Source organism: Sorex fumeus, unplaced genomic scaffold, assembly GCF_029834395.1.
Source record: "Sorex fumeus unplaced genomic scaffold, SorFum_2.1 ptg000063l, whole genome shotgun sequence".
NCBI classification, from domain to species: Eukaryota; Metazoa; Chordata; class Mammalia; order Eulipotyphla; family Soricidae; genus Sorex; species Sorex fumeus.
The window spans coordinates 7412140-7481004 of record NW_026606120.1 but is presented as its reverse complement, the minus strand read 5'-3'; the positions used below and the strand labels follow the sequence as shown (position 1 = coordinate 7481004).

Genomic DNA, 68865 nt, shown 5'->3' with positions numbered 1-68865 from the left:
CTGTGGTTCACGACTCAGAGCTCATATGTTTCATAGAGTGAGGAGTCCACGAACTTCTGCCAAATACTGGGAAGCGGCTCAGTGGCAGAGCACTTGGTGTGCACATGTGAGGGCTCTGGGTTCACTCCTGGCATTGCGGACCAAAAAACCTGGGGTGGGAGTATATAGTTCAGATGCTGAGTCACTGGCCTGGCACGTGGCTGCAGTCACAGCGAGACTTTTAAATCCTGAGCACTGCCAGGTGTAGTCCAAAGAGGAAAAAAGCCAGTATCTGGTGACCCCAAAGTCCATCACTTCAGCAACCTTGGAATAATGCGTATCCCCAGATGCCTCAGAGGGATTGGTCACTCCACAGCGTGGGCAGCACCTTGGCCAAGAACTTGCTGCCCATGACAGGGAGTGGCACCTTGCAGGGGTGCCATTGGAAATCAACCCAATGGTGACTTGCTGGAGGAGTGGCTGATAAGTGTCAGCCTTGGTCGTGGGATGGCTGCCCATGTGCCCTTGGGCAGGGCATCTCACAATGGCAGTGAATGGCAGCCACAGTGCAGGCCCACCTGGCTCTGCTCACGGGGGCGTGTGTGGACTCGGTCTGACTGCAGCCTTGCTTGGAGAAGGCCCCTGCTGCTACACTTAGACACACAGGAAAGAAGAAAGCAGCTGCTGTGGGCACCTAAGACTGCCACAGTGACTCCAGGCAGAGTGCCCTTCCCAGCTGCTGCAGTTCAACAGCAGGGCCAGCACCAGGGCCCAGCAATCAATGCCATCATTTGGTATCTGTGCTGATGGAATTAGATCTGCCATGGGATGGGGCTAAGTAAGGTGGGCTGGGTGTACCTGTGCGACCTGCACAAGCTCAGTAGGAGGGGGAGATAGAAGGCTAATGCGGAGGGCACGCCGCCCTGAATGTGACATGTTCAGGAAGCCAGAATGTTGCCCTGTCTGGTGTCCCTGGGATACAGGGCAACTGCGACTCTGGACTGCCCTTGCTTGTCCAGGAGGCTATGACTGGTTGAGCATTGTGGGCTACAGCGAGCACCAAAGGGACTGCTCACAGCTGCTCATGGCCACAGAGTGACTCTTTGTGGAGCTCAGTGGGCATTTCTGTCAGCATCCACAAGTAGGCCACACCCTGCTGTGTGTAGGGGGGCTGCCACTGCAGCTCCCTGTCCCTGCATATGCGGACTGACCTGCCCGCAGAGTCACAGGGACTGGCCCCACTCTGTCACCTTTTCCTGTGCAGTTTACACTGACCCCAGAAGAAAGTGACTGACTTGTAAAACCTCCAACCCGATGCATGGAAAGGAGAGCAGATGCCCCTGAGGGGCTGACAGGGTGTTTCCCAGAGCAGTGAGCGCCCCAGAGGCTCATGGGAAGACGAGCAGTCTGGACTGTGGGTGCCTGGGTGATCAGGAACTGCCCCTGTGGAGCCCCTTCCGGGGCTGCAAGCTTTCATGCCCAGCTTTCAGCTCTGTTCTGCCTGCCTGTGTGAGAGCCCCACCAGCAGTGTTCACTGTCCAGCTGGAGGATCGAAACCATTGGAAATCAGATCCAAGGTCATGTGTAGCATCCAGAGAGACCAAGGAAGGTGAAACTGGAGACTATAAACCATCACGGCTGGTGGGCCGGAGCGATAATACAGTGGGGAGGTGTTTTCCTTGCATGTGGCCAACCCAGGTTCGATCCCCAGCATCCCATATGGTCCCCTGAGTCCCACCAGGAGTGATCCCTGAGTGCAGGGTCAGGAGCACTGCCAAGTGTGAAAACCAAACATTACAAAGTTTAAAAACAGACTCTAATTTGCCTTCTGAGTCTGCTTCTCAGAATGAGGGTTTGGGGTTGAGAGCAGGTGAGATCTAAATGCCTTTGGGTATCTTTCCCAGGAGTTTGTCCGCCAGCTTCAGCCGATGAGACCTTTGAGCATCATCTTCAGAGACTGAGAAAACTTATAAAGAAACGCTCTGAACTGTATGAAGCTGAAGAGAGAGCCCTAAGAGTGATGTTGGAAGGAGAGCGAGAGGAAGAGAGGAAAAGAGAATTAGAAAAGAAGCAGCGGAAAGAGAAGGAGAAATTTCTACTTCAGAAGCAAGAAATTGAGTCCAAATTATTTGGGGATCCAAGTAAGTTTCTCTATTCAGGCATAAAAGGAAATTACTAAATTATTGCTGTTTTCGTGGGTCATCTCAGCTGGAATATCGAGGGGGTAGGTAAGCCACTAATGATCCCCCAGGATTGGGAATCATGGGTAAAGATGAAAGACAGTTGATTGGATTGTCGAAATCCTGTTTGCCCTGCATGCAACAGACTCCAATTCAGTCCCCAGCACCCAAGCACCTTGCCAGCGGTGATCTCTGAGCACCACCAGGTGTGACCAAAACCAAAAACCAAAAGAAGAAACACACTTCTAGGTATGAGGTGTGATGATTGTGCTTTCTCTTGCAGGTGAATTCCCGCTTGCTCACCTCCTGCAGCCTTTTCGGCAGTATTACCTCCAAGCGGAGCATTCCCTGCCTGCGCTCATCCAGATAAGGTCAGAGGGCGGCCTGCGGCTGCCTTTCCCTGCCACTGCTCCATTCCTCGGAAGAAATAGCTGGCGAGGCCTTTTCTTCCTTTTTAGGTTCCAAGTGCCAGGGGTGTTGTAGCATTTTTATCGGCCCTTGATACAACACTACATTGTCTTTGTATACTTTTTGGTAAAGAAGCCTTATTTAATTAATATACATTATTGTTTCATTGACATTCAATGAACATGCAAGAACAAAGGTGTGTGTGGGATATATATTCTTTATAAGGGCCAGAGAGAGAGTACAGCAGGTAGAGTGTTTGCCTTGCATGTGACCAGCATGAGTTTGATGCCCAGTATCCCATATGGTTCCCCTACCTCCAGCACCACCAGGAGTGATCCCTGAGCACTGTAGGGCATGGCCCAAAAACTAAAATTTAAAATAAAAAATTTGGGGAAAAGGACGTTTTCTCAACTGATAATTTAAAATGTATACAATCTAGCCAGCACCTCATCACCTGGGTACTCAAATTACGACCCTTTGCATGGGGAAAAACTAGTTATAAGGGACAAATTCCACGTGCTATTTGCTGTCCAGAGAGCTTTGCTAGTAAGACTGATGCATTGATGACAGCAGGGAGTGTGAAAAACCAATGAAGAGGTGTGTGTCCCAGGAGGAAAAGGTCCTGACTAGACTGCAGAAGGAAAGCTTGACAGCAGAGGAGTGGAGAGCACGAACTGTGGTGTCCTCCTCAGCCTCAGCTGAGAACATGCACGTCAGACAGTGACCATGAAACACCAGTCATGAGTGGGGGTTAGTTACTCCTCACTATGAGGAGTAACTCTATTCATCATTTGGTTATCTCTCCCTAAGATTGTAAGTTATTTGCAATAATCCCCTTTATAGATGCATAAAGAAATACATGCTGCATAGTCCTAGAGTAGAGTTGTATAATAGGATATCAATTACTCGAAAGCCATCTTTTTCAAATTTTTTTGTTTTGTTTTGGACCTATACTCATAGGTACTCAGGAAGCTGAGTACTCAGGGATCACTCCTGGTGGGGTTTGGGGAAACCATATAAGGTATCGGACTGAACCTGAGTCAGTCACTTGCAAGGCAAGTGACTTCCCACTGTGCTATCATTGCTCCAGTCCCTGAAAGCTAAACCTTGAAGTAAGATCTTTATTTGCTGCATACCTGCTTGGAACAAAAAAGAATGACCATTTGTTCTACGCTGTTCTGTTTAGGCATGATTGGGACCAGTACTTGGTGCCATCGGATCACCCCAAGGGTCACTCCGTTCCCCAAGGATGGGTTCTTCCCCCGCTCCCCAGCAACGACATCTGGGCAACTGCTGTTAAGCTCCAGTAGTGACGATGCTCCTGGAGTGTGTCTGGCCCAGGGTTCCTGCTGCTGCGTCTTGGCTTGGACTGAGCAACCCCAGCTGTGGCTCGGAAGTCACTTGGGCGCCTGCTGTGCAGAGGTGGTGAACTGGGGGATCTGCCGTTGGAATAAGCCATACACTGCACCTTGCAACTTTCCAGTACTGAGTGTGAAAGCAGCCCGGATGCAGAATTTTGTCCTTTCTGCCAGAGAACCACCTCACATCCAGGAAGAATCATCAAAAACACTTGTTTGTTTGGGCGCCACACCTGGCATTGCTAAGGGGCTGCTCTGCCAAACAGTGCCTGTGCCAGACTGCGCCGGGCCTCCTGCATGTGAAGCCAGTGCCCTGTCTGTGGAGCTGTGCCTCGCCCTCAGAAATATTTAATCTGTGCCAGAGAGACAGTACAATGTTGAGGGCACTTGCCTTACAAGTGGCTGACCCGGGTTCAATTCCCCCATATCCCATATGGTCCCCTAAGCACTGCCAGAAATGATCTCTGAGCATCGCTGCTGTGTGATTCCCCCCCAAAAGAGAAGGGGGGAAAAAAACCTGCTTTTTATTTAATTTTATTAATCTCGCTTCTGGTGCAACTTGAGACTGTAGGCTTGGGCTTTCAGGAAACTACTGACCTTGTCTAGTGACTGTGTGGAGAACGTTGAAGCATGCAGAGCATCTGTAGCCATGGGTGAGTGGTTGGGTCCTAGTGGGTGATGACATTCCCCTTTTTCGTTAGAAGGACCTTAAGGAAAGCACCTTTTGGTGGGCAGTTTGAGCCATGCCTGGACTCAAAACTGCTCACTCAGAAAGTGCTCAGACTAGCTTTTCCCATGCCCAGTCAGCTGCAAGCAAGACAAACCCCTGCATTGTGTCTTGGTCCTGAAAGCACCTCGTAAAATTTCTAGCAATTGAGACTCCCAGGAAGGAAATTTATTTCCTTAAAGAAGTGGGACCTTGACCAGTATCAGTCATGTGATGCTTTGGGGCCTGTTTAGCTGTAGAATTTTCTAGGAACCACAAAAATGGGTATGTTGTTAAAGTTGGGCAAAAACCAGATGAAAATAAATTATTTTTTTATTTTCTTTTTAAAGTTTTAATTTAATTTTTTTCTTTTTGGGTCATACCCAGCGATGTTCGGGGGATACCCCTGGCTCTGCACTCAGAAATCATTCCTGGCAGTGTTAGGGTGACCTTATGAGATGCCAGGGATCAAGTCCAGGTTGGCTGCTTCAGCCCCTTTTTATATTTTTTAATAAATGATATTGTACCTGGAGATGTTCATATGTCTGAGTTTTGTTTTGCTTGTCATTTATTGTGTTATTTAAATAATATTTAAATTAAAATATTTAAATTTTCAATTTGAGACTGTGCCCCCATTTGTTGCCTCTCAAATTACTCTACACTTTTCACATCAATGAAACATGCTTCACTCCTGAATTTATTTACTAGGGGGAGGAGATTGTTCACTCTTTGGTACTGGGCAGAAAAAGCTGCCCTGAGTTGGGCCTCACGCTGGGCTGGGCTACTTGCAAAACAAGTGCTTTAACTTTCTGCACTGGCTCTCTAGCCCTGTCACTCCTGAATTTCAGTTTATATAGTAGTCATTTGATATAAAGTTGTATCTCAAGCATTTGTTTTTGTAGAATACATACAGCTCATCTTATGTAGAAAATGACCATGAACTTTGGAAATAATTTCATCCAGTTGTAATCTTCCAGGTACAAGATGCTAATTAAATTTGTTTCTTTTAATTTATTAAATTTGCATTGTTAGGTTTACATACTGTGCATAAAGGATTAACAAGGTTCACCCAATTATATCTAGCTTACAAACAAAATCCGATGTGTTTGGCCTCATAAGCCTACAGTACTATGTGCCCCTTTGTTAAGTTTTCATTACTTGGTCTGATGAAATGCACAAGTGTCAAAAATGAATCACATGATGCATGCTTGCTGTCCAGGAAATTTTGCCACTGAGATGAGAGCCAGGAGCATGAAAACCCAGGAAAACAAACCAGGAAAAAAACCCCAGGAAACAAACCAGGAAAAAAAAAAAACAGGAAAAAAAAAACCAGGAAAAATCAGGAAAACAAACCCAGGAAAAAAAATAATAATTTCAGAGGTGGGGCTGGCTCAATCACACAGCAGGTTAGGTGCTTTCCGTGCGTATAGCTGACCTGGATTCACTCTCCAGCATGCCCTGAACCCACCAGGAGTGATCCCTGTTTACAAAGCTACAACTAAGCCAAAGCACTGCTGGATGTGTATGCTTCTATCCCCACTATCCTAATCCCCCACCCCCAACACACACAAAAATTATTCTTTCAGTGAGGTGGTATGTACTCCCTTCAGGAAGACAAATGGTTGTTTTTATTATCTTAGCAGCTATTCATTCACACGGGTTTGCAAAATAATTATAGTTCAGTTCTGCCACTCTCTTGAATTACCAGCTGGAATACTTCTGGAAAGAGAAACATCCCCTTATCAACAATTTTGTTACCATGGGCACAAAGGATATGGCAAGGGCTAGAATTTGCTTAATGAATTTTCAAAGTAACAAGCTGGTTCCTTAATGTCTTCAAAAAGTCACCAGTGAATGTTTTGTTTTAAGTGTTAAGAACAGAAATCTAGATATAATTGTATTTAAACCCATTGCCATTTATTTATTGACGGCCTTATTTTTGACCAGTGGGACTCTTAGTTCCTGAGTTCCCTTTCAGCCCCTGTATATTATTATTTCAGGTTTATCATATATAGATATATATATATATATACACATATATGTGTATACACACAGATACACACACACATATATATATATATTTTTTTTAAACAGTTTTGGTTTGGAAGCCACACCCAGCAGTGCTCAGGGGCCACTCCTGGCTTTATGCTCAGGGGTCAGGGTCATGCCCAGTGGTGCTTAGGGGACCATGTGTGGTCTTCAGGGTTAGCTGCATGCAAGGCAAGTGCCTTAACCTCTGTGCTATCTCTTTGGGCCTTCCTCTGTTTTAGGCTTTTTGTTTGTTTTTGTTGGTTGGTTGGTTTTGAGATCACACCTCGTGATGTTAAGGGCTTAGTCCTAGCTCTGAGCTCAGGGATTATACTTGGGTGACTTGGGGGTGCATATGGGATGCAGGAGATCAAACCCAAGTCAGCCACATGCAAGGCAAACACCCTACCCACTGTATTCTTTCTGACCCCAGGCCTTATTTCTTCTTCAGTGGAGAAGATATTCATACTATGTGCATGGTATGGGCAGTTTGTTACTGATTATTAGTCTTATTTGCAGTTGAAGCTAGGAACTCCAGTTCCCCTGAGTCTCTGGCTGTTTTCTAAATCATGTCTTTTTTATACTTAGAGATGAATTCTCTATCTGTTGAAGATAAATTAATGAAAAGAGAAAAAAAAAAACCAGAAACAAACCAGAAACCAATTGTGTGTTGACCCACAGCCTGTATTCCTCAGGCCAACAAATTATGAAATGAAGGGATTAGTTATCAGCTAATGTTACTTGGTGTATTCAGCTCTAGTGATTGAGTTTATGAGGCCAAAGGATTTGGCTACAAATGAGCCAAATAAATGACACTAGTTTAAGAGCATTCATGTTCCTGAGTCCATGTGACTCAGGTAAGGAGATAGTAAGAAGCTTAGCTGGGATTATACCATCTGTTGTAACAATTCACATCGACAACTTCTGTCCCCAGGGAAGCTGTTCTGGAAATTTCAAGGTAAGTACAAAGCATATCTTTCTTAGTTCCAAATACACACACACACACACACACACACACTGTCACTGTCACTGTCCTCCCATTGTTCATCAATTTGCTGGAGCGGGCCCAGTAACGTCTCCATTGTGACACTTGTTACTGTGTGGCATATTGAATAAATCATGGGTAGCTTGCCAGACTTTGCCGTGTGGGCGAGATACTGTCTGTAGCTTGCTGGGCTCTCTGAGAGGGGTGGAGGAATCGAACCTGGGTCGGCTGGGTCAGCCACATGCAAGGCAAATGCCCTACCTGCTGTGCTATCGCTCCAGCCCATATATACACTATGCATGCTATTTAGTATTAACATTATTAGTGAAATATTTTAGGGAATAGAGACTATAAGCAAGTTTTCAATGGAAAAAATATCTAATACTTTTAACCAATAATCTATTTCCATATGGTGAATTGTTTCCTTGTTTTGGTGCCAGAGATCAAACCAGGCCTCATAAATGTGCATGTGCTCACTATCACTGAGCTCATCCCAGTTCCAAGCTGTTCACTTTGGTGTGTATACACAGGGGTCTGCGGCTTGCCACTTCTGCATACCCGTGAAAAATTTGTTTCCAGGGATTGTAGAGATAGTACAGCGGGTAAGGCGTTTGCTTTGTATGCATTCTACTGGGATTCTATCCCTGGCATCCCATATGGTCCCCTAAGGCCCTCCAGAAGTGATTCCTGAGTGCAGGCGTAATCCCTGAGCACTGTTGGGTATGGATCCTCCTCCCCCCAAGAAAATTTGCTGCTATTGTTAAGTTTCATTGTCTTTGGGAGTCCAGTAAGTTTCTCATAGTCTTTAGAGCAGAGATTGCAGTCTTTGAGGCAACTGTGTCTAGAGGATATAATTCTGCAGAGTACTAAACACTATCTACTCAACTTTACTTAGTGCTTGTCAGCATCTAGATACCAAGACTTGAATGTGCTCTTGGAGAAATCATTTTAATGTAGTATTCTTGAGAGTCAATATTCAGTGTTGGAGACATAAAGAGGGATTAGCAGACAGGATTGGATCTGGAGTATCACAATGGTCAGACAGATAATTAATCAGTTATAATTGTGACAAATGTCATAGTGAAAAGGTGTTCAGTGAGGAACCATCTTTAACCGTATTTTAATCTTAGAACCTCAATCAATATGAGGTTTTCTTCATAAAAAAAAAGGTACTTTGTAACAAATTTACATTTTTCACCTGTACATATATCAAGTACCAGTTAAGGCTCAGTAATTTGTTAAGGACAAGGCTATGAGTTGACAAAACACCTTTTCTCCTGAATAAAGCTTATGAAGGAAATAGTATAATTTTAGCAAGTGTAAAATAATGTGCTGAATACTTTGAAGAACAAAGGCATAGCTGTATGAGATTAGGCATTTAAAAATTACTTTTCTTTGGTTTTTGAGTCACATCCCATGGTGCTTAGGACTTACTCCTGATTTTATGCTGAGGGATCACTCCTGGTGGTGCTCGGGAGACCATATGGGATGCCAGGGATCAAACCCGGGTTGGCCGAATGCAAGGCAAGTGCCTTACCTGCTGTACTTATCTATCTGGTCCTACATCGTGGTTTGAAATGTTTCCTTCAGATCCAGTGCATGGAATAGAATTATAGCCCTCCACACACACACACACACACACACACACACAAATAAGGAGACCCATGGACATCAGTTGCCTCAGTGGAAGATACCCAGAGTGATGGGTTCCAGAAGCTTCAGAGAACTTCAGAGGAGAACTAGTGATGGGAAGTGATGACAGAGGAAAGTATAGTGAGGAGGCCCTAACGTGTGCCCCTTAGACACCCCTTGAGACACGGAACCCTGGAGGTGGGGTGGAGTTTGAGAAGAACTCAATTTAGAGGCTGAGTGTAGGAGCACTTGAACTGGCCTGGAGAAGAGGCCTGAAGCATGACCCAGGGATTCTCCCTCATGAGGTGCCTTTGGCAGAAGCATCACCAGCTAAGGGCCACCAGAAGTCATGCACAGACTAGAAAGGAGATCTCAATAAACAATACACAGTCGAAGAAAGTTCAGTGGGTAAGGCACGCAGTCAACCTGTGTTCAACTCCCAGCTCTACCTATGGTCCCCTGAGCATTGCTACGAGTGATATACCATTGGAAATAGCCTAAAAACAAGAGAGAAAGAGAGAGGGAGGAAAAGATGGGGGAGGAGGAGGAACATCTATCTAGTTAACCTTTCCCCAATACTCTCCCCACTTCCGCCCTCCAGCTCAGACGCCACCAGTTGGCAGAGTCGACTGGTACTGAAACAGACCAGTGTGTGGGTCTGCTGAAGCATGAACAGAGTGCCTTTATAGCCATACCCCACTCCACCCCACCGCGCTCCATCCCTTTATTGGCTGAATGGTCCCTCTACTGCCAAAATCCCTTTACTCACTGAATGGATGAATGGACCAGCACTTAGCCTCAAGTTCTATTGCAATTCTCTTGATTTTTTTTTCTTTGGGGGCCACACTTGGCCCTGTGCTCAGAAGCCTTACCTGGTGGATGACCACTACAACCATGCACAAGGCAAGCACCTTAACTTTTCTACTTTTTTTTTTGCGGGGGGGGGGTGGGAATCACACCCAGAAATGCTCAGGGGTTACTCCTGGCTCTGCACTCAGGAATTACTCCTGGTAGTGCTTGAGGGACCATATGGGATTCCGGGGATTGAGCTCAGATTGGCCATGTGCAAGGCAAACACCCTACCCGCTGTACTATTGCTCCAGCCCCTAACTTTTCTACTTTTTTTTGGAGATCAAAAAGAATATAAAAACAAATGACAAATCTTAAGGCAGGACACAAATGAAATCAATAGAAGAGAGACATGCCATGAGTGGGGGAGAAGAGAAAGAGTTCTTTGATCGGTCAATTCTTTGACCACCTAGTCCCTTTCTGACATAGGTTGAAAAAAAGAGATCCACCACTTACCTTTCCCGAAGTCTTCGTGACTCCTGTGATCGTGGCCACTTCTCGGCGGTGCTCATTGCAGGGGTCCCTCGTGCCCTGCCCCACGTTGGGCACCACCTATCCCGTCCCACGGGACTAGTCAACATGGGTAACAGGGAGAGGGTGCAAGAGTGAAAGAAAGAGATAGACAGCAGAATTAGAGTATAGTGAGCAAAAGCTGAAGCTGCTTTATTGTGAATTCAACAGCACTTACTTATGTTGAGCTTAAGCTTTGTTCCTCATATCTTTGGGGCAGAGGCACAAAAGGGTAGTCATGGGACAGATGGGGGAGATAACAGGTTATCAGGGGCTCTTCCAAAGACTACTCGTTAAATCACAGACTGACATCAAGAATGTCAGTACTGCTTTTTAGTTCTTATTGGCCAACCATCCTGTTCTTGTAAAATGCCTTTCTTAACCCTGTAAATATTTTATAGGCAATGCCTTGGCAAGCTACTGAGAGTATCTTGCCTGCATGGCAAAGCCTGGCCAGCTACCTGTGACGTATTCAATATGCCAAAAACAGTAACAACAAGTCTCACAATTTGTTGTGAGACATTACTGGTGCCCGCTCAAGCAAATTGATGAACGGGAGGACAGTGCTGCAGTGCTTTCTTTTTTTCAGTTTTTCATGTGTAGGATGCAGTACTCCCAAGTAGTCTCCAGGGGGCCTTGGTGCCACTTCTGGCACTTCTTGGCCAAACAGGCCAGTGGGTTCAGTGCCGGCTCTGCAGGTTCAGGGACCACTTGTGGCCAGGGCTCAGGGGATCATACGGAGTACCGGGGATTGGACCTGGGTCTGTCACATAGAAGCAAGTGCCAAGCTCACTGGTACTATCTCTCTAGCCCCAAGTTATTAGCTTGCTCTCCATTTTATCAGCATTTCCCTGAATGAACAATTGTCTTTATGATTCAATAAGATTATAAAGTTACCGAGAGTATCTTACACGGCAAAGCCTGGCAAGCTACCCATGACATATTTGATATGCCAAACACAGTAACAAGTCTCACAATGGAGACATTACTGGGCCCACTCGAGCAAACCAATGAACAACGGGAGGACAGTGCTAAGATTATAAAGTTAGGAATATATTGTTTCATCATCCAGCTTTATTGTTTTCCCTTTCTCTCAGGACCACACCTCCCTAGTCAGCAGTTCCTGCATTTCTCTAACAGAATGAACGCCCTCCAAGATGTCCCCTTTAAGGTGCCCAGGGGCTTGGTCATGGCCCCTGAGCCCCTCCCCAGGCCGGAACCCAGCCTCCCAGCCTGCAGGGAGCTTCTGCTGGGCACTCTGGTAAGTGACGCTGCCCAACCCGGCTTCTTCAGGCCTGTGTCCTCTTGCAGCCAAGACAGCCATGTGGGCACTTGCTCCTTATCTTTCCAAGGCAGCCTGACCTGCGCTGGCATCTTCTTGGGAGTATGGAAATAGTCCCAGAGGAAAAGGTGTCTCCTGGAGAAGGTGGGTGTAGGAGGGACGTGGAAAAGGTCTGGGGGCTGGGGTTGTTTGGGTCTTCCTTGGCATCCAGGCTCACTGGGAGACTCTGTATGAAGCCACGGGTCGACACAGCTGCAGAGTCTTGTTCTCTTGCCCTCAACCTGCTGCCAGGTCTAAAATCCCAGCACTAGCCCCAGTGCTTTGGGCAAGGCCACCAGCTTTGGGTCCTCTCTTAAAATGGGAGCAGATGCCCGAGACAGACACAACAGAAGCAGTTACTCTGGCCCCCACTGTGCCAAGGTATATTCTGCCTGTGGGACTCACACTAGGATTGCACCCAAAGTACAAGGTGCTGCCATATGTCTTTTAGAAGAGACAAGTTGAGTGATGACAACTGAGTGATGGTACACTGGGGAGGGCGCTTGCCTTGCACGTGGCCAACCCGGTTCGATCTCAGGCATCTCATATGGTCCCTGGAGCACCTCCAGTAGTGATTCCTGAGCATCACCGGGTGTGGCCCAAAATAAAAAACTAAAAACAAAAAACTATCTTTCGCAGGACCCATAAGATAGTACAGTGGGTAAGATACATGCTTTACACATGGCCAACCCAAATTTGATCCTGGCTCCCCAAATGGTCTCTTGAGTACTGCTAGAAGTGATTCCTGAATGCAGAGCCAGGAGTGAGCCCTGAGCATTGCCCAGGTGTGGCTCCAAAACAAACAAAAAGATTTCGGGAAGAAACTTTCTGAGCCTATAACATGGATATCTCAGTAGGTAGAACGTAAAATTCACGAGATGTTTTGAAAGTCAAGAACAGGCTGGGAGCAACAGTACAGCAGGGAAAGCACTTGCTTTGAAGGTAGAGGACCCCAGTTTGATGCCTGCCACTGCATAGGTCCCTGGAGTCCTTCCAGGAGTGGCCCTGAAAATGAAAAAAGAAAGGAAAGATTTTTTTTTTTTGTCGATGCTCAGGAGTTACTCCAGGCTTTGAACTCAGAAATTACACTCCTGGCAGTGCTCGGGGGACCATATGGGATGCTGGGAATCGAACCTGGGTTGGCCGCATGCAAAGCAAACGTCCTACCCACTGTGCTATCGCTCCTGCCCCTAGAAATGAAAGATTTTAAAGAACCATAGAGCCAGCACTGGCCTGGGTGTGAGTCCTCACTCATGTGTGTTCATGCCCCACTGTGCTTCGTAAGAGAGTTCTAAAGTCTAGTTGAACTCTCACCCTGCATGTGTGCATTGGGAGGCCCAAGGAAGGGATATGATTTATGCATTTAGTGGCAATGACTAGAAAAACCCTGGGTCCTTACCCCAAATAATTTTTCAGCTAAGAGCAGTGCAGGGGACAGGAGAGACATGGAACAGATAGTTTCTAGGTACAAAGACAGTCAAAGCACCCCCCAGCAGCCACTGCACCTCCCCTTTTTGTTTGTTTGGTTGTTTTTTTTTTTCTTTTTGGCTTTTTGAGTCACACCCGGCAATGCACAGGGGTTACTCCTCGCTTTGCACTCAAGAAATACTCCTGGCGGTGCTCAGGGGACCATATGGAATGCTGGTGATCGAACCCTGGTGGGTTTCGTGCAAGGCAAATGCTATGGGTCCAGCCCCTCTTAAGGTCTGTAGATGGGCTTCCCTTCTAAGCCTCTAATCTGTTTGTGCTAACACCAACATTTCAATTGGTGTTTTTATATTATACTTGGGCTGGAGCGAATAGCACAGTAGGTAGGGCGTTTGCCTTGCACACAGCCGACCTGAGTTTGATTCCTCAGGGGTTCGATCACCAGCAATCCATATGGTCCCCGGCAAGCTACCAAGAGTATCCTACCCGCAAGGCAGAGCCTGGCAAGCTCCCCGAGGCGTATTCAATATGCCAAAAACAGTAACAACAAGTCTCACAATGGAGATATTACTGGTGCCCACTCGAGCAAATCGATGAACAACGGGAGGACAGTGACAGTGACAGTTTGCCATGAAGAGTTACTGCCTAGGACTTGTGCGGGCCCCCTGGGTTGGGGTCTGGAGTCACCTGGAGAGGGGGGCTGGTGGTGCCTGCATGTTCAGGATCGGGTCTCTGCGGGGGGGCCTCACGCCTTGTCCCCTCCGCAGCACGACTTCAGCCTGGAGAGGAGCGCGCTGTGCTGGGTGGAGGCCTTGGTCCCCGGGCCCTGCGCGCGTCCCCTCGACGGCTCGGCCGCCGCGTCCGCCCCTCCCGCCTGGCTGGTGCTGCTCAGCCCCGCGGGCCCCGAGGAAGAGGACAAGGAAGACGCCCAGGCTGGCATCGCCACCCGGCCGGGTCCTGGCTGCCCTCCGCCCCGCGTCCCAGGCCCTGGCGAGCGGTGGCGGCACTCGGAGCGTTGGACGGACGCCGGGCGGCCCCGCGCGCTCAGCCTCTGTCCGGGCCTGGAGATCCCCCGCCGCCCCGCAACACCCCCAAGGCCTTCCACGGCCGGTGCCGCCCGCCCGCTGCGGAGCCCCCCGCCCACGCCCGCGGTAAGAGCCCGGGGACCCTCCATCCTCTATCCTCGATCCTCTGCCCGCAGCCTGCCAGGCTGAAGGGCGCCCAGCCCGCACGGTCCCCTGTGCCTGCTTCACCCCGGCTGGGCCTCTAGCTTCGTCCTGTCGGTTCGTGGTGCCCCACGAACATCCCTGCAACCAGAGATCTGACCCAGAACCACGAGAGCTGGCCGTGAGTGCGGGGCCAGACAGTGCTGTGTCCTGGGTGGGCCCAGGCGTGGAGGGGGCTCAGGGCGGAGGGAGCGGAAAGGAACAGCCGGTGAGACCCAGCCCAGGACCCTTTGCCCTTTCCGAGACTCGGGACTCATTTAAAAGTCACGGTTGTGTCTTTCCTTCTTTTGCCTTTTTGGTTTTTGAGGCCACACCCGGCCATTCTGAGTGCTTACTCCTGGCTCTGTGTCCAGGGATAATTCCTGGCCTCGGTCAGCTGCTTGCAAGCAATTGCCTTAACCCTGTACCATCTCTTCGGCCCCATCTTTCTTTTTAATTTAATTAGGGCCACACCTGGCGGTGCTCAGGGCTTACCCCTGGCTCTGCACTTAGGGATCACTCCTGGTGGAACAGTTGGGGTACCAGTGATTAAACCCCACAAGGAAAGTGCCTCACTCACTACTGTTTTATCTCTGCAGCGCCAAATGTCTTTTTCCTTGAAAGGACTAAACTGTACCAGACTGACACCTTTCTAGTATGAATCCAGAGCAGTTGGGGCTCTGCAAGGAGTGGTCGCTGAAGGGGATGGGGGGACAGCTCTCAGAGGTCAGGGGATGAACAGGTGGACAGGGCCAGGGCAAATTTAGCCCAGGGAACACAACAGAGATCTGGCCTTTCCACACTTCCCCCGACCCCCTTGCTGTTGCGTGTGGCTCTGTCTGTGGCCCCCACACCTGCTTGGAGCAAACTTAGGGACAAGGTTGCTGAGGCCACGAGCTACCCCCACATTCAGGTAGAACATGGAACTGAGGTCATCCTACTCTTTTTTGGGGAAGGGGGCCACAGCTGGCAGTGCTCATGGGGTAACTCCTGGCTCTGCAGTCAAGGGTAACTCCTGGTGGTGCTCGGTGGACCATATGGGATGCCCAGGATCAAACCTGGGTTGGCTACGCTCAAAACAGATGCCCTCCCCACTGGATTATCCCTCTGGCTCTTGCAGTGTTGAGATTATATTTCACTCGCTGGGCACTTTTCCCCCTAGCACCTCTGCCCTGGAAGTGACTTGAACAGTGTTTTCAACTATGTGCCTACCTGTCCTGTAGTTGGGGGTTGGGGAGAGGAGGCACCTTCCCAGCCAGTGCCCCCCAGGGAGGCCCATCCTACCCCCCACCAAGGTTCTGGAATCCTTTCCCTGGATACCATCCACATTGGGTCTGAGCACAGTGGCCTCTGACCCAGGAGGCCTCTGTTTCCCCTCTGCGCCATGAGGTCCCCAAGGCCACTGGTTATGCCTTGCCCAGTAAGTCTGATCAGTCCTTTGTGAGACTGTCCCATGCATATTGACCCCACCCACCGTCCCTGCCCTCCCTCACCGCCCACTGTCGCTGTTCCCCCTCACACTGACTGACCCTGCCCTCCCTCGCACCCACTGTCTCTTGCCTCTCCGCAGTTTCTCGGCTACCTCAGGGCCTGTGAGCGCCTTCGGCAGCAGGGCTACGAGCGGAGCCTGGTAGAGGAGGCCATGGAGATGTCCCAGTTCTCTGAACGTCAGGTCAGCAGGCGAGGGGACCACGGGGGCCCAGAGCAGCCCAGCGGCCACACAAAGAAGAGAAGGTGCCAAAGAGTTAGGCTGCAGTAGCGTGGTCTGAACTGGGCCAGTCGCCTCAGCCCTGCTGTTGAAGGCCTGCTCTCTGCTGAACGTTCGGGTTGTCAGAACAAAGACCCTCGAACTCTCTACTTGGGGAGTTTGCAGGCTGGGATGTGCTAAGTGTCCCCATCACTGGCAGAAAGTCAGATTTGCAGGAGTGGGAAGGAAGGGGAGGGGAGGGTAAGGAAGGGAGAGGAGGAGAAGAAATGATAGGGGAAGGAGGGGGAGGAGGAGGAACTAATGGGGAGAAGGTTGGGGAGGGCTGGCCGAGGCTGGTCCTGGCATCCTTGGCAGGTTTGGGACTGTGTCTCTTCTGGGGCCTGTGCTCAGCAGCCAGGATGAGGCCCAGGCTGTGGCCCAGAGAGGGAGGCCCAGGCGGCTGCAGGTTCTGCCTGCAGCAGTCCTCAGCTAGTGGGGTAGGCGTCAGGCCCATGGAGCCCCCAGCTCTCTGTCCCCCTCTCTGTCCCCCAGGCCCGGGAGTTGCTGCGTCTCTGGGAGCAGTTCAGCGACATGGGATTCCAGCAGGACCGCATCCGGGAGGTGCTGCTGGTCCACGGGCCCTGCCGTGAGCGTGCCCTGGAGGAGCTGGTGTCCTGCGTACCCTGACCACAGCGCCCCATGAGACTGGCCCCAGCCACTGCATTGCCAGGTCCTGCAGGAAGAATTTAGTGAGTCCCTGATGGCCATGGGAGAGTGCCTGTCTCCCTATCCTCTCCAGTCCCCAACCCCAAACAAACAAGCTCTGCTGCTCTCTGCAGATGCACGCACGGCCGATGTGGATGGGGAGCAGTCACCTCTGGGTGGAGGCGGAGGGTGGGTGACACAGATGTAAAATGATCCCAACAGATTTCTCTGGGAGACACAAGCCCTGAAGCACTGGGAAGTTCCAATGAAGGGCTCCCCCAAAGTCACAGCAGCTTCCCCCAAGACCCAGGGCAACGGCGCTGACAGCTCTCATGGCCAGCCCACGGGAGGGCAGGAAGGGACACATGTCATGTCGATCTGTCCTACCCAGAGTCCCCAATTCCAAAACTAATCCACTTAGATAGCCCCTTCCGCCCTCACTCACGGTCTAGAAAGAACACGTAAGCCAGGGACCATGCTAAGGATGAAGACCTTTTCCTGTTTCCTCGCAAATGCCATCCTATTTCCTTGATAAAGTTTTCTTATACCTGTAATTGTCTCAGTGAATTCATTCACAAACCCACACACCTGCCTGTAACCCCCAGCAACAGCCAATGGTGCCAGTGAGCTTGACTTGACTGTCTTATTTTTACCTGGAGCTCTATTTTGTTGTTGTTGTTCTTTGTTTTTGGTTTGGGGGCCACACCCGGCAGTGCTCAGGGCTTACTCCTGGCTCTGTGCTCAGGCATCACTCGTAGTGGTACTCGGGGACCATGTGGGGTGGCAGGGATTGAACCCAGATTGGTCATATGCCAGGCAAGTGCCCTCCTCACTATACTATGGCTTCCCTGGGGCTCTATTTTAATTTATTTAAAAAATATTTTTTGAATGGGGGAGCTACACCCAGCTCTGCTTAGGGCTTACTCCTCCCTCCGCACTCAGAGATCACTCCTGGAAGGCCTGGGGGACCATATGGGGTACTGGGGATCGAACCCAGGTTGACTGAGTTCAAGGCAAGTGTCCTGCCCACTGTACTACCTCTCTATCCCCCCTCCCCAGGTGGGGAGGACTCTATTTTAAAGAAAGAAAAGGGGCTAGAGCACATGGTTTGCCATCAGGAAGTCGTCTGGTTCTATCCCTGGCACCACATGGTTCCCTGAGCACCAGCAGGAGTGACTCCCAAGCACAAAACCAGGTGCCAGGTGTAGCCCCAAAACTGAAAAGGAAGGAACGATAAGAGGGAGGGAAGGAAGGAAAGAATGAGAGGGAGGAATGGGAGGAAGGAATGGAGGAAGTATGGAGAGTAAAACAGTTTATTGGCAGGCATCCTGGGAAGCTCAGTGAGAGGAACTCGGAGTGGTTTGGAACTCTGGATTCTTACACATTGCCAGCCACTAACTAAATGTGCAGGGAAAGGAGAGACTAGAGGAAATAGTTTCAGGTTTCCAAAAGCGGTGCATGATGGGAAGGAAAGGAGATGGGAAGGGAACCACGGGGTCTGGAAGCAGCTGGTCTCCAGGAAACAGGGTTTCCATGCTGCTGCAGGGTCAGTGCTTCTCGACCTGACCACACACTGGAATCCGCCTGTACAAACTTAGAAATGAGATGCTGGGTCCCTCCCACTACCACAGTTACTCTGATGGCATTGTAAGGGTCTGGACCTCCATCATAGTATTGCAAATCTTAGAGAAACATTGGATCATTAATGCACTCTGGGTGTCTCTAGGGAAGAAATGAGAAGGAAAGTTTGTGAACTTTTGCTTTGGGTAGCAAAGGAGAGGGAAGAGAGAGAAGATCTGCCTCTGCTGGTAACTGAATCAAGGCCTCACTGAGATGCGTTTCCCCAAGAAAAGTGAAGACACTGCATCAGGCCAAAAGTTTCCCATATTTGTCTCAGAAGCAAGTTAGAACCTGGATCGTGCCCTGGAGAATCTGATTGAAAAAGTCCAACTTAGCAGTTCCCTGAAATCTGCCGTGTGTGTGTGTGTGTGTGTGTGTGTGTGTGTGTGTGTGTGTGTGTGGTTTTGGGGGGCCACACTCAGTGGTGTTCAGGGATTGCTCCAAGCAGGGCTTGGGAGATCACATGTGGTTCTGGGGATCGAACCTGGGTTGGTGAGATTAAGTCAGTCACCCTACTCGCTGTACTATCTCTCTGGTCCAAATCTGGTTGGGGGGGGGGGTTCTGGGAGGTGTTTATATTTGGTGCATACCTGATAATGATCAGGGGTTACTCTGGCTCTGCACTCAGGAATAACTTCTGGCAGGCTGAGGGGATCATACGGGATGCTGGGGATCAAACCCAAGTCAGCCCTCCCCGCTCCACTGTTACTCAGGCCCCGTGTTTTGTCCTTGTATGCAGTTCTTCTGAGCTTCTCTGCCAGTGGAGGGTCAGGAAGCCTCACCTAGAACCAGTCAGCCTGGGCCCCCCTGCGTGGAAGATCTGTGCTCCTATCTTTCCACATTTGGGGCAGTGTGGGTTGTCTCCATGCACCTAGGCCTACCTTCAGGGGCCCCAGGCTGAGAGGACCAGTTGTGGAGCTCCTGGAGCTCACGGAAGCAGAGGTCCCAGCCAGATGCCCCCACCCATCCCTTCTCAGCTGGCCCCATCCAAAAAAGGCGCAGCAATGACAGACAGCCTCTCGGCGCTTTCCACGCTGCCATCAGGGCCGGGCTTGGAGCTGAAGCCTAGCTGAAGCCTATAAACTACCAGAACCTTCCAGGTCTCTAAGTCTTCAGATACCATGTTGTTGGAATGGTGTGTGTGTGTGGGGGGGGGGAGGGGGGTGACTTCCAGCATCTCCTCAGGCCCCAGCACCAAACTTGGGACTAGAAGACAAGTTTCTAAGACCCCTCCAACCCACCAGGGACTTTCCACTCAACCTTGGTGTCTGCCAATAGAGATCACACTCAAAACAGTCTCTGGCCTCACAATTTGCTTTGAGTTAACTTGGAGGCAATGCAAAACAAAAACCAAAGAGTGTTCGAGAAAATGGTTAAGATGGTCCCAAGCTGGTCAAAATAAAACTGTCTTGGGACTTAGGGGTACAGAGGTTAAGGTGCTTGTGCTGCATGCGGCTGACCAGGGTTTGATCCCTGGCACCTCATACGGGGGCCCCCAGCTCTTTCAGGAGAGATCCCTTAGTGCAGAGCCAGGAGTAACCTCTGAGCATCACCAGGTTTGGCTCCAACACTAAACAAAAAGATACTGGGAAAAGTCAGTAAAATTCAAGTTTAATCTCCAAGACTTTAATCCCATGTGTCTTCCCTGATGTGCCACTTGTGGACCAGATGTGACCATGAGCAGCCCCATGCTTGGCTACTGTCTTCCCCTGTGCCTTGCTTTCTAACCCCAGAAAACTATTGCTTGATCTAAAAGGAGATATCTGGGCTGGAGTGATAGTACAGTGGGTAGGGCTCTTGCCGTGCACGTGGCCGACACAGGTTTAATACCCAGGACCCCATATGGTTCCCCCACCCAAGCACTGCCAGGAGTGATCCATGAGCACCACTGGGGGTAGCCCCTAAACCAAAAACCAAACAAAAAGAAAAAAGAAAAAAGGTACCTATGGCATATTGATACAGTGTGATAGTCAAAGGCATGGACTCTTAGAGCTGGGCTAAAGGCCTGCCACTGACTAGCTGTGTGACCTCCAAAGAGTCACACAACTTCTCTGAGCCTCAGTTTATTTATTTATTTATTTATTTTTAAAATTTTGTTTTGGGGCTACATTCAGTGTTGCTCAGTGGTTAGTCCCAGCTCTGCATTCAGGAATCACTTCTGGCAGTACTCAAGGGAACTTACAAATTCGGGTCGACAGTGTGCAAGGCAGGGACTTCGTGCTGGGCTGTTACTGCAGTCCTGAGCCTTTCTTATCTGTGCACTATTGGAAGCTCCTAATTGGGATGACTCAACAGCTTCGCTGGAAGTGCATGGCTTCTTTATACCTATTTATGGCCTGTCTTGTTCTTCTACCTTTTCGTGCTTTTCAGTTTGTGTGCCAGTGGCTGAAGAGCACTGCTGTAATTAATGCTAACTTCCCTCTGGCCATCCTGCTAATTATTCTTTTTTTTTCTTTTTGGGTCACATCTGGCAATGCTCAGGGGTTACTCCTGGCTCTTCACTCAGGAATTACTCCTGGCGGTGCTTGGGGGACCATATGGGATGTTGGGAATCGAACCTGGGTCAGCCGTGTGCAAGGCAAATGCCCTACCCGCTGTACTATTGCTCCAGCCCCCTGCTCATTATTCTTATGGTTAAAAAAACGTCTTATGGAGCTGGAGCAATAGCACAGTGGGTAGGTCATTTGCTTTGCACGTGGCCAACCTGGGTTCAATTCCCAGCATCCCATATGGTCCCCCGAGCACCGCCAGGAGTAATTCCTGAGTGCAGAGCCAGGAGTAACCCCTGAGCATCACTGGGTGTGACCCAAAAAGAAAAAAAAAGCTTATATCCTGCCTTCATTTAGTCTCCAGCAGTGTGTATGCCTCCCCACCCCCACCGACACACACACACACACACACACACACACACACACACACACACACACACACTGCCAGGAGTGACAGAGCCAGGAGTAAGCCCTGAGCAACATCCACATGCCCCAGTAGGATCATGGGGTCTGGACATCTGCCCCAACATCCACATACCCCTCACAATTTAAAAACAAAACAAAAGTCTTCAGGTTTCTTATTTTTTTTTTTTTTAGTTTTTTTGGGGGGGTGACACACCTGGTGATGCTCAGGGTTTACTTCTGGTCTGCACTCAGGAATCACTTCTGGCAGTGCTCTGGGGGACCATGAGGGCCATGACTGAACATGGTTAAGCTGTGTGTAAGGCAAATGCCCTCATCACTGTACTGTTGCCCCACCCCTACACCCCCAGCCTTTATAATCATACTTAGGAGACCTGGGAGAACCCCCAGCACGCACGTGCGCGCGTGCACACACACACACACACACACACACACACACACACACACACAGAGAGCTCTCTGGTGAGCGGGGCTGCAGGTGACTGGCATGAAGAATTCTGAGAGCGCCGTCTTGAAGAAGGGTGGTCTTTGAGGCTAATCCTTAGGACAGCAGCTGCACTAATGGTCCCCTGAAATGGCAGCCACTGACATGCTCAGCAGCCTGGTGCAAACAAGATTTTTGGAGAAGTAGCAGTAGGATCATGGGGTCTGGACATCTGTGGTAAATAAACAAGGTCTTTGCAGGGATGCAGGATGAAGCCCGCCCACCCTGGGCTTAATCTCCCTCTGTCCCTCATACTCCCTGCTTCCTCTCTGTCCCCCGGATCCCCAAGTGGCCCAGTGCCCGTGAGTAAGGCCTGTCCACCTGCCCACTGGGACAGGAAGCGCCCAGCTGTTCCCGGCTGAGAGCCCAGCATGGCACTGTCTGCTTCTGTGGGAGGATGAGTCTGCCTCCATCTGGCCGACCTAGCTGCCGCCGCCGCCTAACAAGCTCTTTGTGGTTCCCTGGGCACGTCTCCTGGATGATCAAGAATAATCTCCTGAGAGTTTGATCCAAGCTGCCAAATCTCCTTCACCAGGTGAGGGGCTGTGATTCTGGGGGTGATAATGCCTTCAGGGGATTGTTTTCCAGCTCACCCTCAGGGCATGCTGAGCCCCCACAAATAACATGTGCCTCATCTGGTACTTCAACTCCCACAGGGAGGCTGGTTGGGTTTTGCATAGCTCTTTATGTTTTTTTTTCCCCCTCAGGGTGTGCTCGGGGCTTGCTCCTGACTCTGCACTCAGGAATCACTCCTGACAGGCTTGGGGGACTGTATGGGATGCCAGGGATTGAACCTGGGTCAGTTGTGTGCTGGGCAAGTGCCCCTACCCGCTGAGCTATCACGCCAGCCTTCCAGGCATTGCCCTTTGACAAAGGATGTTTCCATCTTGGAGCAAGACAACTGTATGGTCTCAGAGGGCCACAGCCCTAGGTCAGTGGGCGCCTGAGTGCAGTCCACAGTTAGCCCCATTCTGTGCTCGACCCTGATGACCTGGCGGCCATTGTAGTTGACAAGGTTTTTCTGGCATTGGGGGACTGCTGATCCTTCCTCCAGGGCTCCGCACAGATCAGTGAAATGAGGGGCATCCCTTTAGACCCTCTCTCAGTCCCTTCTAGAAACACTCTCCCTTCACCCCAGCTGTGCCTCCAGCCGCTCTGTCCTTACCTGCAGTGTGTAGTGGGAGAGACAATTCCTCAGTTGGCCCTTTTGTCTTCTCAAAGATGATGTCAAGGGCCTGAGAGACAATATAGAGCTAAGGCGCTTGCCACGCATGTGACCACTCGGGTTCCACCCCTGTCCCCACATATGTTCCCCTGAGCACCACCAGGGGTCTCAGAGCCGGGAATAGCCTCTGAGCACCTCTGGGTTTGGCCCCCAAACCCAAAATACAGAAACAAAAGCCAAAGAGGATCTCTAGAAAGCAAAGCTGACCTGAGAATCATAGGCCCAGGGAAGCTCCTCAGGAGAGCCCAAAGGAAGAGTCCTTCCTTCCAGTACATTCCACCCACTCCTGTCTTAGTGCCCAGGGACAGCAGCACCAGGGGTCCAGAGTCTAATGAGGGCTGGGAGGGGTCCGGAGCCCTCCCCCGCTGTGGGTATGCCCCCGCTTTTTGTACCCCAGCCCTCTTGGCTCAGCCTTACTTGGGGGCAGGATCCATTACCCTCATGTTCTCTGTGAGGCACCCACCAGGCCCTCTGAGAAGACGTGCCTGTAGCCTCACAGTGATCCTGAGCAGGCCTGAAGCCCTGACCCTTCCTAAATCCTCTGCAACAAACCTTTGTGTATTTTTTTTTCTCTTTGAGTCACACCCAGCAATGCTCAGGTGTTACTCCTGGCTCTGCACTCAGGAATTACTCCTGGCAGTGCTCAGGGGACCATATGGGATGCTGGGAATTGAACCCGAGTCGGCCACGTGCAAGGCAAACACCCTACCCACTCTACTAATGCCCAGGCCCTGCAACAAACCTTTGTTGAAGAATTGGGAAGGAGCAGCCTGGGGTGGGGGCAGGCGTCAGCGCTGTGCCAGGAGCCATGGCAACTGGCAGGGGTCCAGGGGCTTTTGGCCACTTCGGGCCTCTGTCCATGGTCCTTTGTACATCCCCCAGCACCACATATATTCTCCTGAGCACCACCAGGGGTCAGTCCTGAGCACAGAGCGGGGAAGAGCTCCCCAGCACCTCTGGGTGTGGCGGCTAAATCCAAAACAATCAAAAAACAAACTTTTCTCAAAAAAGTATTTTGAGAAAGAGCAGAACTGAGCTCAGAATGGCCCAGGAAAAGCCGCCCCAGATGCAGGAAGAAACCCAGTCTGGAGAGACTGGGCCTCTGCCAGGCACCCAGGCTGGCTCTGCTCAGTCCATCGGCGCACCCACCCCATCCTGCCTCGCCTTCCTGGCAAGGGGCCCTGCCTCCTGCCCACTCTCATCCAGCCTGGCCTTATAAGGCCTCCCACTGCGTGCACTGGGAAACGGGCTGTGCGCCATCAGCCTCCACTCGCTCAAGGTTCTAACCTCCGGTTTTCTTTCTTTTCTTTATTTCCTTTGGTCATGAAGAGAATGTTTCCAGGGGGCAGGGCGGTGGTAGGGTGGGGAGGGCATTTGCCTTGTACACAGACAATCAGGCACCCCAAATGGTCCCTCCCAAGCCTGCCAGGAGTGATTTCTGAGTACAGAGCCAGGATTAAGCTCTGAGCACCGCCGGGTGTGGCCCCAAAACCAAGAAAAGTAAAAGAAAATGTTTCCAGGTTGAGCCGAGATATGGGCTAGGGATTAGGAGAGGGTGGGCGGAAGGAAGTCAGGGGTTGAACGGGAGTGTCAGGGCAGATGAGTGCACAGATGTTCCCAGGTCCCTCCAGGGGCCCAAGTCTTGGTGTGAGGAGGAGGTGGAAGGTCATGGCATTAGGCCAGGGTCACACACAACTCATAAGTCACCCCTTTGGGGTCAGCCTCCAGGCGAGCCTCAGAGCTGCAGGAACTTGAGCCAGCCTAGCACCAGCAGCTTCTTGGGGGGTGGGGGCCACACTCAGCAGTGCTCAGGGCTGACTCCTGGCCCTGCACTCAGGGACCACTCCTGGCGGGGCTCAGGGGACCATACGGATGCCGGAGATCAAACTGTGGTTAGCCGCATGCAAGGCGGGCGCCCTGTCTGCCCGTCATCGCTCTGGCCTGGCCTCCTTCGAGAATTGGCCATGCTGCCATCCCCACATGAGGAGTGAGAAGGGAAACTTCTTGAATTGGTGACACTCGCAGTGGGCTCTTCTCCAAGCACCCCGTGTGTCCCATTGTCCTCTGGGATCAGAGGTGGGGCCACTGACCCTCAGAAAGTTCTGGAGCTAGGGAGGACCAGGAGAGGCTGAGCAGGAAGCTTCCAGGGACCCGTGGAAACTTTCCTGTACCAGCCCCTATGATACTGGATACTAGACTGAGACTCTCGTCCCCAGAGGGTGACACAAAGGGGTGGCCCCTAGCCTTACATTCCCAAAAGAAGGTCCAGTCAGGCTGGGTCTGGACCGCGGGGCCCTGGGGGCCCTTGGAGAAAGTGTGCCTCGAGGTGGCAGGAGTCAGGCCTGCCTGCCCTGATGTGCCTTGTTCCCTCTTCTGTCCTCAGGGACACTGAAGATGGATTTTCCTCTCAGATTCCCCTGACCTGGGAGGCGGGGTCACTTCCTCTGCTTCCCATCTCGGACAGGTCTGGCCAACTCCAGGGCCTTACTGGGTTCTGACACCAGAGGGCCAGTGCCGCAAGGGAGGTGCAGGGCCTGGAGGTCTTGGTGGGAAGGATTTGAGGAGCTAGAAAATAGACCATTCCCAAAGGGCCTGGAACCACCAGGCCAGGCCAGACTTGGGAGTAGGGTGGGGTGGGGGGCGTCTCACCCCTAGGCCAGGGGAGCATTGGTGTCACCGCCCTGCAGAGAGCTAGTGGGACAGCCACCGCCTCCTCCTCCCTGCATTCTCCTTCTGCTGGGGGTTGTGTCTGAGGTCAAAGGTCCCTTCAGGGGGTGCACTGCATGGAGGTGGGGGAGCACCCAGGCAGCCCAGGGTGGGGTGAGGGTTTTGGTGATAGACTGAGGGGCTTGGCACCCACCGCACTCACTACCTCCCCTAAATGGAAGTGCAGCCCTCAGGGCAGCTCTCAAGGCTCCTTATTCTGGTGTCAGCCTGGCTCTGAGGAGAGCTTTGGGATGTCAGAGGAGCTCCAAAGGACACTGGAGGGCAAGTACCATCATCATCATCACCTAAAGAATTTGTTTTGGAGCTGAAGAGACAGTGCAGTGCTCGAGGGAGTCTAGACTGCCGCACGCAGTGCTGGGAAGAACAGCCTAGAATCCCGTCCAGTGACTGCCTTGTCTCCAGACAAGTTACTGTCTTCCCACCCCCATCCCCTGTGACTTTTTTTGTGAGGGAGGGGCCTCACCTGGTGAGGCTCAGGGGTTACTCCTGGCTCTACACTCAGAGATCAAGCCTGGCAGGCTCGGGGTATACCATATGGGAAGCCGGGGATTAAACCTAGACTGGCTGTGGGCTAGACAGATGCCCTCTCCACTGTACGATTGCTCCTGCCCCCAGTGACTTTCTTTTTTCTCCTGGAAACAGATGATTTGGAGGAGCTGGCCTGCCTCCCAGGGCCCTTACAAAAGGATCCTTTGCTAGTTGCCAGGATGCCAGAGAGCAGAAGGGGTGCCCTCTTCCCGGCCTCCCCACGCCATCAGAAGCCGGGAGCCGAGAGAACACTGCTGGGAGGAGGCCCACTGCGCATGCCCAGCCCGCAGGATCAGGGGTGGCCTGGGTGCTCGCCACGTGGACTCCAGCAGGCCAGTTAATCTGCCACCCTTTCCTGTGAGTGACAGAAACTGGAAGCAAAGCAATTAGGATGAAAAAGAGGCCCAGCTGCTCGAGTCCAAAGGAAAATAAACAGTCAGGCCTGTGTGTATCCCAGTGCCAAGAGGGGCCATTCCTCACTGGGTGATTAGCGCCTCCACTGCTGGGCGCTGCTCGGCCCCTCCCTGCAGGCACAGGAGTCACGGCTCTCCGAACCGCTTCTCCCTTGTGCTGGGGACCCCAGGACTCCACACACTCAGGAGTCTCCCCTCGCCACTGCCACAAATGACACTCCTCTCTTCTTCTTCTCTTCTTCTTCTTCTTTTTTTCTTTTTGGATCACACCCGGCGATGCTCAGGGGTTACTCCTGGCTCTGCACTCAGGAATCACTCCTGGCGGTGCTCAGGGGGGTCATATGGGATGCTGGGAATTGAATCCGGGTCAGCCACATGCAAGGCAAATGCTCTACCCGCTGTGCTATCGTTCTGCCCCCCCCCCTTCTTAACCCCAAATGCTTCTCAGCAATTTTTCTTTGACCCAGGGCATCATTCATCCTGTTATCCAACACCCACTGTTCAAGCATTCAGGTATGCCTTACTGATTCATTTACTGATCCTTCCTCTCTCCCTCCCGTTGTTGGGGGTTTCCACACTTGACAGTGGAACTCCCTGGTAAAGAATAGTGTTTTTGTACACTTGACCCTGGAGATCACGCTTGGTCATGCTGCTGGCATCGCGCTGGGGCTGAGCCAGGAACTGAACTCAGGCTTATCAGGCAAATGCTTTGCCACAGAGCTGTCCCTACACCCCCCCCCCCACAAGTATTTCTGGGTTTTGTTTGGGGGCAGTACTCAGGAGTTAATGCTGGCTCTGTGCTCAGAAATCATTCCTGGCAATGCTTGGGGGGACCATATGGGATGCCAGGGATCAAACCCGGGTTACGCAAACACTTGCTTATCCAAGACAAGCACCCAGCAGTACCATCTCTCTGGGTTAACCAGTACATCTCTTTTTTAATTGCTGTTGGGGTAACATGGTTACACTTCCAACCTCCACCAAAGTGTCCACGACCGTCCACCTCTGTCCTTGTGTCACTTCTAGTCTTCTTCTTCTCCCTGTTCCAGATGGTCAGTTCTGTCTTCAGAAGTCAACGGTTACTTATCATCAGACACTGGGTTGTTCGGGTTCTCTATAGTTCACCTGTGCATGAGATCATTCAGCATTTGGCCCTCCTCTGACTTATTTTGCTGAACACACTCCATCGAAAACACCCCATGTTAAGAATCAAAGGCAATATTTCCTTTTTTCTTCCAGCTGCATGAGAGTCCAGTATGGATACAGATGCAGATTCTTCTCATTTGTCACCGGACTCTTAGGATGTTTCCATTGCTGTAAGCAGTGCACCATGAATATCAGCGAGTGAACTGTTCCCAATCATGCGAATATTTCTGTGCTCTTGGGGGAGATTCCAGAGAGCACCACTGCTAGGCTCTAGATGGAATTTTTGGACAGTTTCTCCATACAGTTTCCATAGAGGCTGAACCAGATGACAGTCCCACCACTGGTGAATGAGGATTCCTTGCATAAAATTCTTTGATTTTTCATTTTCAGGTTTTGGGTCACCCCTCCTGGCATAGTAACCCAGAGTTGCTTGGGGATCAGTCAGCCTCCTAGGCAGAGCATGAGCTCCAGCCCTTAAAGGTTCCTCCCTGGTCCCCCACCAATCATTTCTCTGGTCCTTGCTGTGTCCTAATCACTGTTCTAGGTCCTGGTGACACTGACGGGGACAAACAGAGGAAAAAACCTCCTCTCACGGAACTCAAGGTTAGTAGAGAACAGACCTTAAGCTAGTCAGGTTCTAACAAGTTCTAGCAAGACAGGTGATGCTGGAAGGGGCTAGGGAAAAGCAGAAAGGAGAGGGAGGGGGAGGGGAGAGGGAGGGAGAGGCATAAATGAGAGGCTCAAGGAGAGGAGAGCAGGAGGGGAAGAGAGGGAAAGGGGAAGGGAGAAAAAGGAAAGGGAGAGAAGCTAGAGGGAGAAGGGAGGAAGAGAAGGGAAGGGAAGAGGAAGGAGTGGGGAGAGGGTGAGTGAGAGAAGAGATGGGGAAAAGCTCTGGGCAGAGGCAGAGAGATTTCCAATCAGCTTTTTTTTGGTGGGGGGTCATACCCAGTGATGCACAGGGGTTACTCCTGGCTCTGCACTCAGGAATTACTCCTGGTGGTGCACAGGGGGCCATATGGGATGCTGGGAATCGAACCTGGGTTGGCCACATTGCAAGACAAATGCCCTACCCACTGTGTATTGCTCCAGCCCCATATCTCCATAGTTTTTAACCTGGTCTTACACCCCCTCCTCTCCATGATGGTCAAATTTAGGTGCTGGGTTAGGACCTCCAACTCTCTGGACTGGGGACTCAGACCTGGCTTCCTGCATGTAAAGCACATCTCATCGCTTTGAGCCATCTCCCCAGTGCCCCCACTTTCTGAGAGGGAGGGAGGGAGATGAACAAAGTAACTTCATTCCTGGATAAATGAATCATTGTCTTATAATTGACTATTGTTTTATAATGATCATCACAACTCTCAGGGCCTGACCTTCCTTCAGTCTGTCCTCTCTGACCGTATAGGTTGCTGTCTGGCAAGTGTATTTTTGTTGTTTTGCTTCTGGGGCACACAAGCTGGGCTCAGGGATCACTCCTGGCAGGCTGGGGGGACCGTATGGGGTGCTGGGGACCAAACCTGGGTTAGCCATGTATAAGGCAAGTATCTTTTTTTGGGGGGGGGTCACACCTGGTGATACACAGGGGTTACTCCTGGAAGGGCTCAGGAGACCATATGGGATGCTGGGGATATGGCTGAACCCGGGTCAGCCGTGTGCAAGGCAAACGCCCTACCCACTGTACTATCACTCCAGCCTCTAAGGCAAGTGTCTTATCTGCTGTACTGTATCTCCAGCCCCCCAAATGCATCTTTGAACTAGCTTTATCATTCTTCTGGTTCCTTATTAGTTACATGAACCTTGTCGTGGGGTCAGAATTACACACTAACAAGAATTGAAAATCACCTGACCCAGTTACTAGGCCTCTGGGCCTCACCTATTTCTGCTTCCAGAAGCAGGGGCAGGGGAGGAGGTGGGGGAGATAGGTTGGGGAGGGATGGCACGGGGAGACGCATTTTATGTTCTCCTCAGAACTTTCCAAAATACAAAAGCAGAGTTTTATTGCTGTGACACATCCAAATAGGGTGAATAGGACTTGGGCCTGAGGGGAGCCTTTCTGGGTGGCACTGGGCAGCTGGAATTTTGGTTTGTTTGGGGGCTACATATGGCACAGTCTCAGGGGTCATGCCCAGTGGCATTTGGAGCACCTGGGTTGGTGGGCTCGAACCTGGAGTTTCAGCAAGCAAAGCATGTTCTCCAACCCTGAGCGCCATCTCCCTGACTCTGCAGTTTCCGCTTTTCGGGGGTTTCCCAGGAAGCCCAGGTTCTGGAGGATGTAGACCACGTGGACACCTCAGGTCACTCTACCCAGGGGCATCTGGCCAGCAGCTGGCCAGGGTGTTCCCGGGGAGGGACAAAGATTCCTCATCATTCATCATAACTCCAGGACTAGGTCCTTGTCTGGCTTCTCTTGGAGCCTCATTTTATTCCCCAGGTGGGGAGGTGCTGGAGCCAGGACACAGTCCAGGGGATCTATGCAGGAGTGGATAGTGGCGGGGTCTGCCTGAAGCAAAGCAGGAGCCAAAGGCAGAGGCTGCCAAGCTTGCACTCTGCTGGAGGCCAGACATTCCACAGAGAGCAGGACGTACCTTGACTTGGCAATGTGCAATCCAGGGCCCTGGCCTGAGGCTCAAAGCTCACCACTGGGCTTTCTGTGCGGCCACACCCTCTAAGGGTCCAGGTCCCCCTTTGTGCCTGGTCCAGTTTACTTTCCCCATCAGCCTGCCCCTCAATGAATATCTCCCCCACAGCTGCTCTGCCTTAGAGGCTGGGCTCACATACAACCCGCAATCCCTGCCTCCGTTGACCCCCAGGTCTCTCCTTCCAACTATCTGAACCACCTTCTCAGCTCGTGTCCCCATTAACTCTGCCCTCATCCTCATCCAATGTGTCTTCTCCTTTAGGGAGTGACACATTTTTCTTCTCCCTATTTTCTTTTTACCCCGTTTCTCTCGTGGTTTTTAAAATATTATTTTGTGAGGTTCATGTCTTTGGGGCCTGTTGCCTTCAGCTCTTTTTTTCCCCCACTTTTTGGGTCACACCCAGCGATGCACAGGGGTTACTCCTGGATCATGCACTCAAGGAAGTACTCCTGGGGGTGCTTGGGGGACCATATAGGATGCTGGGAATCGAACCCTGGATTGGCTGCATGCAAGGCAAATGCCTTACATGCTGTGCTATTACTCCAGCCCTGCCTTCAGCTCTTTGTGCACCAAGATAAGTGTATGTAATCGTGCCTCAAACAAGTTCACTTTCCCAGGCTTACTTAGCCCTAAGCTTGGTGCATTCAAGGAGCAACTGCAGCCGCTTCTGGCTTAGCACCACGCTGGGCAAACAGGAGGCACCCAATTCTGGCCTGCTGCTCAGCTGTTCCCTGCCACCACTAGGCTGCTCCCAGTCTCGCCCAATGACTGGCCCGGTTACAAGTCCAATGACAGCGACCGGCTCGTGGATGCGCTCTTGCCCGGTTCATCCCCACTGCAGGCCCCCCGGCGCTGGGCAGAATCGCAGGAATCGCCTGGCTCCCCACGCAGCCTCTCGGTTAAGCATCTCCCGAGAATCCTGAAGCCTCTGGAGCCAAATGCGCAACAGGAGACGCGAGACCCAGATTTCTCCCTAGCCGCCTGTCTGCTTCATGCGCCCGGCCGGCGCAGAGCCCGGGGGTTCCCTGCTCGGCCCCTCGTCGTTGCGGGGTCACAGTTCGGGCGTGCTGGAAGCCAGAGGCCCGGGGGCACCGGGAGGCAGCCTCAAGAGGAAGGTCTGCAGGGAGCCGGGCCGCGGGAAGCCGGCCTTCTCCCGGAGCAGCCGCCACGTGCCGGCCTCGATGGCGTAGAGCAGCGTGGCCATGCGGTTGACCGTGTAGACGTGGTCTGCGCGCACCACGGCCGTGAAGAGCGCGCCCTTGCTGTTGACGAACTGGCCGGGCAGCGCCGTCCACTGGCCCGTGGCCAGGTTGAGGCAGTCGATGGCGCAGTGCAGGAAGTCGTCCGACGGCCCGTTGCGCACCACGTAGAGGCTGTCGCGGTGCGCCACCATGCAGTGGCCGTAGCTCTGCGGCCGCCGCAGCTCGGCCACCGGCAGCCACGCGTCGGCGCCCGCCGCGTACTCCACCACGGCCGTGGTGTCGGCGGGCCGCCAGAGGCACGCGAAGAGGCGGCCGCGGGCCTGCGCGCAGGGCACGCCGGCCGCGGGCTGCGGCAGGTCGGCCACGAAGCTCCAGTGGCCCGCGGCCGGGTCGTAGCGCTCCACCGAGCTCATGGGCGTGCGCTGGAACTCCCCGCCCACGGCGTACAGGAGGCCGTCGAAGCCGGCCAGCGCCGTGTCGTAGCGCGGCTGGTGCGGGCCGGCGAACTGGCGCCAGGTGCCGCCGTCGGGGTCGTAGCAGAAGCTGGCCGCCACCACCTCCTTGCTGGGGCCCCGCACGCCGCCCACGATGTAGAGCTTGTTGCCCAGCGTGGCCACGCCCGCCAGCAGCGTGCTGGCCTCCAGGGGCAGCGCGGCCAGCGTGCGCCACGCGTCCTCCTCCTCGTCCAGGTAGCACAGCGTGCGCGACGCGTCCTCCAGGAAGCCGGGCGCGGGCGTGTGCGTGCTCACCGCCACGTAGCTGCTGGGCCGCTGCGCCGCCACGTAGGCGCGGGCCTCGGGCAGCGCCAGCCCGGCCGCCAGCTCGCCCGCGCCGTCGCGGATGAAGAGCGCGGCGCTGCGCAGCACGTCGGGCAGCCCGAAGGCGGCGGCCGCGTCGCACAGCAGCGCGCAGTTGTCCGACGTGAGGCTGTGCTCCAGGAAGCGCGCCAGCGCGGGTGCCTGCAGGAAGGCGGCGCACTCCACGGCCTGCAGCAGCTCGTCGGGCGCGGCCAGCGCCGGCCGCTCGCCCCGCAGCACCCGCAGCGCCGTGCCGAAGCCCGCGGCGCTCAGCGCGCCCAGGCGCACCTCGGCGGAGCGCGCCTCCCGCATGCCCGAGCGGAACAGGCCGCGGAAAAAGCCACAGTGCTCCTCCAGCAGCGCGCGCTCGGCCTGGAACAGCTGCCCGTCCACCCACACCTGCACCGCGGCCTCGGGGCCCCGCGCCATGGTGAGCCCGGGCCGACGCGGCAGGCAGCCGCTGGGGTTGCAGTCCGCGGTCAACGGCCCCGAGGCCACCCCGGAGCGGAACAAACTTCCCCGGGAGTTATAAATATCCCTTGGCTAAAGATAGTTCAGCTCATGTGATGTGGCGGCTGCTGTGCCATCGAGGGCACCCGGAGACCTTGCAGGGTCATTTGCCTCCTCATGGAAACCGGGGGGTCGCGGCCACGGTCTCCCGAGGGCCCGCCCGCTGCAGGCCGGGCACCTGGAGGTGACTGGGAACCAGTCGCGGTTAACCTGCACGGGGTCAGCTGCTGGTCCTGGCACAGAGTCCCCCTGAAAATCATGTACCCATTTCACGGGCTTACCACTTTCCCTGGCAGGGGTTGGGAACGCCAACTCAGAGAATCTCTGTGACTGTAAAGTCACCGCACCTGGAATGAAGAGGCTTGGTGGCTGGTTGCTGTTGTAAGGATGCACATTTCTACAGTCTTTGTAGCCACCCTCTGACAAGTGGTTAATTTGGAGCGTATTATGAATATTTTATTTATATTAGCTATCTTTGGTTTGGGAGGTCACACCTGGAGGTGCTCAGGGATCACGGCAGGTTGTGCTCATGGGATCCGATGCCATGAGTGGATTGAATTCGGGTCAACCACGTCCTAGGCAAGCTCCTTCCTCACTGTACTGTCTCTCTAGCCCATTTCTGCTCACTTAGTAGGTATTAACTGTGTATGGTGAGGTCAGCACTGGCCCATTTCACAGATGAAGAGACTGAGGCACGAAAAGGTTGGTAGAAAAACTGAAGTCAAATATGCGGAAATGATGTACAGCCACTATGGTTCCTGACCACTGTCTTCTGTTCCTTTCAGCTGCAAATTCTGGGCAGGACATTGCAGCTGGAAGAGCAGCTTCAGTGATTGCACCCCTTCCCTTGCAGGGAGGATGGAAAATTAAATGCCCAAGATCAAGGCATTTGTGGGGAACAGGCCTTCCTCTTATCCCCAGGGGGCCCTGTACAGCTGTTGGTCACAATGTCACTGCCAGGTAGCTCAGTGGTGATCTTCTGCCATTCCTTCTGTTGAGAGGACTCGGGCCCAAGCTGTGTGGGGTGGCACCTGACTTTTAAGAGACTGTCAGGAGAACAGAGAGACCCCCAGGGTCAGAGCAGGGAACTCTCCTCCCTTCAGTGACCAGCACAGAGTGCACTACCAGGCTGCAGGCTCATGCACCAGCAGCCTCCCCTCCAGGGAACTCCCTCGGCTCCACCATTCAAGCTGTGGGGTGAGGGGCTGCTGGCCAGAGCCTGGGAAGGCAGAAGGAGGCTGCTGGAAACTTCCTGGAGGCTCTGCCCAAGGGACCAGACAGGAAGAAGAGGAGGAGATGGAGGGGCTGGGCACTCGGCCCCTGGGCCCTTCCCAGGCCCTCAGCCAGCTGCATCCTGAGGCCCGGATCGTGGCAGGGCCAGGACAGTCCAGGCAGCTGGAGGAGGCTTTCCGCGGAGCCCATGGGAGATCTACCCTTGCTGTGTACTTGGGGGTCAGGAGAGGGTCTCTGGGGCTGAGAGCTGGGCTGCAGGTTCTTTGGTTATGAACCATATGGAGGTGGAGAGTGAAGTCCTTGCCCAGCTCCCTAACCCCAGACCTGAGCTGGCCATGGTGGGGGTTGGATGGAGATGGAGACGCACCTTCTCCAGGCCCCTGCCGGGGTTTCAGCATGGCCTGGCTATTCCTAGAGGTGCAGGCAAAGAGAAACCTTCATGGTGAGTGTAGTTGGGACATTGATGCCCACACTCTGCTCCATCTTCAGCTTTCGGGCAGTGGGGAGGGCCCCCCACCAAGGTGAGAGGTCAGGATGCTGAGACTGGTCTTCACCTCAACCCCTTGTTCCCACCCCAAAACCCCAGTGGTGTTTCTTCCTCTCCACAGTCCCTGTTCCTCTGGGACCTGGAGACCATGAGGAAGTGTCCTGACTCTGGCCGCCCACGGGGTTCCCAGGCCCTGCCTGACCTTGGGCTGATCTCTCCGCCCTGTGTGAAGCTGGGATGGGTCGAGGAGAGGGGCTTGGAGCGTGACTCTTCATGCTTGACTGAGTTCTCTAGCCACAGAGAACTGTTTTCTGGGCACAGTGAGAAACCGGGAGCCCAGGGCCCCACCCGAGGGGCAGCCCCTAGTCTGACAGAGGCAGCTCAGTCACTGTCCCAGCAGAACCTCCTGAGCAGGAGAGAGAAAGCCCTGCCCAAGAAGACACTTACCCACCCTGAGCCTGGTGGGGACCCCGACTTTGTCTCCCATGGTTTATGTGAATGTGTGTGGTATTTTGGGCCATACCCAGCGGTGCTTAGGCCTTACTCCTGGCTCTGTGTACAGAGAGATCACTCCTGGCAATGCTCAGGGGACCACATGGGTTTCCCAGAATCAAACTCAGGTCTGCTGCATGCAAGGCAAGTGCCCTAACCATTATACTGTGTCTCTGGCCCTAAATGTGTTTGGGTTAGTGAGGAGCCTACCTGGATCTGAGAAGGAAGAGCACTGGATTAGGAGTTCCAATTCCTGCAAAGTCTTTCCAACCTCTCCATTTATTTGTATGCTTCTTTGGTTTGGTTTTGGGGCCACACCTGGCTCTGCACTCAGGAATCACTCCTGGTGGTGCTCCGGGGGACCGTATGGGGAGCCAGGATCAAATCTGGGTTGCCCTTGTGCAAGGCAAGAGTCCCACCCACTGCACCATCATTCTGGCCTTACATGATCCCTGTTTCAAGGAGGAAAAAGGGCAAGTTCATGATTCTGGGACCTGAGAGGTTGCAACTGATTCCAAAGTCCTTTCCCACACACGAGGGTCATTTTTGTGTGCTAGTGAGAGAGGTGACAGATGAGACGCAAGATGGTGAGAGGGACTGGTTGCGGTGTGGACTGGCATTCTTTGCTACCCTAGCCTCTGAGGAGGGTTGGACATTGGACACTCGTAGTCATGGGGAGGGCCTGAGCCACCAGCTGGCCCTAAGTCACATAAGCCCTGTATGGGACAGAATTAGGCGCCACCTCACTGCAGCCTGCCAGTCACAGTGAAGTCTCTGTAGTACCTCCTTCATGTGGTTACCCCTGGATGGCCTTCAGTATTGAAGCGGGAGGCCCACTCTTTTTTGTTTGTTTTTGGGCCACACCTGTCAATGCTCAGGGCTTACTCCTGGTTCTGCACTCAGGAATCACTCCTGGCAGTGCCCAGGGGACCATACAGGATGCTGGTGACAGCCACATGCAAGGCAAACAACCTCCCCACTGTACTATCACTCCAGTCCTGGTTTACCCCTTCTCATTATGGGCAGCTCAGACACTCAAGGGCACATCCGAGTATTCATTTCCCATCAGATTCCTTTTGGAGCCACACCCAGCAATGCTCAGGGTTTACTCCTGGCTCTGCAACACGGGAATCACTCCTAGCAGTGCTCAGGGGACCATATGGGGAGCCAAGGATCAAACCTGGGTCAGATGCGTGCAAGGCAAGCTCTCATCTACTGATTGGTCCCAGCTTTACAGACTAGAAAGTAACTCCCCAGCCCTGCCCAGGTGATTGGGTCTGTGGGGTCCACAGCTTGTCACACTTCTGACCATCTTGAGTGCAACAGTTCTCTGCTCCCAATGAGCCCATCCAGAACTAGTCTGCACTGAGGTCTGTCACCAGAGCAGGAATGTGGCTGGAACTTAGCTTCGTGTTCTTTACTCCAACTCAAAGGGAAATGCTTTGGCCAGGAGCATTATGAGCAATCCTGGCCTGAAGGTGTAATCCAGACAAATTATTCCCTATACCTCTGAGTCTTCATAACAGAACTGGTTTATAGGCACGATTGCCCAGAAACACAGGCTGAGTCCAGAGTCATAGCCAGAGATGGAGAATCCTTTTCTTCTTGGTGGAGCAGTTATTTACCATCAGGTTCTGAGGCTTTCAGTCTCCTTGGTTCCTCTTGTTAGGGTAGGGTGGGGTGGGGTGTGAGGGTGGCAGAGAGCTATAGCAGTTAGAGATCTCTGGGACTCACATCCTCCCCACTCCAGCTGGCCGAATATGATTCCCTGGGTTCTAGGAAGCACTCAGGCTGGAGTCCAGGCTAAGTCTGTCACTCCCTATTAGGCCTGAATCACATCATGGAATTTTGAATGTATTTTTCCCTTCCTTTGGTCTATTTTTTGGTTTTTGTTTTCAGGCCACATTCAGCTGTGCTCGGGACTTAACCCCTGGCTCTGTGTCAGGGATCATTCCTGGCAGGTTCTCTGGGTACCATATGTGGGGCGAGGATCCAACTAGGGTGCAAGGCAAGAGCCTTCCCCGAAATGCTATCTCTTCGACCCCCTCTAGTATTCAAAACGGAGACCCATCACCCAAGGGATCGCCCTGGTCCTGCCTGCGCTGCGCCCGTGGCCCGTGGAGCTCCGCAGCCCGTACATGGAATAGGGATACTCAGCGGCCACGCCCACTAGCGGGACGCCACGCCCACCTATATGGCCACGCCCACGAACACGCCCCCGTCTCCGCCCTCTAGGCCCCGCCCCTCCCGCGCCGCCGGCCGGGGCGGGATCGAGCCGAGCGGCAGTGGGCGCGGGCAGGGCCGCGGGTGCCGGGAGTCGCGCCTCGCGGCCGGGGGCCTCCTCCGAGCTCCGGGCCCGCGCTCGCTCGCCATGTCCTCGGTGTTCGGGAAGCCCCGTGCGGGCGGCGGGCCGCATGGTGCTCCCCTTGACATCAACCTGGCCGTCCTGGGGCGCCGCGGGGCGGGCAAGTCCGGTGAGTGGGGAGGGAGGGTCCGGGCGCGGCGGGCCGGGCACGCTCTCTTGCCTCAGTTTCCCTGCGGCCCCATCCCCCGGGGCGTGCCCGTGTGTCCTCGCCCGCGCTCCCGCTGCGAGCCAGCTCCTGGCGGCTGGTCTGTGCCGCTCTGGGCGGCTGTCAGCAGTGACAGCGGGACACCCCGGCGCCCCTGGGGTTCCCAGCAGGGACCTGCAGTATCCCGTGCGTGGATGCAATTCTGCAACAAGTGTGCATTCTTGCAAGTGTATTTGTTTTAAGTCAGCTCCCTCTCTTGATTCTCTCTCTCTCTCTCTCTCTCTCTCTCTCTCTCTTTCGGCGGGGGTGGGGGGACAGGGCTCACACTTAGCAGTGTGGGGATCGAACCCAGGTTGGCCACGTGCCTAAGCTCCAGCTGTAACTGTCTCTCCAGGTGACTTTTGAAGGGTCCTGAGTAATAGCTGGCCAGTCCTTGGCTTTAGGTGGCCGGCCAAGTTCTGAACGGAATGGGTGCTGGGGTGGAGGGGAGGTGCCCAGCCTGGTGGAGCAGCCTTTTGCCAGTTTTCCATTGTCTGGTGTGGTGGGGGGGAGCAGACGAGGGACGCCTGACCAGTGGGTGAGACCCGTCCTTGGGCTTCTAGAAACTCGGAGGGAATGGCAGTGGCTTGGTGGGCAAACGGGGTGGGGAGGACGAAAGGGGGCACTTTCTGTTCATTTAAAGAAGGTAGATTTGATGAGGGGGAGGGGCACGGAGTGATTTTTCTTTTCTCTTTTTCCTTGAAAAGATGATAGAAGGCCAAAATCTGTTGGGAGCTTCTGAATTGAGCTGTGGAGGAAGGGGGCTCAAACTGGCCTGGGGCTTGGGTCTCTCCTGGCATATGAGGAGGGCCTCGTTGTTAAGACCACTCTCAGGGGTCCCCCAAGGCTGCCTCTGCTGAATAGCCTGGCCATGAATACATGACCAAGGTTCAGGACCATTGAACCTGGGGGGATGTGGTGGGGCTGCCTCCCTTCCAGTGGGGTTCCCTGGGTTGGTACAGAGTTCACTGGCAGGATGAGTCCTGATTCCTGAGTTGGTTGGGATCTTTGCAAACAGCATCCTGCCCCACCCCCACCCCTCCACTGCCCCAGGCTTGTGCCTCTCATTGCTTTGTTTTGCTTTTCTCTTCTTTTCTTTTTTCTTTTTGGTTTTGGGTCACACCTGGCAATGTTCAGGGCTTACTCCTGGCTCTGCACTCAGGGAGGGCTCTTGGAGGGCTTGGATGACCATATGGGATGATGGAGATTGAATCCTCATTGCTTTTTTCTTGTGTGAAAAAACAAACCATCAATGGTGCACTGATCTGGATGTGGTAGTCTTTGGTTCTGGCTTCTGAGCCTCTCATACCAGCTCCTCACCCCCTCCTTCTTGGAGGGAGTCCAGGGGAGCGAGAAGGAGAGCACAGCACCAAGGAGTCTGAGCTGGGTTCTTTCTGTCTCTTGTAGCACTGACTGTGAAGTTTCTGACCAGGAGGTTTATCAGTGAATACGACCCCAACTTGGGTAAGACACTCCGCATCCCTTCCTTCTGCCCCACCCTACTTGGATCCCTGTCCTCACCTAGAGGGTCCAGCATGACCACATCTGCCCCTCTGTGGGTAGAGACAAGACCTCCCAGGAAGAGTCACTCAGGGACCACAATATAAGATCCAGAACAAACCTTTCCCAGACCCCACCCAGGCAACTGGGGGCTTGGTTCTGACGGGAGAGTGGAGAGTTGATGTACTAAAACATGAGGTGTGATGAGACTTAAAAAATAAATAAGAGGGACTGGAGTGATAACACGGAGGGTGGGGCATTTGCCTTGCACGCGGCCGACCCAGGTTTGATTCCCAGCATCCCATATGGTCCCCAGAACACTGCCAGGAGTAATTCCTGAGTGCATGGGCCAGGAGTAACCCCTGTGCTGGGTGTGACCCAAAAAGCAAAATAAATAAATAAATAAGAGGGGCTGGGGAATAGTACAGGGCTTAAGGGGCATGCCTTCATGAAGCTGTCCCAGTAGGATCCCAGGCACCACCTGGTCCCGAGCGAGCATCTCAGGGTACCACCCTGAACACCCCCACCGCAGTATCACAGTATCATTGGGTTGGCCTGTGTACTCCTGAGCACCACAGGATTCTGCATTGAATCTCTGGCCTGATTGGGGCTGAGAATTTCTGGAAAGGGCCCTGGGCCTCTGGGGTTTTTTTTTCCAATTTTATTTTATTTTTATAAAGTTGTTCACAATAATTTTTTACACTCAATATTACAACACCAATCCCACCGCCATAACTCCTACCCACCACCATTATTTTGAATTTCCCCACCACCACCCAAGCCTGCCCCAAAAGCAGGTCCTAAATAATTTATTTTGTATGGCTTATTATAAATAATGAGTTAAAAATGATCCAAAAAAGTTTCCTTAGAGGAAAGTGTGTGAAAATTGTTGTATCTCACCCCAGAGCCATTAAGCCCTTGTATAAGAGATTACCAACATGTTGTTACATGTTGCCTTGTGTGCTAATATTTGGGCGGGAGCGATAGCACAGTGGGTAGGGCATTTGCCTTGCACGAGGTCACCTGGTCAACCCGAGTTCGATTCCTCCACCTCTCTCTGAGAGCCCTGCAAGCTACCAAGAGTATCTAACCCGAACTGGCAATGCCTGGCAAGTTACCCTTGCGGTATTCGATACACCAAACATAGTAACAACAAGTTTCACAATGTTACTGGGCCTGCTCCAGCAAATCGAGGAACAATGGGAGGACAGTGACAGTGCTAATATTTACTTACTTATTTTAGGATGAGATCACTTGCTTTCTACCTTAACCCCATCAATTGTGATGTGCTACTCTTGGTACGTCAGTGCAAGTAGAATATGAAATCTTGCACAGCAGCAAATGCAGCTGTGCGCTTCAGGGATCCTAAAATTTTAAATAGGGTGATACAACTGGAAATGACTTTGGGATCCAGAAGCATCTCTGCAGCTTGTTGCTTTCTTCCGAGATTTATTTGTGAGTCTCTGGATCATGGCCATTAATGAAGTTATATGACTCTGGAGGCAGTTCATGGGTGTGACCGCCAGGCTCCGGGAAAGACAAGGAGATGGGGAGAGGTCACCATTCCCAACTCCACAGAGCCTGGAGATTTCCATCACAAAATCCACATACCTGATACAGCAGATACATTCTCATGCATGAGGGGCTTGTCCCGAGCCTGTGGAGATTGGCCATGAGCATGACGGCAGTTGGGTTCCGGAGGTTTTCGGACCCTGGGCCTCTTGACTACTACTTGGGGGCACCTCAGCCCCCCCCCAAAAAATCCAAACAAACAAGGACTAAAAAACAATTTAGGAGCTGGAGACATAGCTCAAGTGATGGAGCACATGCCTAGCATCAATTTTATCCTCAGCACTGAATATCCCCTCTCCCTCCCAACTGCTGGGTATGGCCCCTAGGGAAAAAAAATCAAATATAGGCTGGAGAGATACAGTGGGCAGGGTCTCACCTTGCTTGCAGCCAATCAGGGCTTGATTCCCAGAGAATAGTCCCCCGAGCCCCCACCCCCCCAGGAGTGATTCCTGAGTGCAGAACTGGGAGTCAGCCCTGAGCATAGTTGGGTGCAGCACGGGAACCAGAATAAAAATAAAACACACAGAACATCCATATCCATTAAATATTTTTCTTAAAGATGTTCTCTCAATGTGCTTTTCCAGAAAAACTGGACATGTGAGAAATGCTCTAGTGGTGTGGCTTTTGACAGCCATACACAAAAACTTGTTTTATAGCCATATCATGGAGTAGTGAGATCAGAGCTGAGCTATAATCCTGCCCCTGCCCCCTATTGGCTGTGCAACCTCAGCAGCTGGAGAACCTCTCTGAACCTGTCTCCTCTCCTATAAACAGACATAAGGGTACGTGGGTTTGATCCCCAGCACCCTATATGATTTCCTGACCCCTACCAGGAGTGGTTCCTGAGGGCAGTGCCAGGAATAAGCCCTGTGCACCATGAAGTGTGGCCCAAAAACAACAAACGAGAGAGAGAGAGAGAGAGAGAGAGAGAGAGAGAGAGAGAGAGAGAGAGAGAGAGAGAGAGAGGCCTAGAGTGATAGTACAGTGGGTCAGACTTTTTCCTTGCATGGGACTGAGCCATGTTTGAGTCTTTGATTTTTGATTCCTGATCATGATCATGATCATCCTCTTGTTTGTCGATTGCCTCGAGCAGGCACCAGTAACATCTCCTTCATCCTCGCCCTGAGATTTTAAAAAGTGCCATATTCAAGGCTCTTTCAGGGTTAGGAGAATGAGACCCATCATTGTTACTGGTATTTGGCATATTGGGTATGCCACGGGGAGTTTGCCAGACTCTGCCGTGTGGGCAGGTTATATTCGGTAGCCTGCCAGGTTGTCCAAAGTAAGAATTCCTAATACCACATATGATCCCTGAGCACTCCATAGTGGCCCCTGAGGGCAGAGCCAGGAGTAAACCCTGAACCCACCCAGGTGTGGCACAAAAGAAAAAAAAAGATTTAGAGAAAGACAGAAGATTAAGAAAAGTGATCAGGACTAGAGCAATAGTACAGCAGGGAAGGCGCTTGTCCTCCCTGCCGTCCAACCAGGGTTTGATTCCTGGAACCCCATGTAGTCCCCAGAGTACCATCAGAACTAATTCCTGAGTGCAGAGCCAGGAGTAACTTACCCCTGAGCACAGCTGGATGTGACCCAGAAACTAAAAAGAAGAAAAAAAAAACAAAAAAGAAAGATGCATCCGCAGTCCAGCGTTGTCTCTGCAATCTCTGTAATTAGTTAGAACGGGGTTCCTGAAGCTCCCTCTCTGCAGCATGGCCTTCTCCTCAGATCCCTGCTGCACAGAACCCCAGTCTGCAGCACAGAAGCAGAATCTCACGGGTAGGAATGTCCCAGGCATCTGGAAGTCCACTTTTCCAGCAGTTGTGTGTTGTAAGTGGTCCAGTGAGAAAAATAGGGATGTTCATAACCTTTAGGAATTGGGAAATGTTGTTTTAGCTTGTTTTTCCTATTTCTGAAGACGGAATCAAGCTTTTATGGGGAGAGAAAAGCACCATGGTGTGTCTCAGGCCTTCCCTACAGTCCTGGCTGCTGCCCTGGCCGGCTGGACTCTGACAACAGAGGGAGCACCCACAGTGCAGCCCAGCCTCTGTTGGGCACCTGCAACTCTGGGCAGAGTGGGCTTCCTTGGGTCTCAGCTCTTTGGTCCAAAAGTTGCAGAATTATCATTCAAAGATCTTCCCCATGGGGCCCGAGCGATGGTACAGTGAAGGTAAGGCATTTGCCTTGCATGTGGCCAACCCAGGTTCAATCCCCAGGCATCCCATATGGACCCCCAGCCAGGAGTAACCCCTGAGCATTGCTAGTTGTGCCCCCCGAACCAAAACCAAATAAAAACCACCAAAGATCTTTCCCAGAACCCCAAGGGGCTGCCTGGTTAAGTTAGGGGTGCAGGGGAGGTGACTCGCTGGCAGTCCCTAGGGGTCTGTTCCCAGCTTGGTTCCTCCCCGCTCTGGGTCCTGAAGGGGGTCCCTGTCTCATGGGAGGAATGGGACACAGGGTGCTGGGTGCTGCTGAGGTGGAGGTTGGGGGAGCAGAACATGGATTAAATGGAGTGGGGGAAATCAAGGATGGGTGAGGAGGGTTTGGGAAAGCGCAAACAGGGCTCTCTAGGGGTGGAAAGTTGGCTTCCATGCACAAACGGTGCCTCAAAGGCAGATCCAGCCCCCCCACCCCAAACCTGCACAAAGGGCATATTTATGCTAAAGTGTATTTGCTCATTATCTGGAATTTTTCATTTGTTTTTGGGCTGTATCCAGTGGTGCTCAGGGCTTACTCCTGGCCTGGTTCTCAGGGCTTACTCCTGGCTTGGTGCTCAGAGATTACTCCTGACTTGGTGCTCAGGGCTTACTCCTAGCTTGGTGCTCAGGGCTTACTCCTGGCTTGGTGCTCAGGGATTATTCCTGAAGGGGCTGGGGGACCATATGGGGTGAAAGAAATAGAACCCCAATCGCCATGTTAGGCAAGGGCCCTCCCTACTATACCCAATCCCACCCCCATCTGGAATTAAACTGTGACTGTGCTTCCTAAATTTTATCTGGAACCACTTCTCCTGTCTCTCTCTCCCTGTCCCCCACTCCAGAGCCTTCACGCAGCCCCCCACCCCAGAAGCCTCTCAGAGTGCAAGTCTGCCTGGCTGTGGTGGAGCGCTCTGGGAGCTGACAGGCGCTGGTCAGCCCCTGTGGCCTCTGCGCTTGCCCTCTATCTACCCCGAGAGCTAGGACCTGGAGATTTGCCCAGACACCCCCCTGAAAGCATCTGGGGGAACCAGTGCCACCTGCTTGGGTCTCTGACACCCCCACCCCTTGGGGGGCTGCAGCAACAGAGTGGGAGTCTGAGCCAGAGCCTGCCCTTCTGTGTGAAGGCATGAGCACCCAGTACAAGGCTCATTCTCCTTTTTTCTTCCTTCCCTTCCTGTTTTGGGGCATCCTACCGGTGCTCAGGGGCTATTCCTGGCTCTGCACTCAGGAATCACTCTGATGTGGTGCTGGGGATTGAACCCAGCAAGTGCCTTGGTCCCTGTACTCACTCTCCCTCCAGCCGACAGTTAGCTCTTTTTTGTTGTTGTTGTTGTTGTTGTTTTGTTTTGTTTTTCCTTATTTTGGGTCACACCTGGCAATGTACAGGGGTTACTCCTGGCTCTGTACTCAGGAACCACTCCTGGCAGTGCTCAGGGAACCATGTGGAACCCGGGTCGGCTGCGTGCAAGGCAAATGCCTTACCTGCTGGCTACTGCTCCAGCCGCCAAGAGTTAGCTCTTAAGAGATGGGAAATAACTCTTTCACCCACCCCCAAAGTTCTTCCAAGAGTTTGAGTTGAAAGAGAGTCTTGAGGGTGAGGAGCCCAGTTATCTATTGCCATTTCCAGCCTGAGCCCAGAATCATTCAGATGCTCTGAAACAGGCGGCTGGGGCAGGGCTTGAGAAGGGATTCTGTGGCCTGAGCAATAGCACAGCGGGTAGGGTGTTTGCCTTGCATGCAGCCGATCCGGGTTCAATCCTTGGCATCTCACATGGTCCCCCAAGCACCACCAGGAGTAATTCCTGAGTGCAGAGCCAAGAGTAACACCTGAGCATCGCTGGGCGTGATACAAAAAGAAGAGAGAGAGAGAGAGAGAGAGAGAGAGAGAGAGAGAGAGAGAGAGAGAGAAGAGATTCTATCATTTTCCCATTTTATAGATAAAGAAATTGAAACTTCATGATTTGTCCAAGTTATGGAGATCCTCAGGCCCAAGGAAGATGACACCACCCCAGCCACTGTCCACACAGTACACTGTGCTGGCAGAGTCCAGCTCTGAGGATTGGGCTTTCTGTACCTTGGTTTCCCATCTCTTTCTTTCGGCCCCTCTCTTCCCTCTCCCCTTCTATTTCCCTCTTGTCCCCTTCCCTCCATTTCATTCCTTTCTCTTCCCCTGTCCCCCTTTCTTTTGAGGTGCAAAGGGCCTCACACATGCAAAGCAAGTGTCGACCTATCCTGACCTGTGGCCCCTCAAAGAGCTGAGCCTTGCTTCAGGTTGGGGTTGTGAATGAGGTGGGGAGGGGGTGTGTTTGTGAAAGACCTCTGCCTAGTGAGTCCCAGGTGTGTGTGTGTATGTGTGTGTGTGTGTGTGTGTGTGTGAGAGAGAGAGAGAGAGAGAGAGAGAGAGAGAGAGAGAGAGAGAGAGAGAATGCATGTGGTCATGCTCCAGGAACACCCTGGTACTCTGCCTCTCACAAGGGTGAGAGCAGCCCACCCCCGCTTCTGAGCATCATCAGGCTCAAACTGTCTGATCATGCCTCCCTCCTCCTTTAGTGCATGCGATGCTCTTAGACCAGCAAGTGCAGGATGCGTGGGGAGGAGAGTGTCCTCCAGCCCAGCTGAAGTGGAACTGGAACTGAGACTGAGTTTAGAGTGGTAGGTGAAGCCACACTGCTCAGGGGATCACCAGAGAGGCTGACAGGAGAGACCTGGTGATAACAAGAGAGGACACTACTGCCACTTGGAAAGGGCCCCCCACCCCTCCTTTGCAGGGCCCTCCCTGTGAGCAGGGTCGGGGGCTCTGGATCCAGTCTTCACTGGAGCTTCTCACCCTGCTCACCTGCCCGCCAGTGTCAGCGGCCCTGGGCTCAGGCCCTTCCCGGAGGCTCTGCGGAAACAGAGCCGCTGAGTTCAAGTTCCTGGTACATGTGGCTGGACGATCTTCCTCCTTCTCAGGCCTTGCTTCTGACCTCCTGCTAAGAGCACTGACCAGGGTCCACACAACCACAGGAGACCAAGGCGGAGCTCATGCTTTCCCTGGGCTGGTGCCTGTTAGGTGCCTGTCAGGTGCCTTTTAGGGTGCAATACAGGGGGTGCATCAGACAACGGCGGGGAGAAGACAAAGGGAAGGCTCACAAGAGGGAGTCTCTGGGACTCGCTTCTTGGACCAAATATAGTTAAACGTTTGGGGCATATTTTCCATTCGATTTTTTTTTTTTTTTGTCTATGAATAAGAGCAGTTATTTAGCCAAGTCCCCGGAGCTGGCTGGGGACAGGAGCTGTGATTCCTGCTGGCGGCTGGCGTATGTCCAGGCCTGGCGTGGCAGCCAATTGCCCTCAGAGAGGACCTAGCCAGGACTGGGGTGCTCTGCTTCCAGGAAGGCAGAGAGAGGGGACCCCAGTTCCTCCCAGCAGGGCCTTCTCTGGGATCCTTCGGGAGTGCCTGGGAAGGGGGTTCCTGAGGTGCCCTCTGCATGCTAGGACATTCACTGCTCCCCTGGAGAGCTGAGGTCATGAGAAGTGAGAGGGAAAAAGGGAAGATCTCGTGAAATCCAAATAAGGGACATAACTGACTTCGTGGACAGGCACCAATGTCGAGTTCCTGACCATCAGTCTGGGTGGAATGAGGGTAGGGGCGCGCATGGGGGGAGAGAAGGGCACAAGGGAACTTGCTGTCTATTTTATACCTTCTTCCTGAGGCTAACATTATTTCAAAATAAGAAGTATAAAAGCCCCCCCCCCCCCGCCCCCAGGAACATGACCTGCCTGTAAACACTGATGTTCCAAGGGTCCTTTACAGTCAGTTTCAAGGTCTCAAAAAGTAAATGGGCATCACTGTTTTCTTGGGGGCTGGCATCTGAACCACTCCTGCCAGCGCTCAGGGCCAGTTCCAAGCTCTGTACTAACGTGTGGAGAGTTGCTCCTGGCTATGTTCTGGGAAACTACTGCAGGCAAAAATGTCCCAGCCCACTGAGCTCGCTCCCGCCCAGGGTACTCACTTTGTTTTGTTTGGGGTCACACCTGGAAGCACTCAAGGCTTACTCCCTGACTGCTCTCAGGGACCACTCTTGGTGAGCTTGGGGGACCATAAGGGGTTCCAGGGATTCAACCTAGGCTGGCCCCATGCGAGGCAAGTACCACTGTACTATCTTCCGCCCTCAAAACTCATTTTTTTAATTTTCTGCTTTTGTTTTGGGGCCACACCCGGTGATACTCAGGGGTTACTTCTTGGGCTCTATACTTGGGAATTACTTGCAGCGGTGCTCAGGGGACCATGTGGGATACTGGGAATCAAACCCTGGTTGGCCGTGTGCAAGGCAAACACCCGACCTCCTACTTCGGCCCCAGAACTCTTTTTATAGAGTGAAAGTTTGACACTGTTTAGCTGAATTACTTGAGAAAATGATAGTCAAATAATTGACATAATGAATTTGAAGGGAAAAAAATTGAGAAAGTGTATTCAGAGATCTGATTTGCTTAGTGACAGCTAGGCCACATCTATGACCTGCAACTCTCAGGTCACTAGACAGCTTGCAGGAAGATGTGGGTGGGAAAATCTTCTCGGATTCCTCCATTTACCCCCCACCCCAACCCCTCCCCCACCATTGCCTGTGCTTCTGCTGGTCTTGTCTCTTCTCCTGGGGCAGGATCGTCAGGATTGTGGTTGGAGGGGAAGGGGGGATGCCCTGTTGGGAGGGAGAGGCCAGCAGAGCCACTGAGGCCTGTGCTGCTGACAGATCTCTCCTGCAGCATGTCCCGACCCCTGTGGCATGTTCCATTGAGTGGCCCCTGGTGCTGTTCAGTGGGAGGTTCTGTCTAGGTTGTCTACATGTCATGAGGGCCAAGGCCATCCTGGTGGCCCCAGCTCAGCCAGACCTGGGGGTCCTGTGGCAAGGAGCCCTGGGACTCAGGCCCAGGCCCCCTGTGTGGGCAGAGGGATGCCTGCCCTCACCTGGCGGAATGTCTGTGTTGTAGAGGACACCTACAGCTTGGAGGAGACTGTGGACCACCAGCCTGTCCACCTGAGAGTCATGGACACCGCAGACCCGGTAATGCCCCCCCTGCTGCCTCCTCCAGGGCTGTCAGTACCCAGGGACAGCTCTTCAGCAGGGCACTCATCTCCCTCTGCAGGCCTACTGGCCCTCTGACCCCCGATAGGGCTCTGACCACTCTGGGCCCAGGGCTGGGGAGACCGGGTGCTCGCTGGCATTTCTTGAGATCCTGAGCTCTGGGGCGCGGTCCCGGCCCCCATGGCATGTTCCATTGAGTGGCCCCTGGTGCTGTTCAGTGGGAGGTTCTGTCCAGGTTGTCCACATGTCGTGAGGGCCACACAGAAGCAGGTGACACAGGTGTTTACTCGGGTGCCACCCCTACTCCAGGGCACACAGCCCCCACCAGGCCAGAAACCAAAGGGGATCCAGGAACCCAACCCCAAACTGGAGATGCCCAGGCTAGCCCAATCTGGGTCGAGGCCTGCCAGAATCGGCTCGGTGCCCCAAAGGCCCAGGTTGGATGGTGGAAGTGAGCCTTCTTTCACCCACAGCCAAGTAACACTCAAGTGCCCCTGTAGAATGGGCTCTTCTGGGGAATAAGATGCCAAGACAAGGCGAGGCCTGGGCTGGGGCGGCCAGGGGGAGAACTTCAGCTGCCCATCGCTTGCCCCAGGACATCCCCCGGAACTGTGAGCGCTATCTGAACTGGGCACATGCCTTCCTGGTGGTGTACAGCGTGGACAACCGCCAGAGCTTCGAGAGCAGCAGCAACTACCTGGAGCTCCTGGCTCTGCACGCCAGAGAGACGCAGCGTGGCTGCCCGGCCCTGCTCCTGGGCAACAAGTTGGACATGGCGCAGTACAGGTGAGTGCGGCCTCGCCCCACTGCCCTGGGGCTCACTCACCCCATCAGCAGCGGCTGTGGGTCATTTTCTGGGAAGGTGAAACCACTAAGAACAGAGGCACACAACACACACACACACACACAACACACAACACACAACACACATTGAGGTGAAAGTGGGGGGCAGAGGGGACCAGGGGGCACAGGCTTACATGGGAAAGGCACATGGACCACACACTGCCGGGCGGGTCTTCCATCCTCCTGGGGCTCTGTGGTCTCCAGCCTCACCCTTTTTCAAGTGACTGTTTGACCTGGAGTTCCCATGCTGTTCCAGGCTGGCCACACATTGATTCAGCTCTGATTGGTTCCTCCTGTCAGGTGACTGCTTTAGGTCAACCAAATCTTTTTTTCAGTCTAGCCAGGGAGGTGCTGGGATCTCTTCTGCCCAGCTGGTGGCAAAGGGTTGCATTGGGTTCAAAGCCCACAGACAGAGCCTGGGACCACCGGCTGCCTTGTCTGGCTTATCTGGCAGAATGTTTGAAAAGACCTAGAACTGGAATGTTTGGCTTTTTTTTTTTTTTGCTTTGCTTTTCTTGGGTCACACCCGGAGATGCACAGGGGTTACTCCTGACTCTACACTCAGGAATTACTCCTGGCGGTGCTTGGGGGGCAATATGGGATGCTGGGAATCGAACCTGGGTTGGCCATGTGCAAGATAAACACCCTACCTGCTGTGCTATTGGTTCAGCCCAGGAACTGCAATGTTCCTGGGCTAGAGAAGGCCACAGCTTCTGATGTGAGGCTAACCTCTCCACTTGAGTAATCCTACTGTCTGAGCCACTGGTCACCTTCCACTAGCCTTTCCCCCACCTCCCCTACACAAGTCGGTCAGTTCCCAAAGATCTGCTTAATGGAGTTAGCAAGGAGGGGCTAGCAGGTCAGATGGCCATGGCCAGTGATAGGTGCAGTCCTGAAATGACCCATCAGGGGAGAGTCCTCAAATATTGGTCAAACCAGAGACCCACATTCCATCCCAGGGAATTAGAGAAGTTGTCTGAGCAAAAGGTGGCCTTGGGACTAGAGAGACAGTACAGAGGGCAGGCATTTGCCTTGTACTTGGCCAACCAGCGTTCAATCCCCACCTCCCTGTGTGGGTTCCTGAGCATTGCCAGGAGTGATCCCCCAGTGCCAAGCAGTGCTTACTCGCCCTGAGCACTGCTTGGGTGTGGTCCAAAAACCAAAACAAAAGGTTGTATTTGAGGATCACAGAGCCCAGGTGCAGAGAGAGACATCACAAGATCTAATTGTGAATAAACCGGTTTTCAATAGGAAAGAAAAACAAGCTGGATCACTGTTTTTGTTTTGCTCGTTTCCAAAGGAATTGTCTAAAAAGTGACTCATGAGAGAATAACAAGAATATGGGGGTTTATATGAAGTAATATCAGTCCTCTAAGAACACGTTGTTACAATTCATTGCTATTTCTATTTCTAATCATATGCCCAGGATGTAGTGGGGATTTGATTGGTCCAGTGAAGCTGCCTGGTGGCTGAGAATTGGTCAGAGTTTCCCATGATAGTCTTGCAGCCAAAGATAAAATGTGGTTTAGATAGAGTGGTGGTTCCCAAGCCACCAATATATTTTCACTAGACTGCACTGTAGCACTGTCCTCCCATTGCTCATCAGTTTGCTGGATGGGCACCAGTAATGTCTCCATTGTGAGACTTGTTGTTACTGTTTTTGGCATATTGAATATTCCATGGGGAGCTTGCCAGGCTCTGCCATGCGGGCAAGATACCCTCGGTAGCTTGCTGGGCTCTTGGAGAGGGACGGAGGAATTGAACCCGGGTTGGCCACGCGCAAGGCAAATGCCCTACTCGCTGTGCTATCGCTCCAGCCTCACTAGATTGCAGAAAAATTAAAAACAGGATAATTTACCTGCCTGGTCACCCATTCACACATGAGCATGTCCACACAGGGCCCTTGTTTCAAAAAGGGTTCTTTTAAGCCCCTCTGCTACAGATTCAGATTCAAGTTCATAAAAAAAAAAGTAAATAATGGGGCCAAAGAGATAGTACAGTGGGTAGTGTACTTGCCTTGTATGTGGCTGCCCCAGGTTCGATCCCTGACATTCCATATGGTCCCCCAAGTACCACCAGGAGTGATTCCTGAACGCAGAGCAGGAATAAGTTCTGAGCATCGCTGGGTGTCTTCCAAAACTAAATAAACAAAAAGAGAAAGAAAAAAAGGTAAATAATGCAAGATCGTTTTGCTAAAGGGTTTCCTTGGGAACTGCTGAGCTGAGGCAAGACACCAGCCTGGGTGGGGAAAGAATTATTACCTGTTCTGTCCTGATCTCTCATGTATTTTGTTGTTGTTTATTTGTTTTTGGTTTTGGGGTAAGCGAGCAGTGTTCAGAGGCTCTTCCTGACTCTATACTAAGCCGTGGTCTCTGGCAGTACTCAGGGACATATTCAACGCCCAGACTGGAACTGGGTTTCGTGAAGGGCAGAGCAGGTGCCTTTATTCCTATGCTGTCTCTCAGAGCCTCCTGGCCCTTTTTGCCATCTTTCTCACTCTGGCTCTCCCAGAGGCCCCTCTCAGCTAGGTTGTCCCCACCCTCTTCTCTCCTGTCATCCCCCAGCCCGGGCCACTGGCCTCAGGACTGAGGCTGGAATGAGGAGAGGCAGCTCAGACGGGGAGCAGCAGGCCACGATCCCCAAGCCAGGCCCAGGCTGAGGCTGGTAAAGATGGCTCCCTCCTGCTCCAGCCGGGAAATGAGGCCCCCTGGCTTGGGAGGAAAGGCCCCAGAGGCAGAGAGGGGCCTCGTGTTTCATGCTGGCTAGGTGGGATTCGCCACTGCAACATTGACATCAAGACTTCAGGGACCTTCCCCTCTTCCAGAAATCTGAACTGCCTGAGATCCAGTCTTTTTTTCCCTTTCTCTTCAATTCCTATGGCATTCAGAAGCTCCCAGAACCTGGGTCTGGAGCAATGGCACAGCGGGTAGGGTGTTTGCCTTGCACGCGGCTGACCGGGGTTCGATTCCCAGCATCCCATATGGTCCCCTGAGCACCGCCAGGAGTAATTCCTGAGTGCAGAGTCAGGAGTAACCCCTGTGCATTGCTGAGTGTGACCCAAAAAGCAAAAGAAAAAAAATGGGTCAGAAGCTTCCAGAACCTTCCTGGTTTGTAAATATCTGACCACACCATTCAGAGATGGTATTGGACAAAGCTGGAAATAGAGACCACTTCTTCCCTCTGTCTCATTCCTTTCCCAGAAATATGGAGGCACCCCCCCCCCCCATTTCTCTTCTGCCTGGCAGATCACAGGGAGAGTATTGCCAAGCACAGGCCAGCATGAAACACGGGGTCCCTCCCTGCCTCTCAGGGCCTTTCCTCCCAAGCCAGGGCGCCTCATTTCCTGGCGGGAGCAGGAGAGAACCACCTTCACCAGCCTCAGCCCGGGTCTGGCTTGAGGATTGTGGCCTGCTGCTTCCCGTCCAAACCCAGCCTCCTCCTCACTGAGCACTGGCTGGGAGCCTTTGCTGCATCTGCTATTTCTCCATCTTCCTAACATCCCTGAGAGGCAGCTCATAGTCGTCCCATTTTATTGATGAGACCATTGAGGCCCAGAGAGATGCAGGGAAGGAGATACACACCGGCCTGCCTGAAGGTTTCGCCTTGCTTCCTCCCCAGGCAGGTAACAGAGGCAGAGGGCGCGGCGCTGGCAGCCAGATTCGGCTGCCTGTTCTTCGAGGTGTCCGCCTGCCTGGACCACGAGCATGTGCAGCACGTCTTCCACGAGGCGGTGCGGGAGGCCAGGCGGGAGCTGGAGAAGAGGCCCCCTACCCGGCCCCTCTTCTCCCTGGAGGAGCGGTTCCCGACCCATCAGGCCCCACTGGCTGCCGGCCACAGCCTGGCCAGCTGCACCTTCAACACACTTTCTACCGTCAGCCTGAAGGAGATGCCGGCTGTGGCCCAGGCCAAGCTGGTCACCGTGAAGTCTTCTCGGGCCCAGAGCAAGCGCAAGGCACCCACACTGACTCTGCTGAAGGGCTTCAAGATCTTTTGAGGGTCCCTAGGACTGGGGGGACCATGCCTGGGTTGGCCCCCGCCTTTGTTTCTGACGCAGCACCACCCCGGGCCCCAACCCAAGCCCAAGCCCCAGAGAGAGAGAGAGAGAGAGAGAGAGAGAGAGAGAGAGAGAGAGTGCTTGTTTCCATGGCAACCATGACAGTGCGCCCTTCCCTGCTCAGTCTCAAGGTGGAGGCTGGGACAGTGTCTGTCATGGTGTCATCATCCCTTCCTGCCGCACCATGGCAGATGGAGACCCTAGCGGATGCTCTGATGTATCCTTCAGAGTGGTGGGGCTGAGAAGCGGTCACACAAAGGCCTGACACCCACTTGGTGAACGGGTGCAGCCCAACTCACCCCACTGTGGATCCCAGTTAAATCTAAATGAAGAAACTCAGGTGGGTAGAGCTACACTGGGCATGGGTTGAAGCCCTGAGACCATCTGGCACTGCATAAGCCCTGAGCAAGCCTGAGGGGGGCCTTGTGGCCTACCATTGTGTTACCAGGCCTGCTGCAGCCCCTATGAAAATAAAAAAAAAACGCTTAAAATAATCCTGCAGGGCAGAAGCAAAGGCCCAGGAGGGCTAGATCCCAGCTCATCTCTCCAGGAGGAGCCTCGGGGTTTTCACTGGAGGCGGTTGTTGTCCTGTTTTCCCACTTGTGGCCGCTGGCTGTGTCTTAGCACCAGCCTCCTCAAGTTTCATGATTGAGCTGCAGAGCCAAATTTCCTTCAGTGACAATTGTTCTGGGCCACGGCAGGCAGTAGGACACGCGCCCTGGAACAAGCGGTAGTAAACACCAGAGTGCAGTCTGTGGATCTGCAGATTCCAAGTCTACTTTTGTAAGGTAGAAGCTAAAGCATTTTCAGTTCCTCAAACATGGTCCTGTATAATTTATTTGGGGTTGTCCCACTACACTATGATTCAGATGCAAGATCAGGACCCTCCCCGGGGGTCCCGGGATTAGCCAGAAAAGGGTCTCAGAGGCATAGTTTTCTTTACTAGGGAGTCTCTTGTCCAAAGTAGTTCTTTCTGGGACCAGCGGGATAGTACAGCAGAGAGTTTGCCTTGCACGTGGCTGATCTGGGTTCAATTCCCAGCACCCTGTGTGCTTCCCTAAGTCCTGTCAGGAGTGATCCCTGAGAACAGAGCCAGGAGATCGCCCTAAGCACTGCCAGATGTGGCCCCCAAAACAAACGAAAGAAAACCCAAAACCTGAAAAACAAAATAGGTCTTTCCTGGACCCTTAGCAGATAAGTGGTAAAGAAGAGAAGCCTGAGGGCCAAAGTGAAAGTACAGTGGGTAGGGTGCTCAGCAGGACCCATATGGTCCCCCAAGCCTGCCAGGAATGATCCTGGAGCACAGAACCAGGAGGAAGCCCTGAGATCAGCCAGATGTAACCCCCAAACAAGAAAATAATAATAAGGAAAGCTTTTGGAGAGGAAGGGACAGAATAGGAACTGCTTTGGCCCCTCTTCGCAGTTCTAGGAGTTTGCGTTGAAAACATCAGCTTGGGCAAGGTTCTTTGCTGCAAGAAACCAGATCTGATCCCTACAAAGGCCTTGTGGGACAAATGAAATGAAACAAAACAAAACAAGAAGACAACGACTCTAAGCCAGTCTTAACCCCATTCTATGGATGGAAATGCTGAGGTCAGAGGGAGCCTGTGGATGCCAGGGGTCATCCTGGCCAGGCTGTCAGAGCCACAAGGGAACTGTGGAATTTGTGCTTTTGCTCCAACTCACTTGTATGTAGACCGTCTGCATGGGAACAAACTGTGCCAGTCCAATTGCCCACTTTCAGAAGCATTTTATTAAAAAAAAAAGGATGTTTTCTTTTTTCATACAGGATTTTAGTTTAATTGTTCATTCATTTTTATATGCTGCCATGGAGGCTCTGTTAGCTCTCAGACTCTTGTGGGTCTGGAAGGAAAGCTGCAGGTACAGCTGACTCTGTGAGTTTAGTTTCTTCCTGGGCCAAGCTGGGTTTTTCTGAGAGCAGAGTCTCTGTAACCATGTTCAGGCTGTTGTCATCTTTGATTCTGGCCTCCGTGGTGTCCTGAAGTTCTACAGTCTGTTTTGTTTTTTCTGCTGTCTGCAACTTTTGGTTTCTGGGTGAGAGAGAAGCCTGATGAGAGTGAGTTCCCTTAGCCAGGCGACTGAGGGGCTGGGGCAGGATCCAGCTTCCCAAATGGACAAGTGGGCGAGGCTGGGGTGATAGCCCAGTGGGTAGGGCATTTGCCTTGCATGAGTGGCTGACCCCGGTTCGATTCCCAGCATCCCATATGATCCCCCTGAGCACCACCAGGAGTAATTCTTGAAGGCAGAGCTACGAGTAACCCCTGAGCATTGCCTAGTGTGACCCAAAAAGAAAAAACAAAAAACAAATGGACAAGTGGGTCTGAGAGGGAAATCCAATGTGGAAGCACTGGGGAAGAAAGCCAAGAAGTTTGAAGTATTCAGTGGAGAGACAGCTTCTGCCCACTGTGTATCATCTCACCAAACCCTCGTGCCCCTGTGAGCTCAGCGATTACTGCTTTTAGGGGTAAAGGTAGGGCTGGATCGGAGCAATAGAACAGCGGGTAAGGCCCTTGTCATGCATGCAGCCGACCCTGGTTCAATCCCTGACACCCCATACGTCCACTGAGAACTGCCAGAAGTTCTTCCCTGAGCACAGAGCCCCAGGAGGAAGCCCTGAGCACTACCTGGTGTGACCCCAAAACAAAAACTACAGGTGGAAGGCTATGACTCCAAGAGCCTGCATTTAATTCTAATCCAAGAACTGAACTCTGTCCCTAACATAATCTCTAGTTGTGGAAATTTATAGAAAGAAGAACTGAAAATTGAGTTCATATTCACTGTATCAAGAATCAAGTGACTCCATTTTCCTTGTATTTTAGTTCAGAAGCTAATTAATTCTGCATTCAAATTGTGGCAGAAAGGGAAACTTTTCTGCACTGATCACTAATAGCTTTTTCCTTTGTTTTATTTGTTAACTTTTCCCCTTCTTTATTAAAGAACTGTCACTTAAAAAATTATTGATAGTTGGGATTTAGGCATGTAATATTTCAACACCAATCTCATCACCAATGTCAATTTCCCTCCACCAGTATTCCCATATTTCCTCCCCACCCCCTACCACTACTCCATCCCCGCCTGTCACCTTGACAGGCACCTTAAAAAGTTCCAGTGGTTGCATCTTAGGTCTCATATTTCCAGCGCTGTTGGGTCTGTGTTTTGGATATATGGCTATACCACTCGCCCATATCACCAGTTTAACTGAACCTCTGATGCCTGTTCGGCCATTATTTCCCATCCCATGCTTCTTCCTTTGATTTCTTTCCTTCTCTGTCCTTCTCCTCTCTAAACACTGGAGTCAAGGGTGATCTAGGCATCCCTCTTTTACCGCAATACATTTCCTCATCCAATATTCTGCCTCAGGTAAGTGTGAACTGCTAGCTTTTAAAACTTGTGTTTCACTTCATTACTGATCTTTACTAAATAAAAACTGATGTTAGAGGCTGGAGTGATAGCACAGTGGGTAGGGTGTTTGCCTTGCACATGGCCGACCTGGCTTTGAGCCCCAGCATCCCATATGGTCCCCCGAGCACCACCAGGAGTAATTCCTGAGTGCATGAGCCAGGAGTAACCCCTTTCCATCGCCAGGTGTGACCCAAAAAGCAAACAAAACAAAAAACTGATGCTACCTGTGCTGACAGTGCTCCTGAAACATGGTGGGCAAATATGGCTGCCCTTCTCAGGCACCTTCAGTGGCTCCCCATGGCCCCACCTTGTTAACCTGCCATTCCAGTTCTTCCCCCAGTGTCTTCCCAACTTAGGGGGTTTCCTTAGGGTGCATCTGGACTTTCTAGCCATTTGGCGGGTCCTGGCTAGGGTGAGAACTTTCTGCTCAGGGAGTCCACTTGTACTGAGAGAACATTTTCACCTTGATGCTTTGTTCTGTTTTGGTTTTGTCTTTTTGGGGTTTGGGTTTGGTTTATTTCTGTTTTGGGGGGCCACACCTGGCAATGCTCAGGGATCACTCCAGGCTTCCAGGCTCTGCACTCTGGAATTACTCCTAGCAGTGCTCAGGGGACCATAAGGGATATCAGGGATCAGGTCCAGGTTGACCACATGCAAGGCAAGTGCCCTTCCCCCACCGCACCCCCACCCCATTCCATCGCTCTGGCCCCACCTTGGTACTTGTTGACCTCACTGAAGGGGAGGGGGGGGTGTGGCCTGAGGGCAGTGGCAGTACCCGGCTGCATTCTGTATCCTGACAGAAACATTCATGTTCCTCTAACAAGTCCTGCTCCTATTCCCCATTGCCCAGGAACTAGATCTGAGTTCCTTAGGGTGGCCCATCCTAAGGTCTTGCCATCCCTTTACCCTCAGCCTGTCCTCATCCCTAGACCTCCTGCTGCCTCTGGCTCATTGCATGCTGTCCCTATGTCTGGGAGGCGTGGTCCTGGGTCTCTGTCATTCACCCATCTCCCTCTCTCTCTTCGCTCCAAACACCAGCAGTCCCATTTCTGTGATCCCATCACATAGGTGTCCCATGCTTGGCCCCTGGCACTGTGAATTACAATGCTCTCCCCACCAAATGGTGAATTCCTTTTTGTTTGGGGGGGGGAGAGTAGGGGAGTCCCACACTGGCAGTGCTCAGGGTTTACTCCAAAGTCTGTGCTTGAGGGTTGGGGGAACCACCTGTGGTGCTGGGGACTGAACCATGCCACATGCAAGCAAATGTCTTTCCTGCTGTACTGTCACTCCAGTCCCTGTGAAGGTGGAACTGGGATCAGCAGCCACGTGAAAGGAATGTGCTTGCCCCTTGGATTATCTCTCCGGCCTCAGTAACATATAACAACTATGAGACTCCCTCCCACATATCTATATATATTATTTTACAAATTAATTTTTTTGCAATAGTGGGGATTAAATCCAAAACTCACACAAGCATGGTATGCACCTTGCCAATGAGCCATACCACTCCCCCCTGTTTTATAACTTTAAAAATACCTTCATAGCTGCTTCCCGGTCCCTGTCAGTGCCCTCTGGACTCAGATCAGGGCAAGCCTCCTCCACTAATAGTTTCCTGACTCTGCAGAGGGAACACTGGTCACTCCCAGAACCTAGGAGGATGGGGCCTGTGTTGCCATTTCTGGAAGGATCACTGGGTCTGCACAGATAGTGTCTGTCCTTGCTGGTGAAAATGTGGGTTCAAACCCTGACCTGTGCCACCCTCCCTGAGCCTCACCAGTCTGCCCTGCAGGGCCCAAGATGATCAAGGACAGGGGCCGGAGCTATAGCACAGCGGGTAGGGCATTTGCCTTGCATGCAGCCAACCCGTGTTCGATCCCTGGCTTCCCAAATGGTCCCCCAAGCACTGCCAGGAGTAATTCCTGAGTGCAAAGCCAGGAGTAACCCCTGAGCATCGCCAGGTATGACCCAAAAAAGAAAAAAAAAAAGATGATCAATGACAGCTGCTCACTGAAAACTGCACTTTGCACCTCAAAGGGAGAACATCCAAGGCTCCCATAAGACCCCTCCCTAGATTTCCCTTCCAGAGACCCCCAGGACCAGCTCCTCACCTGCGTGCCTGGATGTTCCGCCTCAGAAGGAAGGCACTCAGTAGGACCACCAAAGTGGCCAGGACGAACATGGAATAATTCCAAGGTGATGCTGGGGAGAGACACATGGCTTAGGGGCTTGGGGCCCCTCCGGCTCAGATCAGACCCAGCCCATTGCACTGCCTATCTCTTGCTGTGGGTGGTCCAGAAAAACTCCCATGAAGGCCCAGATGAAGGCCTCATCCCTGTTCTGAAGAAGTCCCTCATCACTGCCACACTCAGTGCTACTGGGAAAGGGAGGTAGGTATGATACCTGTCCCCCAGGTTTTGCTAGGGGCTAACCCCATGCAGTGCCAGGAGAAGAAGGATTAAAAGAGTGTGTGTCTTCAGAGACTGGCCCACATCCAAAAGAACAAAAGCAACCGATGCTGGTGCGGATGTGGCGAGAAAGGGACACTCCTTCACTGTTGGTGGGAATGCCGACTGGTTCAGCCCTTCTGGAAAACAGTATGGACGATTCTCAAAAAATTAGAAATCGAGCTCCCATTTGACCCAGCAATACCACTCCTGGGAATATATCCCAGAGAGGCAAAAATGTATAGTCGAAGTGACATCTGCACTTGTTTGTTCATTGCAGCACTCTTTACAATAGCCAGAATCTGGAAAAAACCTGAGTGCCCAAGAACAGATGACTGATTAAAGAAACTTTGGTACATCTACATAATGGAGTACTATGTAACTGTTAGAAAAGATGAAGTCATGAAATTTACTTACAAGTGGTACTACATGGAAAGTATCATTCTAAGCAAAATGAGTCAGAAAGAGAGGGATAGACATAAAAAGATTGCATTTATCTGGGGGACATAAAGTAACAAAATAGGAGATTAATACCCAAGAATAGCCGAGATCAGTACCAGGAGGATTACTCCATGGCTTAGAGGCCAGCCGGGCATTCTAGGGGAAAGGGCAGCTCAGACAGAGAAGGGAGGACCAAATAAAGGGTGTTTGGAGGATCCTCCCAGGATGGGAAATGCATGTTGAAAGTAGACTATGGACTGAACATGATTGCCACTCAATGTCTCTTTTGCAGACCACAATACCCAAAAGGAGAGAGAGAACAAAAGGGAATGCCCTGCCACAGAGTTAGGGTGGGATGGGGGGATGGGAGTGGGAGGGATATTGGAATACATGGTGGTGGAAAATGGGCACTGGTGGAGGGATGGGTATTTGATCATTGTATAATCGAAACCCAAGCACAAAAATTTGTAAGTCTACAATTGTACCTCATGGTGTTTCACTAATAAAAATTAATAATAAAAAAGAGTGTGTGTATGTGTGTGTGTATGTTATAAGGGGAGGGAGTCATCCATTTAAACTGGATCCAACAGCGACCCAGATAACTGACAAAGTGGTGAATCTGAATTTGGATAATTGAGATCTATCACACTGGACCAAAGTGATGCCAAGATGCAGCCTCAGAACCTGTGCCTTGCTGTTCCCTCAACCTGGAATATTCTTTCTCCACATGGCTAGTTCTGCCCCAAGTCTTTACTCAAATGTCATCTTCTCAGTGAGGGCCTCTTGAGATCACATTACCCATTCTTTTATTCCCCTTCTCTGCTAGCTTGTTCTTCCGATTACTACCCACAACACACTATGTGTTTTCAAGACTTATGTGTGTGTTTTGTCTCCTTCACGATGAATTTTATTCACTGCTGTAATGCCCCAGTACTGAGAACAATACCTATCTCATAGGAACCTAATCACACCCACAACAGGTGGATGGAAGAGTGAATGAACAGCATTTCTGAGAAAAGGCAGCACAGTTCTGCCATCGAGGCACTGAGCTCCTCCTCTCTGTCCTGGACTGGATCAAATGTGCAGTCAGGGTGTCAGATGGTGCTCTGTCAAGGATTTCTACAAATTATTTTATTTCTGGTAAGTACACACATGCACACATGCATACACAAGAATGCACATGCACACTGTCATATACACAAGCATGCACGTGCACACTCCCACACACAAGCATGCACATGCACACGTGCTCCTTTTCCACTTACCATCTTCTACCCGAAAACGCCAAGCCATTTCTTCCAGCAGCTCCTGAGGCACCTCAATGCTAGCCAGAGCTCCTGTGTGCCCCTCACTGTAGCCCATGTCTGCACTCCTGGGTGGGGTACGTTTTCGTGAGGAAGTCCTTAAGCCCCGCACCCTCACACCTGCGCTTCGGGCCGCCTCGGTTCCTAGTCTCCAAGCCTAGTCCTGGAAAACAAACAGAGTGTTGCTGGGTAGGTGCATTCCACCCCACCCATGGTCCAAATCCGGCTCCTGTCAGATCCAAAGTTGCAAAACCCAAATAGCTGGATCTCAGGACAGGTGGGGCCGGCAGATGAGGAGTACATGACAGTGAGAGAGACTCAGGTCTTACTTGAAAATCGTTATGTTTTAAGAGGGGAGCAGGCGCAAGTAGGGAGGGTGCTTTCCTTGCACGTGGCTGCCTCGGGCTAGATCCTAGGCATCCCACTCTCCTTAGCCCGCCTGGAGTGATCCCTGAGTGCAGAGCCAGAAGTAAGTTCCTGAGTACCGGTGAGTATGTCCCCAAAGCAAACCAAAAGTCATAATATGTGGCAGGTGAGCAGAGAACAGCACCGCTTTTTTGCCTGCTCCAATCGGATCTGCTTTTTTCCAAACTTCCCACGGTACGCCCCCTAGACGACGGCCAATCACAGGGCCAATCCTTATCACGTGACAAGTGATGGTCCTATCACCGTCGCTCTCCCGAAGATGGGCACGCCCAGGGTGCGCGCTGGAGACCCGGCAAGCCTGAGTCCCGCAGCGGCGGGCCAGGGCAGCAGAGCGCCGCGCGCCCCTTTCTCGGCCGCCACCTCTGGTCTCGACCCGTCCTTGCTGCCCTAGTTCGTAAACCCCTTGAAAGAACTTGAACCCATGCTCTCGGAATAAATCCCTTCCTTAAGTGTTTCCGTCTCTCCGAAATGTAGCAGGTAAAGGGATTCGCGGTTATGAACCCTCAGTCAAAACTGTCACAAACTGTTCTCCTCCTCCTCCTCCTCCTCCTCCTCCTCCTCCTCCTCCTCCTCCTCCTCCTCCTCCTCCTCCTCCTCCTCCTCCTCCTCCTCCTCCTCCTCCCCCTCCTCCTCCCCCTCCTCCTCCTCCTCTTCATTTTCCTCCTCCTCCTCCTCCCCCTCCTCCTCCCCCTCCTCCTCCCCCTCCTTCCCCTCCTCCTCCTCCTCCTCTCCCTCCTCCTCCTCCTCCTCCTCCTCCTCCTCTTCTTCCTCCTCTTTTTTTTTTTTATAGGAGAAGACCCAGCGATGCTCAGGGGTTACTCCTGGCCCTGCACTCAGGAGTCACTCCTAACGGTGCTCAGAGGACCATATGGAGGGTGCTGGGGATCGAATCCAACTCAGTCACCTGCAAGGCAAGCACCCTATCCGCTGTACCTTCGTTCCGCTCCCATATGGTATATATGTGTGCTGTTACTACTCATTCTAATACTATATGGGAAAGATTTAGTTCTAGTACCAATGTTATGTGTGTATTTAGGGTTTGGGGACCCGCCGGGTGGAGTTCTAAAGCCCTTTGGTGCTCAATGCTGGGGGCTTGGTTGTTCTGGAAGTGCTGGGAGTGGGGGGTGGGAGGGGAGCAGACCAGCCGGGATTGTGATCAGAATTTAACCCAGACACTTGCATGCAAAGCAGGCCCCCAGCCCTAGTACCAATTATTTTTCTGTCCCTCAACTTTGACAACACCTTTTTTCCCCCTCCTGTTGTTGATTCTATTATTAAAACAAAGAAAATAGAATCAGGGAAACAGAAGGTTTTTCTCACCCACACATACTGCTAGACTGTGTACATTTCTCATTTCTACATACTTCATGAGAAGAATACCCGTGTTTCGTGTTATGGACTTGGTTTGGGGGCATACCCGGCAGTGCCCAGGGGCTACTCTCAGTGGTGTTCAGGAGACCATGCAGTGCCAGGAATTGAATCAGGGCCAGAGAGATCACTCACCTGCCTGCCCCAGGCTGCTCAATATAGTGGAGAAGAAGAACAAAGTTGAGGGACAGACATTACCCAATTTTAGGACTTAATGTAAGTGGGTCAGAAAGATAGTCCAGGAATTAAAGCACTTGCCTTGTAAGTGGCTGACCCTGATTTAGTCCCCAGTACTGGGGTTCCCCCCAAGATCTCTCCAGGAGTGATCCCTGAGCACAGAGACGGGAATAAGCCCTGAGCACCACTGGGTGTGGCCCCCAAACTAAAATCTATAAAACTACAGGAATCAGAACAGGGTGTAATCAGAATAAATAGATAGGCTGAGACTGTATATGGACTGATGTTCACAATGAAATACAACATTTTACACACAAATAATATTGTTTAAATAAACACAGGCCAACAACTGACCTAGGAAGCCACCCTTCCTAGGGCAGATGCCACAGAAACAAAGAACGCTGTGCCCTCAGAGCACTTATCCAGTTTGTTTCAGCAGTGAACACCTGGGCTGTTTCTACCACCATTGCTATTTCTTAACTAAGCTGCATGATTTTTTAAATTTAGCACAGCGGGTAGGGAGTTTGCCTTGCACATGGCCAACCTGGCCAACCTGAGTTCGATTCCTCCACCCCTCTCAGAGAGCCCAGCAAGCTACCGAGAGTATCTCTCCTGCACGGCAAAGCCTGGCAAGCTACCCGTGATGTATTCGATATGCCAAACACAGTAACAAGTCTCACAGTGTTAGTGTTACAGAGCCTGCTCCAGCAAATTGATGAACAACGGGAGGACAGTGCTACTACAGTGCTATTTTTCCATTACATCCCTCCCTTTTTTTCCTTTTCTTTGTGCTGGGGGTTGGATCCAGGATCTTAGGAGCTTTACCACTGAACTCCATCCTTTCCCATGAGCCCATTCATGTCTGTTTTCTGTTCCAGGATCCTTCCCAGGATAGACCACTGGGAGCTCTGTGTGTAAGCCAGGGCTTATCCATTTGCCATGAGACTGTGATTCCTGCCCCAGATCCTGGGGTCCTCCTCAACCCCACTCACTCACCTAAAGCCTGGATCCGGAGCTGCACTGGTCTGCTTTGGAGGAGAAGCACTGGCTTCTTGTCTTCTCTCTCCTCTTCAGGGAAGAGCTAGATGGTCTTTGTACTTCAATCTTCACACCGCTGTTTCCGGGGGAGCAGCACGGAGGCAGCTGCCTGTTGGGATGCTCGCTCTGAGTCCACACCCAGGCATGAAGTCTCTGCCCATCTGGGGTGACTGACCTTCGAGAGTGGCCTCAAATGACAAATGGCCTCACCTGACTTTCGCAATGCCAGGAAATCAGCTGCCTAAGTGCTTCCCATGTACTGTTGGACTCCAGGAAAGAGATAATCTCAGATGCTGTGCTCATGCTAACTCAGGGAAAGGCCCTTCAAGGGAGGGAGGAGCCCCTGGCTGTTGGTGGTGGTGGGCGGGGGGGAGGTCCTGTCATTTTAGGGGTCTCTGTAGTATGCCCACTCCAGGCTTCTACTTCCTGGTATCATCAATATTTAACCACAGAGCAGGTCATTTACAGCCCAAATTTTCTCATCGTAAAGGTCATGGCCCACGTGAATTCCTTACAAGATGTGGCATAAGACCTTTGGCAGATTAAGGAGGCAGGGAGGTCAGGCGGGCTGTGGGAGTGATCCCCGAGAGGGCAGCAGGCCGGGCCCAACAGCTTCTGGCAGGAAGGGCGCATGGAGAAGCAAGAACCAAGTGTTCCCTCACCAGGTCAGACCCATAAAATTCTGTGGGCTCTGGGCTTATCTGTGTTGAACTCAACAACCTTTGGCTCTGACCCAGGAAGGACTAAGGGGAAGGGCCAGGGACAAGTTCATCTATGAATTAAAACCCTGGTCAACACTCGACAGCCAGGCCCAAGGAAAGGACAGCCAACACAGAAGCCAGGCGGCCCAGCTCCCAGGTAGACAGGTCCCTGTCCTCAACATTTGCAACTTACACCTTCATTCATTTCTTCGTTTAGTGCTGCTTGAGGACCTACAGCGTGGAAACATGTAAATAAGACAGACAAAGATGCTGCTTTCTTTTGTTTTGTTATATTTTGTTTCTAGATGTTTGTTTTGGACCGCCAGTAAGCCCTGGTGCTCCTCAGGGCTTACTCCTGGCTCTGAAGCAAGGTCCACTCCTGGCAGGGCCAAGGGTCCAAGGGATTAAACCCAGGTTAGCTAATAACAAGGCTAGCACTTGCCCTTTTTATTTTGGCCCCAAGGACCTTGTTTTCTTGGAACTCACCTCTTGGGGGAACAGCAGGAGTGGGGGTTGCACAAACCGCCAAGAAAGTAAGTAAACACAAATGAAATCATTCCAACCAGGAACAGTTTCTATTTATTTATTTATTTATTTATTTATTTTTATATTTTGGGGGGCCACACCTGGCAGTGCTTAGGGGTTACTCCTGGCTCTGCATTAGGGAATAAGTTACTCCTGGCTGGCTCTGGAGATTATATGGGATGCCCGAGATTGAACCTGGGATGGCCGCTTACAAAGCAAACGCCCTCCCCATTGTACTGTCTCTCCCATCCCTCGCTGGCCCTTCTGTGAATAATTTAAACCACAAGATAATATAGAAAAAGATGAATTGAGGAACTTAGACTAGTAGATGACTACGTAAAGGTTAAGAAGCGATGAGTGATGCAAAGACCCAGAACAGCAGATACAGAGACACTAAAGAAATAATGGGCCTGGGCTACAGGCATAGTGCAGGGGTTAAGGCACTTGGCTTATACGAGGTTGTCCCAGATTAGATATCTGGCACCGCATATGGTTCCCTGAGCACCACCAGAAATGAGCTGAGCACCACTAGATATGGCCCCAATCCCACCCCACCCCCTAAAATAGTGAGTTTAATGAGTTTGCTTTTGAGACTCATAAAGGACAAAGTTGAAGGGCATGGGATAGAGTGGGAAGGTAGACAGCAGCTAGTGCAGAGCCTTGTAAAACAGAATAATGAGTTTCTTTATTTTCTTTCTTTAAGGCAGAGCTCAGAGGAGGGCCTTTCGTTGGCTAAGAGTTTGGATGTAATGAGAAGCCACTAGAAGATTGTATGCAAGGAAATGACATAATCTTGCTTGACATTTATCCATGATCCCTGGGGCTGCTGGGTGGAGAATGGGTCGTAAAAGATCATGAGCGGGGCAGATCAACCATCAGATGCCATTGCATTTATTCAGGCAGGAGAGATAGTTGGGCTTGGAGCAGGCAGTGACAGTAGAGACGGTAACAAGAGGTCAGATACTGGGTGTCTGTTGGGGAGAAAGCAATTAATCATTTTCAGAAATGAGGGACTCATGGGGCCGGAATGATAGTACAGCGGGCAGGGGGTTTGCCTTGCTCACAGCCAACCTGGGTTCGATCCCCAGCATCCTGTGTTGTCCTCCAAGCACCACCAGAAGTAATTCCTGAGTGCAGAGCCAGGAGTAACCCCTGAGCATCACCAGGTGTGACCCCAAAAGCCTCCCCCCCCCAAAAAAAAAAGTGAAGGACTCATGGGACAGGAGCAATAGTACAGTGGGTAAGTCGCTTGCCTTGCCCATGGCTAACCCAGGTTTGATCCCTAGCACCCCATATGGTCCCTTGAGTACCACCAGAAGTAATTCCTAAGTGCAAAGCCAGGAGCAAACCCTGAGCACTGCCACAAAGCAAACAAAAATGAGGGACCCCATAGGGATTCTCTGGAGCAGAATGGGGGTTGTTGACTTTTTTATTGGGGTGGCACTCACCTTTGGGACGGCTGGTAGCAGGAGTCCCTTTGCTCTTCCCAGGAATCTGGCTCATATAGTCTCAGCACCTATTCAGCAGTTCTGAGGAAAGGACTCATGGGTCCTGAAGTAGACCCTTGTTTTGGATCAGTTATACCCAGCTCAACTCTCATGCCATGGATTGGCCAGGAGAAGGGAATGGCTGTGAACTAGATGGCCAATATGGGTCCCTGTAGTGACCCCTTGGCCACCCTCCTCCTTGTCTGACTTGAAGGAATTATAAGGCCCTCAATGGGGGGAATGTCTTCTTTAAGAGTAGCTGATCAACCCCAGGATTCCCACTCTTGCCTCTTGTTTCTTTTCTTCCTCCTCTTCCTCAAGTTGATCCAATAACTCTCCTGCGCTGTCCAGACCTTTGCCTTTCCCCTGATCTCAGGGAAGTTGCTATCCAGGGTGAGGCAACTGCCCTATTCTGCACATCTAATAGCACTGCTGGGTGAGTCGGCTCCACCTGAATCTCTCTCCCCTCTCCAGCCCCTGCCTCCTCCCTTGACTAGATGGAGCCGGAAGGGCTGAGACACAGATATCTGCCCGGAATGACCCACACCTCAAAGGTCATCCTCTCAGCCTCTCTCCTAGTTGTAGATTGTGCTTGGGGCCAGAGCCATAGTACAGTGGGTAGGCTTGCACGAGCATTCCATATGGTCCCCCAAGCACTGCCAGGAGTGATTCCTGAATAAAGCCAGGAGTAACCCCTGAGCATCACCAGGTGCAGATGGCGCCCAAAAACAAAAACAAAATTGTGTTTGACTCTGGGAATCCAAGACGCAATTTCAATGTTTTAAACACAGGGCTGCAAGCTGGACCGGTGGTACTGTGGGTAGGGAGCTTGTCTTGCATGTGGCCAACCCAGGTTCATTCCCAGGCACCCCATCCAAGCTCCACCAGGAGTAATTCCTTAGTGCAGAGCCAGGAGTAAGCCCTGAGCACTGTTAGGTGTGACCCAAAAACAACATAATAAATTACTGTCCTCCCATTTTTCATCGATTTGCTCAAGCGGGTCCAGTAATGTCTCCATTGTGAGACTTGTTGTTACTGTGTTTGGCATATCAAATACATTATGAGGAGCTTGCCAGGCTTTGCTATGCGGACGGGGCTCTCCGAAAGGGGCAGAGGAATCAAACCTGGCTTGGTCGGGCCGGCTGCACGCATGACAAACGCCCTATCGCTGTGCTCTCTCCAGCCCTATAGAATAAATACAATTAGATAAATGCAAGGGATGAGGATGGGGAGCTGGTACAGGAGGTAAGCATTGGTACTAAGCAATGCCAGGGTCACTCCTGAACACAGAGCCAAGAATAGCCCCTGAGCACTGTGGGGTGTGACCCTGAAACTTAAAAGAATGAACACAGGGGTTGGTTCTGGGCTCAGCAGGAAGAGCATGCGTCTTGTGTATGGTTCTGGGGCTGATCCCTGGCACCCTGGAGTAAGTTGCCTTGGCAAACATAAGGGTCCATTTTCTCAAACCAGAATTTCCGAAGTAGCTCTGAGGAAATCGGGGAACAGGTTCTGAAATGGCCACATGCTCCCAAGAAGGCGGGTTCAGCCTCTGCCATTATTCCTAAGTTTTGAACAGAAAACAAGAGGTAAAAGGGAAGAATAAAAATCATTTGGTCACTGAGCAGAATGGAAAAATAGCCTGTGAGGGGACTAGAGTGATAGCACAGCGGGTAGAGACGTTTGCCTTGCACGCAGCCAACCTGGGTTCGATTCCCAGCATCCCATATGGTCCCCTGAGCATCGCCAGGAGTAATTCCTGAGTGCATAAGCCAAGAGTAAACCCTGTGCATCAGTGGGTGTGATCCAAAAAAAAAAAAAAGAAAGAAAGAAAGAAAGAAAAATAGCCTGTGAGAAGAAGATAAACCTGATAATTCTGAACCCAGAGGGCAAGGGACATTCCCCCCCTCACCCCCCCCCCCCCCGCCCCCGCATAGCAGGAGGGCAGCAGCCAGTGGGCTAAGCAGGAAACTAGGAAACTCAACCCCAGTGAGGGCCAGGGAGAGCTGTGTAGGCTGTGACTAGAGAGGCCAGAGACTGCTGTGTAGACTATAGCAGAGTTTGTGGCTTGTCCTGCAGCACACATGCTTCCTCCCTCCTTGAAGCAAGAGACCCTCTGGATTGTAGAGGCGCGAGGCTGAGACTTCCAGCTTCCTGCCATCCTCAGTATGGCTGTGCACAGACGGATGAGAGAAGAAGCCTGCTACTTTAGAATGGTATTTTTGTGTGCATTTGATATTCGTTTTTTCCCTGAGGAGTTGTCTACACGCGGAAGTACACACAAAAACCAAGTCTGACTTTTTCCTTGTAAACATGCTCATCTGTGGGAAAATGCCATCCAGATTAAGGAAGCAGAAAA

At 52.1% G+C, this 68865-nt stretch overlaps 5 protein-coding genes across 5 annotated transcripts in view; 3 read left to right on the top strand and 2 right to left on the bottom strand.

Annotated features, from left to right (window-relative positions):
• Positions 1–3927, top strand: part of PDCD7 (programmed cell death 7) — a 9499-nt gene extending 5572 nt beyond the window's left edge. Inside the window, exons 3-5 of the mRNA XM_056127520.1 lie at positions 1884–2120; positions 2443–2530; positions 3754–3927. Of these exons, the coding sequence (XP_055983495.1) occupies positions 1884–2120; positions 2443–2530; positions 3754–3877 (449 nt within the window). The 3' untranslated portion in view covers positions 3878–3927. The remainder of the gene's footprint in view (positions 1–1883; positions 2121–2442; positions 2531–3753) is intronic.
• A 7849-nt stretch (positions 3928–11776) lies between these two features.
• UBAP1L (ubiquitin associated protein 1 like) lies at positions 11777–16963 on the top strand. Its single transcript, XM_056128056.1, has 4 exons — positions 11777–11896; positions 14152–14535; positions 16160–16261; positions 16829–16963. Exons 1-4 carry the CDS (start codon positions 11777–11779, stop codon positions 16961–16963), a joined length of 741 nt encoding a protein of 246 aa, XP_055984031.1.
• Positions 16964–31726: 14763 nt separating this feature from the next.
• On the bottom strand, positions 31727–33103 carry KBTBD13 (kelch repeat and BTB domain containing 13). Its single transcript, XM_056128144.1, has one exon. It carries the CDS (start codon positions 33101–33103, stop codon positions 31727–31729), a length of 1377 nt encoding a protein of 458 aa, XP_055984119.1.
• Positions 33104–37666: 4563 nt separating this feature from the next.
• Positions 37667–53117, top strand: RASL12 (RAS like family 12). The gene is made up of 5 exons (XM_056127552.1): positions 37667–37870; positions 39353–39409; positions 48184–48257; positions 48874–49064; positions 52740–53117. Exons 1-5 carry the CDS (start codon positions 37768–37770, stop codon positions 53113–53115), a joined length of 801 nt encoding a protein of 266 aa, XP_055983527.1. The 5' UTR covers positions 37667–37767; the 3' UTR covers positions 53116–53117.
• Positions 53118–55015: 1898 nt separating this feature from the next.
• SLC51B (SLC51 subunit beta) lies at positions 55016–60917 on the bottom strand. The gene is made up of 3 exons (XM_056127554.1): positions 60749–60917; positions 58707–58797; positions 55016–55226 (listed from the first exon to the last, which is right to left on the bottom strand). Exons 1-3 carry the CDS (start codon positions 60843–60845, stop codon positions 55016–55018), a joined length of 399 nt encoding a protein of 132 aa, XP_055983529.1. The 5' UTR covers positions 60846–60917.
• Between the last annotated feature and the right edge of the window lie 7948 nt (positions 60918–68865).

Excerpts from the sequence above, each read along its gene's own strand:
- UBAP1L (XM_056128056.1), top strand. The coding sequence starts at position 11,777 with ATGAACGCCCTCCAAGATGTCCCCTTTAAGGTGCCCAGGGGCTTGGTC. Across the intron at positions 11,897-14,151 it reads AGCTTCTGCTGGGCACTCTG|CACGACTTCAGCCTGGAGAG; the intron begins GTAAGTGACGCT and ends TCCCCTCCGCAG. Across the intron at positions 16,262-16,828 it reads CCCAGTTCTCTGAACGTCAG|GCCCGGGAGTTGCTGCGTCT; the intron begins GTCAGCAGGCGA and ends TCTGTCCCCCAG.
- KBTBD13 (XM_056128144.1), bottom strand. The coding sequence starts at position 33,103 with ATGGCGCGGGGCCCCGAGGCCGCGGTGCAGGTGTGGGTGGACGGGCAG.
- RASL12 (XM_056127552.1), top strand. The coding sequence starts at position 37,768 with ATGTCCTCGGTGTTCGGGAAGCCCCGTGCGGGCGGCGGGCCGCATGGT. Across the intron at positions 39,410-48,183 it reads TGAATACGACCCCAACTTGG|AGGACACCTACAGCTTGGAG; the intron begins GTAAGACACTCC and ends TCTGTGTTGTAG. Across the intron at positions 48,258-48,873 it reads TCATGGACACCGCAGACCCG|GACATCCCCCGGAACTGTGA; the intron begins GTAATGCCCCCC and ends CGCTTGCCCCAG.
- SLC51B (XM_056127554.1), bottom strand. The coding sequence starts at position 60,845 with ATGGGCTACAGTGAGGGGCACACAGGAGCTCTGGCTAGCATTGAGGTG. Across the intron at positions 58,798-60,748 it reads GCGTTTTCGGGTAGAAGATG|CATCACCTTGGAATTATTCC; the intron begins GTAAGTGGAAAA and ends GTCTCTCCCCAG. Across the intron at positions 55,227-58,706 it reads CGGAACATCCAGGCACGCAG|AAACCAAAAGTTGCAGACAG; the intron begins GTGAGGAGCTGG and ends TCTCTCACCCAG.